Raw genomic sequence first — 71,884 nt, forward strand, 5'->3', positions numbered from 1 at the left:
CACATTAGTTCATTACACTCTAGCATTAAATTTTAATCCCGGTACTATAAAACAAAAGTTCACATACTCGACACTATTGTTTAGAAATAGGCAGCTTAAAACCTCACTCTGCAGGAAGCCTACCGATCGACAGCAGTTTCACTAGCCATCAAAGAAGACACTGGAAAGACAACACACCTGAGAAGATTAAGCACCAACGACAACATTATTTGAAGCACCTCCACTCTCTAAAAAAACACGAAAATTGATAGCAGCCATACCCAGAACTCGCTTAATAATGCCTTCCAACGAGCAACTACTCTGAGACGAGGCGACGCACATAAAAAGCGAAAAGAAGTAAACAGTGAGTGCCCTCCTGCACTTATAACAAAATATAGGGATACCATTCCCAACATAAGCTATATTCTGCGAGAATTCCACTCTATTTTAAGTAGCAACGATCGTGTGAAGAAACTATTTCCCCGTGCATCAAGGGTAACATACAGATGCAGCAGAAACCTGAGAAATGTTCTATTTTACATTAGGCTCTACAATACTCCCCCGACAGTAAGCTCATGCTCATGCATGTTGTAAGACATGCAAGCATTAACAAAGCGACACTACTGTTAGAAGCACGGCAAGCGACTTCAGCTTCGATATAAAGACTAGCTGTAAATACGCGCCGTCTAAATGCTACAATGCTCCTCTTGGCACAAACAATATATTAGAGGAACCGGGAAATCAGTGTGCGCCACACTAAATGGTCACAAAGCTGCCACAGCAAGGAATTTACAGAAGGCAGTGTCGGAACATTTTAATCAACGTGCTCACAACTTCAATCAACTTAAACTGTTCTTTCTTCGATTAGGCTTCTAATCTGCAAGCGGCAGAAAACACAAAGAGCCATTATTAATTAACAAATTTAAAACCCTACAACCAGTGGGGATCAGCCTCAGGTTCATTTAGGCACAAGCTTAATTCTTTAAAAAGGTCTTGCACATGTACCGACCACTTCTCAGCTCAGTAGTTCATAACGCCGCTTTATCGTATCTTTCACCCTATACCTCTGCCCCGACTCCTCCTTTCCCCCGTCAATCGCATTTTACCTTCCTTTCCCTCTTTGTTCAATTTATCATTCTACTTTTACCTAATGTCCTGCACCTCCTGCTAACATTTCTCAGAATGAAATAAAACAGCGCAAGGGACGAGACGAAACCCGAAGGAGCAAAACACAGACACGGGCGCTGACTAGCAACTGGAATTTTATTTCGATGCAGGACACATATATAAGGTACAAAAAGGGGGGTGTGTCCAAGGCGATCCTGCACAATCAACGTAACAGTGTAGTCACGTCCAAGGGTAAAAACAATAAAAAGGTGAAAGGCCGAAAAAAGACAAAAAGCGATAAAAACCACGGTGTAAGAGGCCGGGACGAAAAGTGAAACTGATGAAAACAGATATACATATAGCCAAAAGGCAAAAAAACGGCGTTAAACTAACGATGAAGAAATGGGACTAAAATCGCAGCACAAGGTGATTAACAAAAATGACAGAGCGGGGCATTTAAGGAAAGGATTAAACATTTACCCTGCCTCTAAGAAAATCCAATTCTTTTTGCGACAAGCACAGGGAGGGTGTACTCACACATTGTTCTTTTGCGTTGTGGATTTCGAACGCTTCTGCGATTTCCCTGTATATCCTATCCCGTCCTCTAGCAAGAATTGTGCAGCGATTGAAACAGGCGGGTGCCTCAACATTAGGCTTCAAGAGCACAGGAACAATGTAGACAGTACTGCAATTTCTGGGCACCTTGCCGAGCACTGCAAAAAATGCAAACGTAAGGGTGTTGATCCGGACGAAACCTGTTCCCCAGATTTCAAGAAAAGGCAAGTGCTCTTTTCAAACGTTCGAAAGCATTCTGAGGCTTTCCCCTCTTTTATTCACTTTCTGTGTGTTATGAAGCCATCTGTTTACTCTCGCTACCAAGGCTGCCAAATGAGTTTCACACGACCTTGATGCCGTGTCTTCTTGTTCATTATTTCACTTAGCTTTCTCGTCCATTACTTGTATGTAGTATGTTGCTTGTAACTTCTCTGATCCCTTCAGGAACAGACATGACAGCGAGTCCATAAGTGCACAGGGAGTGCAGACGCGTAGGCGGGGATGGAAGGTTGCTGGCACCCTGAATAATTCGGACAGGCAAGGCGTCGTCATCTCCTGGAATACAACGGCGAAGAGAAAAGCAGCGCTGGATGGGTGATACAATGCGCAATAGTCACGTGCTGGGGGCGGCTCTCCAGGAGGGTGAGATCTATGCAAAAGGGCGGGATCGGATCGGGGCAAAAAAGAGAGAAAATGAGGGAGACAGCAAAATCTGCTGATGATCAAAAGGCGCTATGTGTGCTATCGTAGCGCGAAAGTTTCCTGTTACACGACGATCCTGCTTGTCGCGACAGAAAAAAAGCCTTCCTCTTGGATCTTTTTTGTGCGTTTTGTTTCTTTGTTATACGCATATTCGCAACGAGGTAAAAAAGCTGGGCAAGCACGGACGTTAAATATTGCACAATATTAAGAAATAGCTGTCAGTGACGTTCCTAGTTCTAACCAAGGACACTGGAATAGAAAGCATGCGCATATATAAAGGGTGTCGGCCCGGGGTAATTCTACTAAGCTAAATCTTGCAGTTCTTGCCTTCGTCTCGTTGCCTTCTCCCTGAGTTTCTGCCCGTCCAGAATGAAGGTGCTCTTCGCCTGTGCACTCATCGTGGCTGGAGCCATCGTCGTCAAAGGTGGCCATGAACTGTGCGGTAAGAGAACTGAAGTGATTGTCCCGATTTTTAACATTTAGGCATGGCTCTTAGATTTTGGCTCAGGATCTTGTATTTGACAACGAAATTCTCAACCCATTTTGGGCCTTGTTTCATACAGCGCTAATGTATGAGCCATGTTTTTCGGGTAAGTTCAGGAAAAATGCTAGTGATATATCACGCTACCCGCCTGCTTCTCTTTCTTGGTGCCACTATATTTTAGTTTTCTAAGGCTCCCAAACTTCAATGCTGTTTTATTTGAAACGGTTGTACTCAAACATTTTTGGGAAAGTGCGTATAAAGTTAAGTATGTTCGGAGTAGATCTCTCAGACCAAAAGAGAGATATAGTATTCCCCGCTGCTCTACTCGCTATGGTAAAAGAACGCGTGCTTTCTATGTTCCTTCGTCACTAAACGTGTTGCCGTCAAGCGCATTTTCTGTGAGTACAATTTATAATACTAAAGAACTATTGCGTTGATCTGTTTTCATCTGACCTTTAACTTCGTTTTTTGTTGTACAATTTATCGCCTGTTTTGTCTCGTCGTTCCTTACATGGTCATTTTCCTGGACTTTCATCGCCTACATTTCCTGATATACATTTGTTGTTGATGTAGTTTAGTGGATTCAGCGTTTTTTCCAGTTAACTGTGAAGTGTGATGTGTTTGAACGTTTTTTTGCTGTTCCTATTTTTCTGTTTCTTTCTGCTAATCTTAGTTTGTAAAGCGCCGCACGCGACTTCCCGCTACCTGCCAGGCGCTGCCATTCAAGCCCAATGAGGCTTCGGGAGGCCTGAATCTGTAAAATGTCTTTGCAGTGCAGAATAAACTGATTTATTGATATATGTAGATTCCATTAAATTTCTTATTTCTTCATCTTCTAGAATCTGCTCTACCGAGCGTGCAATTCTGCCAAGTTCGGAATTATATTTGTTCTCTAAACCCACCCGCCTCGAGTAGTAATCTGTTTAGTTTGGTTTATTTTGGTTTAGTTTGGGTTTAACTTCCCAGAGCGACTCAGGCTATGAGAGACGCCGTAGTGAAGGACTCCGAAAATTTCGAACACCTGGGGTTCTTTAACGTGCACTGACATCGCACAGTACACGGGCCTCTAGAATTTTGCCTCCATAGAAATTCAACCGCCGCGGACGGGATCGAACCAGCGTCCTTCGGGTCAGTAGCCGAGCGCCAAACCACTGAGCCACCGCGGCAGCTAGTAGTATTCTGTGTGAAAAAGTGAATGCGAAGTGATGAACAGAATTGTCGTCAAGGGCTACACGGAGCGCATAACATTGCCACAAAAAGTAAATTCACATCATAACAATAAGCATTCAGAGACGGGCCCAGCGTAACCGACTTCCAAACAAGCAGTATACATCTGTGGAAACCATAAAGTGACAGTAGCTGAAGGTAACTTTTTCGGCACAAACATGTCGCTTGACATGTTCGCCAAGTGTTTCAATTGGCCAGAATTGGCCATGTTTCAAGCCAAATGTTTCAATTCGCCAGAAAATACCGAGCGTTTAACAGTCAAGATTCACACACAAGCTGCGCCAGGGCTTTTAATGCTCCTTGTGCTTCAGCTGGCAAGGCTTCTCGGTTGCTTGTTTATAAGAGGATCCATCAAACCGCATGCAAAAGCGGAAGAAAGCGTTTATGTGCATGTTTAAGAAGCAACTTGTAATTGGGTGCGCTTAGTGCACTTAGGGCACTTAGTGCAATTATGGCTAAAAGGTTATCAACATGCGACATCTCTTTAGCAGTCACTGTTTGTGCGATATTAGCGCAAGCGTGATCACTCCGATGAAAGTTTTTAGTAACTGCCGTTCGCCCAACATAGTCGCCGGTGTCTTGAGGCCCTTTCCAAGTGGAGGACGGCTATTGAAGCCCGGCCTCTAGAGCCTAAGAGTCGCTTAGGCTGCATGCACGACAATAATAATTTCCGCATGCCAAAAACCAAATTCTATATATTTTCCAGCTAATTTTCGACAAAAAATCTTTATCGAGGGCGAACCTGGCATTAACTGCTCTTATCATGAGTTTTCTTTCTCTGGAGAAGGTGCGCGGAGATTCACAGATCACTATACCATTAACGAAGGTGCAAGGTCTACCTTGCGCAAGGCTGCGAACGAGATATTTTCAAATGCCTCCATGTGCAGCAAATCCGTTCTGAAGAAGGTTCTTCTTTCTCACTGCGTCGTTAGGATAAAAATCAATAATGAAGGTGACCTGATAAGTGCTTCTCCAGTGAGCAACCCAAGGGTCCCGAAGCATTGGAAGCATCACAGATTTCAACGCTTTCCTACTATTCGAAATTACTGCATAGCGAAGGACGCTATTTTTTTAGCGTAACCTTCTGAGTTCATTGCAATGCCTGCCAAGCAATGTAACTGCTTGTTATATTAAGTAAATTAGGAGGTTTTAATTTACTCACATGTCATAGTGTAAGAGCGAGCCAAGACAGTGACGAACATACACGCTACGTTAGGCCTTTTTTGTAAAAGCGGTGAGAATACGACCGAACCTTAGGCACAGCACCTTACAAACTCTTAAATGCAACCTAAAACTTTTTTATGCTTTGCAGGGCTAGACAACGACCAGATCAAGGCAGTGCTGCAGTGCATGGGTGGACACGTAGACACAGAGGTATACTTGCCAATCCGTTAGTCTGCGTTTCATGCATTCAGACAAAAAGAAGCCTACCATGGATACAGAATGCGTCAGTTTTTTGTGTGTGCATTGTCGTCGGCTCTGACGTTTTGTAACGCGTTATTTTCTTCACAGCTCAAGGGAAAGGCAAGAGATATCATCCACAGCCAGGGCGATAACCTGGCCGAGGTTCTTAAGAAGCACTGCGATGCCGAAGCGGACTTTGTGAGTGCACTGTTTTGACACTCTCCTCAAATTATCGCTTTTTGAAATCCCTCAAGAGAATCGTGGTCAGAAAAACTACTTCTATCTGGTCAAGCGGGCTTATTCAGGCTTCAGTATTCAGTTTGATTTTCATGGCAGCAATCGCTAAGAGGTGCTTGGTGGGAGATGACGTTGGGTCATCAGTGTGCATTTCTTATAGTTTAAAAAATATGAAAGAACTTTCTAAAAGCCTTTCGCCCGTAGAGTTTCCAACATTACAGATTCTAAAGCTTGCAGTACGGAATACAGGTGCAGACCATGACAGCTGCATTCTACTTAATGGAAGAGCAGTGCAGTACTTTTAATGTGAACGCAGGTGTGTGTGAAACAAAACCAAAATTTAGAAAGCAATTTTGAAATGTGTATAATATTATGAGCTTAATACTGGCCTGTTCTACAAAGCAAACTATGCAAACCACCGTGCAACAAACAAATGCTAAATTGAATCAATTTTCATAACAAAGCGCGAGTCGTTTTCAGAGTAGTTTTTGAATTGCAAAGAAAGAAATCAGACCAATAATTCAACATTTTTTGCTATCATACTTCTTCAACATAAGCAGTGTCGGCGGAAGGGTGAGAAACTGCTGTTAACGGTCGAAGAGTAACACGTCCTCTCTCCATGATAGCTATAGAAATAGTGGCGATTCAGATCGAGTAAGTGGGATTGTACAAAGTTTTTTCTTTACTCAAAACTGTTGTGGCGGGAGCTACCGGATATCAGTTTCTTACCCTAGCTACCACATTTCCCTGCAGTATGTTATAAAATAAGCAGCAAATAATCAAAGTATAGCCATATGCTTCAATTGTTAGTGATAAGCTGGTCACAAATGCTCCTAATAAACATGGCTGCCTTCTTCGTGCAAGCAGAGATGTGGATGAAAAGGGGAACTGCAAGCAAGCTGAGCCTTGTTTATTTATGTTCCTTTCCCTGTGCCGTTCGAGGCGGTAGGAGCACCCACCAAACATTCATTGCCTAGATATTTCTGCGAAATAAATACTTTATGAGGTAAAACCGGCTCACCGAGTTCGTGCGAAGCTCGGCCGTGAGCGTGACATTGGTTTAACCATTAATAATTAAGCTCAATACTGCCACTACTAGGATCTGAACACCGGGGCGGCGCGAACAGATAAGTTTTGGTGGCGTCTGCATGAGAGCACTTGTTATCGCCGCATTTTTTTTCTAACATGGCATTTACTACACGAGCTTGTGTATGTAGAGTAAGGGCTATATACAAATCCTCTGCAAGGCACTCATCTATTAGCTGCACTGCGGTAGCCTGACAGAAGAAACACAACTAAACGGGCGGCAATGATAGGCACCGTATCAACAGCAGAAACCAGTTAAGTAGAAAGTCTCATCATCGATCATGCCTCGTGTTAAACTGCAACACACTCTCGGAGTGCAATGCACATCGTAGTCTTCACCAACTAATGCTGCCATAGAACTAATATACACACTCTGGCGATGTACATTGCACATCGTCGGCTTCACCAACTAATGCTACTGGAATGAACATGGTCATGAGCCGACGCAACGCAACGAAGCCCTTAATGCGGCCGGCTGACGCTCATGCTGGAGAACTGCTCGTTGAGACCCTGCCTTTCGCCCCGCTGCTTCATAGATTACTTGTTTTAGAGGCATCGTCGCCGGCATTCCGCGTCAAAATAAAACAACTTTACTACTAGCAAACTATAATCGTCGCCAGACGCGCCAACGACCCAGCACAGGAAAACCATGAGCCAACAAGTCTAAACACATGCTTTTGCACGTCTAGTCGGTTAAACTACGTTAAAACCCTACCACATTTTCTGTAGCTCTGATCGTACCGGAAGTCGCCAAATGCGGCTCCTCTTTCAGGGCACCACAGCGAACATCACTGCAAAGTTGTGGTCATAAATATCAGCCTATATTGTCGTTATTGCATTATGAAAATCTCGCTCTATGTGGGTGACTTCGAATACTTGTATTGTTTTAACACATTAACCAGTCAACTAGCCACACTCTTCCGCCTAAAGAACGATGTTTCAGCCAGAAAATTAACGTCTCAAGGTATGCATGGCTTTTGGCGCACACCGTGAAAGAGTGCTGTCCGGTATAACATTTCCTCATTAGCTGTTGTTTTACTTGACTGTATACTAGAGCGTGTTTACGAGCAGGTTTACAATTCGAAGTAAACCGACCGATCGTAAAATGCGGGCATAGATCTTGCTGAGGAATCGATGCAGAGCTAAACATGATATTTTAAAGAATAATAGACTAATTTTACTTGGTAGTGAGACCCTGAGCTAAACTATATACAAGAAAGTCACTTGACAAGTACACCGTGATTGAAATTTTCCTTTCCTTTTGTAGGGAGCGATGGTCAAGAAGCTTTTCTCCGTAAGTAGATTTTTATTTCTCTCTTGTATTGTTGAAGCGCACTTCTTACATTGTTTAGCAGAGCTTTGCGCGCACTTGTGTACATCCACCTCAGTGCATAAACAACTTAAGTGATTCATCTTAAAGCAGCGCTGAGTAATCCAACTTGCCCAGTTTTCTGTTCTCGTTAACTTAAGTGACATCTGGGGTGGTATTCTGCCGGTGTCGCCTTTTGCGACATGTCGCATATGGGCGGGGCCTAAAAAAGTGCTTACAGATGCTCGAAGAAACGGAAAAAGCCGCCGGCACTATCGTCTGCGGTGCATTCATTCACTCCGAAAAGCGACAATTTACCACTGCTGATTCACTAGCAGCAGTAGTTTCGTATCTTTTATAGCAAGAATATTTGCCATCACATGACGTCTAATGTTCAAAAAAAACATTTGCAAATTTAATATAAACTCACTTTACTTCATTTAAGTCTATAAAACACCGCGAAAAAGCTCCAAATGTATTTTTCTTTCGTTCCGGATGGTTGTGCTAGGTTTCGGCTGCGTTTCGGGCAGTTGCAGACGGTAGCAGTGTAGCTGGAGGTCCCGTTAGGCTTGCGCGCTCCAGAATCGAGAGCGTATCTAAAAAAACTAGGCTGAATTGCAGCTTAAACTTTATCGTCGAAGCAAGGTAAGTCATAGCGAAAAGTAACAACACCAGTAGTTGCCGGTAAACATGCCGACCGGAATCGCAAGGACTGTTGAATTGGCTGAAGCGGGCGGCTCTCGCTTGAAAGGACGTCGCCATGTTTTCACGCCAAGGGCGCAAAAGCCGCAACTGCCGATTGCGTTCGTACGCTAACGGTAGCCCGTTGCCCGCGCGAATCGCTTCAGCGCATTCCGTTGTTCGACTAAGCGTAGTAAATTGGGGCGACGTCACGATGACGTAGCAGGAAGGCGGGTCCGTGTCGTCACGCCGCCGTCACCGCGGCTCGAGCCAATAAGCGAAGAGCGAATGCGACATGTCGCAAAAGGCGACACCGGGAGAATGCCACCCCTGCGCCGTTAACGTTTGACCCAGGTACGTTTCCACAGAAAGAAACGAAAAAACGGTGCTGTTGCTCTGACAACACACCACAGTAATACATTGGTGAAAATGCCCAGAAAAGCTTTATCTAATGAAACATTGCAGGGCAAAACGGAAACGTACGATGCACTCATTGATTTCCCATCATAGAATATTCCTAAAAAAGCTATAATCCTGGTTTGCTCTATTCTTTTGCTTTCACAAAACGCATGATAAAATACACGAAGTATACCGCCCAATAACGACTCACAACTAGTATTAACTTTTCCGCCCACACAATTTTCACGCCTTTAAATTACATATGATTGTGCCCAGAGTCCCGTTCCATGTTACACTGCAGCGGCTTTGGCAAGAACCGGCAAAGTAATATCTTATTTATTTTCTTGTTAAGTAGAGCAATAACTTGAATAGCAATCGCAGAAGGAAGACACAGATGCCCCTGCTAATGACTTTGGCCCTCGAGAACTGTATGCTTTCCTGCAAAAGTAAAAAGAATGGTTTTATAGCGGGACGATTCGGGCGCATTTCCCCCATAGTAAAATTAGTTAGGCGTGTTGGACCAGAAAAAACATGGTACGAAAAATAATTCTGACGGTGCGGTCCGCTCCTTTATAGGGCGTAAACAACGACTTGAGCGACGTCTTCGCCATTCAGGTTTATGATAGGATCCATTTTCCCACAGATGACAGGCACAAAAAAAAAATGCCATAGGATTTACTCGTACATGAGCAAGATCCGCGTCAGTAAAAAAAAATGGAAATATAAATTTCAGTCAACCTGTCACTTTGCACTATTGCGTTGCCACTTCAGTCACTTTTGTCGGAATTTCGCTGAATGCTCCGTGACATAAAGGCACCGGTGTTCTGTTACAACGTGTTAAAAGCTTTCTTGGCGTTTATAAACACTGGTAATTAAGCGTGGCGACGACTAAGGAAATAAATCGCTGCTCATCGTAGTGATTTAAATAGAGTGCAGCAATTCTTAGCGACAGGACGCTGAGAGCTACGGGAGAACAGAAAAAGAGCTCCCTCACCCGAGAAGAGCACTTGGCGAGCTCGCCGAAGTAGTTGCGTTCATGCCTTACCACTCGGCTACCTTAGTAGAGCTCCTGAAGGCGTTGGAACAACAATAAAAAAACTAAAGGAGACGAGAACAAAAGACGAACATGTACAGCTGCTCAACGCGTTCGTGACAGCTGTCATTACAGTCGGTACTCCTGGGCGAAAGTATTCTTTCACTGCGCGCGCCAGGGATAGCAGGGATGAAAAAGAACCCGCAAAGACCTTTGCAGAGTCCACCGCACAAATCTGAAGGAAATCAATTGAGCCAATTGGGTGGCCAAGTATGGCTCAAGAAGAGGGCTTGTGATGAAGTGAGGCACAAAGCATTCAGCACGAAATGTTGCGCAGTGCGCGATTCGTAGTCCAAACGGATGTCCGTTTGTCGCACTGAATCGCCTAATCATGGAGAGTGAAAAAAAAATAAATGAATAATTTGACAGACGCGCCTAGTCGGGCTGCTCTGCACACGTACGGATAATGTAATTAAGTACTACTTTTACCTGCCATTCTTTCAGTTTTGGCAGCTATCTGAGGGCTCGAATCTTCAATATATTCTACTTTGCAAATTACATCATTGCGCATTATAAAAGAAACACCTGTACGATTTTAGGAACTGGCAGCTGTCTTAGTCTATTATGTTAAAAAGAGCTTCTCAGAAATTAAATCGTTCCTTCTACTTCTGTTACTCCCACTCTGCTCTTGGGATGCTCTAGTCGGTTGTTAAAGTAGCGCGAACAAGGAAGCGGCTTTATGAGATGATGATGACAGCTGTAATAAAAAAAGGAGGGTTTCACATTACTTGCACTCAATATTTAAAAAAAAACGCTGATAAGACACCAGAGTCTCTCTAATAACGCGAATGATTTTTGACGGTGTCGCTGCTTTTTTTTCGTTTCAGCCCGAGGAGGCGGAAGCTATCAGAAAGGCGTACATGGAGTGCAAGCCTGGCCAAAGTTGATGTGGTTCAACACGCGAAGCGACAAGTACAACGCTGAGTTCGGATAGCAGCAAGTTTGTTTGTAAAGAGCTCTATGAAATAAATGTGGTCGTTGAACAGATAGACCAGCCAGAAATAATATATGGGCCCTAGCATTGGCAACTGCCTCGCAGGGCTTGCCGCCGCGCACGCAGGCACGCGTTTTTCATCAAAAGGCTGAGGGTTGTTCCCTAGGGCGCCACTGTGTTCAAGTTCCACAGACAAAAGACATCGCGAGAGGTAAACTCTTAACCAGAGGAACTAGCATCTTGTCCACTTGAGAGTCTTTGAAATGGCAGGCTAAATCGGGAATTAGCGACTAAGCCGAGTGTTCCTCTGCCGCTCTTGCAAGTGCGAACTGTGCCCTCTTAATCGTTTGGCCACAGGTTCTGAAGGGAGAAGCGTGAATGGACAGTATTGAAGCACAGCCACAGCGTCTTACTTCTTCTCGCATCCAGAAACACGTTTCGGCAACTGTGTTCGATAGCATTCCCAGCCCTCCACAGTAACACAGCGCGTAAATGTAAACGTTGAGTTCAGGCGGCCTTTTTAATGTATGTATCCGAAGGCTCCGAAATTTCCGATTCACCATATGACAAGTGCTCGCAGCCAAACACCTGCTAACTCTTTTCGTCGCCTGACGAGCCGTTACCCTGTCGGTTGCCTCCTGGCATGCCTTAAAGTGAACTGAAGACAAAAATTTCTTCTTTTAACTCAGGCAGTCACAAAAAGATATCGCAGAAAACCTTTCATGCGCGCCCGTATTGCCGTGATATCGGGTGGCCAACACAAATACTATTGAAATACACACAATGCGCTCCCTGTAGACGCGGCACAGCTTTAAAAAAAATTAGAGCTCTACCACGATCAAGTCAATCCATTTATCAGTGGTGATATTTTTAAAATATTTTCCTTATTTCCATGCTGCCATGCAAAAGCTTAGGGAATGTACAGAGAAAAAAAAGGTCTGTGCGTCGCAATTTTTATTTATTTATTTATTGAAGAACACTAATGGCCTGGCTGGCATTACATGTACGGGGGGGGGGGGAGCAGACACTAAAATTTCACAAGGTTTCACCTCATACCTATTACAAATACAGCAAAAAAAGTTTGCTGAGTTACCTCTATTTACTAGAAACATTCCCGCGAAAATAATGAATGGTCAAGTACGATCGAATCATCTTTTTCTTTTAGCAATGCTCGCATAAAGCGTTAATTACGGATGGACAACTTTTAAAGTACCGCACTCACTTTATTCTTTGGAGCGAAAGGCAGCCGCGAGCTGCGCATTGCGGCCAGAAAATGAAAGAGAAAAATTATCGCTCTTTGGGCTATCAGAAGAGCCTGTCCGGGATATCTGCGTGGTTGACGGTTTCGCTCGCTCTGGTGCCTTGATGCTCTTTCCGAACGAACCCCCCCTCCCTATCAGGCGACCAGCATATGAAACATATATTCGCTGTAAACTAGAATACGCCTTAACAATATGGAACCCTAATCAGGCCTACTTGATTAACTCACTGGAAGCCATCTAGCACTAGGCAGCATGCTTAAATATATCAGTATAAATCTAGGCACAGTGGTACTATCATGAAATCATCTCTCGACCTCGAATCATTAGCGCTTCGTCGGAAAATTTCAATTCTTTCTCTCTTTCACAAACAGCACTTCCCAAAACTACGGGACTACATTTTACACACTCCGGTACGATCATCCCCACCGCTCAATTAATTCCTCCAGCATACAGCGATTGTACCGGTTCCGCTGTTGCACTCAACAAATCGTGTCTTCCAAATGCGATAGAACACTGGAATAATCTGCCCGGACAGAATGTCATTGAGACCAATACTTCGAGATTTAAACAGCTGTACTCATAAACTACTTCAACGCATAATTTTTTACTCCCTCTCCTGTATCAGCTATCATGTACTTCAATCAGGTCAACGTTTTTTACTGTACTCATCGTATTACTGTTTTTTTTCTTCTCACTATCACATTATGCCCTTGCATGAGTAGTTCTGTTTATTACACTTTCTTTTGTTTTCCTTAGTTCTATCATGGGTTGTTCGTCAATATCTATGAATGATCGCAGGACACTCTTGTTTCCTTGTCCCCCATCATGTAATGTCGTTACGGGACCATTAATGGTTAGTAAGTGATGATAAAGGATAATCTAAACTAATTAACCTACTATGCTATAGGGGCTCGCAGACTCTTATTTCTATGCGGGGCGCAATGAGAAAATTTCGTCTCCCGCGGGCCTATTAAATAGCTTCCCAAGAATGCCATAAAGGGTGAAAATAAATACAATGCTCAAAAAAGGGCGTGAAGTATGCAGTATGTAGAGCGACTGTCAAGGTAAGAGTTGTGCGTAGGTCAGCCATATTGATCTCCTCAGCATCCAGACTCTGAGGGAAAGCCGAAACCCTTGAACGAAGGATGCGCACTTGGTTAAGTATTTAGAGCGAGTGCCGGCTCAATCCGCTTGATTCTGGCTGCCGAGCTTGCTTTATTCTAGATAGATTACTGTTACACTGACTGACACAGTTCTCTGGTAACATGTCCGTTGCACTTAGGCCTATCGAAATTTATTAGGAACCAAATACCTGCCATGTGGATGGGTGGCGCCATCTCTTGTAAGCTCTACAAATCACAAACGTTTTCTTTTTACAGTCAGTGAACGCTTTCCCTACAATTCCGGGTTATTGATAAGAAAACATCATTGCAACGAAGCGATTGTAACGGAGAAGACGTACATTCATGACAAAGACAAAGATGGCCCTAAACTTCAGCCGCATTGCTGTCGCCACGTATGTCTGTGCTCGACCTGGGTGACATCAGGCTGTTTTCGCCGCTGCTTCCGTATCCCAGTTTCTCTCAATAAACAGATTCTACGCACAGATTCACATGTTTATACAATGAAAATGCATTAAAAACCGATATGATCACAACCTAAATTTATTCGGTATGGGCAGCTATAAGCATGACGGATTTATCTTTTTAAGAGGCACATTAAGTTCTACTATCGAGAAGAGACAGAAAATGTGCGTGTATATTCCAAAACTGCTTTTTCAAAACAACAACAGCACTCCCTCAAGACGTTCGTGAATGCGCACACGCCACTCATTTCCACGCTCGCGGAATAATTCTTATTCCTCTATAAAACACATTTATAACCTGTTTCAGTTACCTTCCTTTCGATACTAGAGAAATACTCTCGGAACTAATTTCCTAGATTAATGCTAGATTAGATGAACTGTACTATCATAAGCAATGCCGCAAATTTTGGCGAACGATTCTTGTATTGATAGTATAGTTCATTATCTACCTAGATTTCTTGCAATCACAAAAATGAACAAGGGAGGGGAAAACCTCAGGTTGCTTGAGCCAACGTTTCGACAAGGGGACTTGTCTTCGTCTGGGCAAAGCGTTCATCCTTGGCAGGGATTAAATAGGGCCTTCGCTCCGAGGAGGAAGGCCCCGGGGGTGGGGAAGGAAAGTGGTGTGAGAGGGGATGCGTGTCAGGAAGGGGAGGGAGGTGAACCTTGATTCGTTAAGCTGCAATAGTGGAAAAACTTATATCCGGGGGGGTGTGTAATGAACAAAGGCTTTGAAGGGGCTGCGACGGGGGGAGGCGCTGTAGGACCTGAAAAACTCAGATAAGAGGATTAGTCAGCGTGGTACAGGGAAATGAGAAGAAGGCAAACAACATAGGCTGGCACTGGAAGGCGGGGCATTTCCAAGGAAGGACAAGAGGGGGGGGGGTGAATGGCTCGAGTTCAGAGAAAGCCAAAAAGGTGGGGCGGAGGGGGTAACAGGAATGTCATGGTTTCCGAGAACTGATAGTAGGGGATTAGGAGAAAAAAAAAGGGGGGGGGGGTGAGTCACAGGGAGACGGTGAGAAGGTCGGAAATGTGGTGGAAGATATGACGTGGGAAGGGTGCAAAGAGCGATAGTATACTCGGAAGTACTTGTATTTGGCCGTGTTGGTTCATAACTTTTCAGGAGCACGCAGGGGCGCAACAAAAGACCCGGACATAGTAGCAGACAGGGCCAAAGCCCTTGTCCCTGTCTACCTCCACGCCCGTGCCCCCCATCCCGCCCCTGTGTCCTCCTGAAAAGATAATATACTTATGCGAGGTTCTAGGAAATGGTCTGAGCACGTGCAAGACATTTGTTAATTTAAAATTATGCTAACCCTGGAATGTACCTGAGAGATTCCAGGTTTCCTCTAGACATGTTAATCCCTGTTGGTTGCAGTGTTTTAAATTTGTGGATTAGGAATGCTTCTCTGTATTTTCTGTCCCTAGTCGATTTGAAGCCTGACTGAAGAATGAACAATTTGAGTTCGTCGAATTTGTGATGGCGTTGATTAAAATGGGTCGACACTGCCTTCTGTTCATTCCGTGTTGTGTCAGCCTGGTGCCCGTTTAATCTGGCACTCAATGTTTGCCCGGTTTCCCCGATATATTGTTTCTGGCAGAAGGAGCACTGGAGCATGTAGATAATATTGTACAATGTACAGTCAAAACTAGTCTTTATATCGAAACTGAAATCGTTTGCCGTACTTTTAACCGTAGTGTCCCTTTGTAAATGTTTGCATGTTTTGCATCTAGGTCGAGAGCATGAAGTTACTGTCGGTGGTGGTTTCTTAGCGAGCCTAGCATGCACCAGGATATCCTTCAGGTTTGTGTTGCGTCTGTATGTTACCCTTGGTGCGTCGGGAAATATTTTCTTGAGACGGTCGTTACCAGTTAAAATGGGGTGGTATTTCCGCAGGATATTGTTTATGTTTGGAAGAGCGTTTGAGTATTTCGTTATAAGTGCAGGAGGTCGTTGACTTAGCTTTTGTTAGTTTTTTAAGAACTACATCTCCTTTCAAAGTGGTTGCTCGTTGGAACGCATTATTGAGGGTTGTCTGTGGATGGTTTCTGGTGATCAGTGTGTTTTTTAGCGAGTGTAGGTGTTTCAGGTAGTCGTCGTCGTCGCTACATATTCTTCTTAGTCTCGTTGCCTGTCCTACGAATATACCTTGTTTGCAGTGTCTTAGATGATGGCTAGTGAAATCTAAGTATTGTTGTCGGTCAGTGGGCTTCCTGTAAAGTGTGGTTTTGAGCTTGCTATTTTCTAAACGGACAGTGGTGTCAAGGAAATTGACTTGCGTTTTCGAGGAGTTGAAGGTGAATTTAATGCTACAGTCGCATGAATTGAAATGTGTGACGAATGTCTTTAGGGTCTCAGCCCCATGCTCCCATATCATGAAAATGTCGTCTATGTAACGCAGGTATATAAGTCGTTTTTTTGCTTTGCCAAGAAGAATGTTATTGCAGAACGCAGCCTTTTTTAAGCGATGTTTATTGCCTCAAATCATAAAAGGGCATGAATCATGGATGACCAGGATACTCTGTCAACTCTAAAAAAGGTCAACTCTGTCCAGCTTTTTAATACTAGCTGGATTATATACGCTTCAGGCGTGGTCTTTTGCACTAAAGCGTGTGGTGTATAATTACAGAAGCTGGTTCAAAATTAATTCCAACCCAGAACAGTTGCTAGGGCTCGCCTCCTCCGCCACTCCTTCAGTGGCCGCCGCCAATGTTTATTTTTTTCATTCATGCGGGATAAAAATTTGGAAGGCGACACTCAAGCACACTTAACCGCCTGAGGGTCTGACGCGACAGCGTTAATGGATTAATATGCGGAATTTGCCGTTCTCGAATTCAAATTCATAAAAACTGGGCAGTGCTCATACCACTCCTTGTGCAGCGATTCAGCGATGCGCCGCTGCACTGCGATCTCAGCTGATGCCACTTGGGTTACTTAGGTTACAAGTGTTGGGACCCAGGTTGGGACACACACACACACGCACACGCACACACGCACGCACGCACGCACGCACGCACACACGCACACACACACACGCCCGCATGCACGAACACACGCACGCACACACGCACGCACGCACGCGCGCACGCACGCGCGTACGCGCACACGCACACGCACACACACACATGCTGTCTGTCCATAACCATGTAGAATAAATACCATGAAACAAAAAAAATGTCGTGGCAGAGTGGCAGCGTCCCTGTCTCACACGCCGGCGGCTCCGGCTCGAATCTGTCCTAGACCCCAGTTTTCTTTCCTTACTTTCTTCCAGTGTTGTCGGTAACGCGTTACAACTAACGGTGTCAGTTTGGTTTGGTTTATTGGGGTTTAACGTCCCAAAGCAACTGAGGCTATGAGAGACGCCGTAGTGAAGGCCTCCGGAAAATTCGACCACCTGGGGTTCTTTAACGTGCGCTGACATCGCACAGCACACGGGCCTCTAGAATTTCGCCTCCATCGAAATTCGGCCGCCGCGGCCGGGATCGAATCCGCGTCTTTCGGGTCAGCAGCAGAGCGCCGTAACCGCTGAGCCACCGCGGCGGGGTAATAACGGCGTTACCGGTAACGCGTTACTTTATTAGGTAACTTAGTAACGTACTCGTTACCATTTTGAAACTGTAACGGGTAACGTACTTACGTTAACATTTTTCGGTAACGTGAGGTGTCATGTTACTAGTTACTTTTTATTTCAATTGCCCCCTCCGCCTCTTTTTTCAGAAAAAAAAACGCCGAAAATTACGTTGCAAATAAACAGTCTCCAGGTGCTCTCGATGACCTTTGTTGCGGCTCGCATGCATGCCAGAAAACACCTGCCCTTGACGACGCAGTCAACTAAAAAAAAGCATGAACACGCATTCACACACTTGTTCACCCCTAAACCACTCACACACCCAACTCTCTAAAGAGTGGACGCATGCCGAGCCACCAATGGACCATTTGCAGAAATCTGTAAGTCAGTTTCTCCGTAAGGATGTTTTCCAACCAAAAGGTCTCTTTCCCAGGCGACACTCTCGCATTCTTTGTGGAACCAGTTTCCTCTTCTGAGTAAACTAAGAAATGTCGCCAGTTTACTTCAAGATGGCCCCAAGAGAGGCGTCGAAAGAGTGCAATGGAGCAGCACAGAAAAGGGGATTGCAGTCAACGGGCTGTAGCACCGAAGTAGAGGAAAAAGAAGAAAATGGGCCTTTCATCTTATGCCGGCCGTAGTGAGCCACCTCATACTAAACTTTCTAAAAATTTTCGGCTCAGCAACACTGTCGCTCCAACTTTCTCCCTTCATCAACATTGTTTTCACAATAAATTTTGCTTATTTATATCTGCAAATGCGGCTACGTTTCTGCTTATTGAGTTTCTAAACCGAGCGAAGGTGACCTTGAACACCTTGACATAAACATTCGCATTTTTGCGACAATTATGCAGGTTCAAGAGAAAAAAATATTGTTTATGTGCGCAAGTATATTTTTTTCCGTAACTATGCAATTTAAGCATTTCTTTATTGCTACGCAATTTCTGCGTTTTTCGTAACCAGAAGCACACCAGAATTACTGTAAATTTGTTTAGTTCAGCTATATTTTCTTTGTGGAGTTGAAATCATGTGAAATATGAGCTTTATAAAATTGTTTTCTTGAGTTCTTATAGCGATGACGCATCGATTAAAATTTATTTCCATGGAGTAACGGCAAAGTAACGTGCGATACTTTTTTCGGTAACGGTAGCGGTAACGCGTTACCTTTTTTTGTAGGTAACGTAGGGCGGTAACGCGTTCTTTTTTCTTTAGCGTAACGAGTAACGTATTTAGTTACTTTTTTTCGGTAACGCCTACAACACTGCTTTTTCTTATGATTGACAGCCGTGAATGCCATGGTATACTGGTTGCAGAACTGGATAAAAAAGCGCAACGGAAGACGAGAGAAGAGAAGCAGAAATCCAAGCGCTGCCTAACAACAAAAACGGTTTATTGCTACAGTGGAGGCAGCGTATAAATGAAATGGCACGAACAAAAACACAAGAAAAACATGAGAAAAAGATACCGCCCAACCACACAACCTGACTGCAAAAAGGCGCATCACTGATTAAGATATGCATATTCCTTAAACAGTACATCTATCGATGGGCTGCTGATACATGTGTTACCTAGCTTTTTGATATGGCAGGCCTCCGAAAGGAGCCTCGGGGTCTTATCTTTATATCGGGCGACGATACATGTCCGATTGAGATGCGCTTCGCAATTTTTGCACTCTGCGCAATGCAATGCAAGATTGTTTCTGCGTGACTTGTTCTCTGTATCTTCTACGTATTCACGTAGTTGATTGTTTATGCAGCGCCCCATCTCATCGATGTAGAAATTGCCACATGAGGTCGGGAAATTTAAAATGACACGAACACAATACTGCACAAACTAGCGCTTTTCGCGGTGCCTGCGAAAGGCAGTAGCGGCCTTTTGTAGCCACCGCGAAATACGTTTGTGCTAGCCCAGTACAGCTTCCGCTAAAAAAAAAAAAATACCACTCTACGTACATGCTTCAGCGCCGTGCCCGAAGTGCTCTCAAATGTTCCGCGTAGGCACGGACACATCATTTAGCACGGAGTGCTGCCGCTTAAAAGGCAACAGAGCAGAGCGGCAGCAGCTGGCTGCGCGATTTACACCAGCAGTATGCTTCCTTCGCAGCGGTTAATGATAACGATAAGCAGACGCAGTATATATCGCTTTGCTGGTTAAATCTCGCCGCCAGAGCCTTAGTCCCAGCCATCTTACTTTAAAGCTGCAGCACTGCCGACTAAGTGATCTGTTCGTTGGTAGGTAGAACGTTTGAGAGCTCTGGAATCGCCGCACGCAAACGGATATGTCACGTGGTATTTTTGTACATTTCGCGGGCATCTGCAGTGGGCGAAAAAAGCTGGTACGTAATAGATGACAAATTAGAAACTGTTTAGTAGGAAGTTTTACGGACCGTTTTGAACTTTTTATTTCGAATTTTTCACCTATCTTCCACCAGCGTTGCCCGCAAATCTGGTCAATTCGTCTCAACTACACTTGCAATTAAGCATAATATAAAAAATAGCGTAACTTTCTGCATACAATACCCAGCAATGTGTATTTGGTCACGTCATCTTAGAGTGCCACGGCGCATTTTTTTAAACCCTAGCTAAAGATAGCTGGAACATCCTGTATATGGGTTCCTGGGCATGTCAGCAGCTTGCCAGAAAAGAGGCTTCAGACTAACAGACAACCAAACAAATACACAAACGCACGAACTCACAGCGGCTCAATGCGGGGAACGGCCACTATAAGTGCTAGCTCCCAAAAAACGCTGACGTAGGTTCACGTGGCGGAAGCGATGGTCCGCCGAAACTGGTCTGCCTGTGTCCGACATCGCTTTCTATTGAAACACCGCGCAGCTCCGTCGCTGGTGCGTTTTTCGCCGCGGCTGCCGTCGCCGATGCCGCCGCGTTGGAGAAGAGACCGGCTATCAGAACGAGGCCTTACGCGCCGGAATGACGAGTGCGAAAGAGAGGGGACGGACGTTGCAGGAACCGAAAACCCAAAAGAAGCTTTCGCCATAAATTAGTCGCAGTCGTGGCATCGGCGTGGTCAGAATCTGTTCTCTTTGAACAAAATTAGGAGCCGATTTCGTGCATTAGCTGCCCCTCCGAAGCTTGTGTAGTCGGTTGGACGTGAACACATCGACGAGTACTTGAACAGCGAAATAGAGTAGGCAAACTTTTTCAACTGGCCTAAGGCTGTGTGGCTGCAGCATGCAGTCCGGTCTCGAAGAAGCGCATTCATTAATTTGTCGGCAAATCGTGGGCATGGCCACTCAGTGCGCTCCATCTACGAACTTCGATCGCTCGTGCCGTGGCGAAATAAATGCACTCTAAGAACGATACGCCAACTACTGCATAATTTTAGACGCGTTCAGGTGAGATTTTCTTGTGTTCAGTTACTTTAAAAAAGCTAGGATCAAGCTCCCTCGACCTTGAAGCTGCTCCAAAGCCCCATATGCGGTTTTCCTGTAATGTGCGATGCCATGCGCAGTAATGCATATTTGTGATGTAATACACACTACGTATTGAAACTGATGAAGGAATCCTTTATTTTTTCAAGCTTCCTGCTACCGATATCCGCGGCGACAAAAGTTCGTTGAAAAGTCGATGATGTAGCTATAGTACTTCGAAGGAAGAATTCATCCCTAAGAAAGTTAGTACCTGCGAGAATGTGCTAAAAACGCTTCAGGCCGTCCGAATTTATTATCGTTGTGGCAAGTTGCAACAGCTTGCTCCACGACAAAGCCATTCGGGACGCATTTCACACCTGCACACAAAGTTCGACCTGTTTAACGACTCTATGCATGAACCTACTGCTACAGGCTCTTTCTCTATTCAAGCGTGCTCTATTCAAGGATCCGCGCTACCGTCAATGCAGCGGTCTAAAAAGGATTTCGGGATATGTCAAACCGTTCACAAAGATTTTTCCCTGGCGTTCCTCGCAACCTGTCATTGAAATATAAAAATGGAGTTCAGTTTAAAGTCTCAGGCAGGCAATCAGTGAAATTTTGAATTATATATTCCTACTCTGCGCCCCCGCGGTAGCTCATTGGTTATATTCTTCGGCTGCTGACCCGAAAGCCGCGAGTTCTATGCCGGTCGCGGTGTGTGAATTTCATTGGAGGCGAATTTCTAGAGGCCCGCGTACTGTGCAATGCGATGTCAGTGCATGTTGAAGAACCCCAGATGGTCGAACTTTTCGGAGTCCTTCATTACGGCGTCTCTCATAGCTTAAGTCGCTTTAGGGCGCTAAACCCCATAAACCAAACCATATCATGTGTACCTACTCTCGTAATCTTAACATTGACGCCAAGCTTTAAAATTTGCTCATTTTCAAACCTGCCTTATCGCTTGGTTTGCGACGAAAAACTCGACCAGATTGATATTGATTGATCGCACCCATGTGGTGCCCCTTTTACATTTTCCCAGATTGTTGCAGCTACTTCGCTCGCAGTGCCTGGAAAGTTCGTTGACAGCTTTAAATTGAACGCGGCCAAAAGCAGCAAGCATCCAGTTCGGTGGCCGCCGAGCACGCTTGTTGTTTTCGTCGCCGCCGAGTCATTCAGTTGATAGTAGACGCACGTCAGCCCTGTTAGCAGTTTGCTCTGAAAGCCTTCTCGAAATGTCATCCTCACTGCCTTCATGCCGTCACTACTACGCGACAATATTGACTGCTAACAGCGCAATATTAAGTACAACTGCGTCTTATGTAACACAGCTTATGTAATACTGCATCCCAGTACATCGTTACAGGTAACCCCCACACGAGAAATAACAGTCGGTGTATACTTAAACGAGGTAAACATATGCCTGGGGAAGGAAGAAGATTACCAAGACACAAAAACCATACAAATAACACACAGGGTGCTTAGGGAATAGACTAGACATGAAGTGCTTGCGAATATCTCGAAAAGTGCAGTGTTGCAAGCGCATGGCCTACGGCATGCAGTGTTACGCATAAGATGAGAAGTGCAACCGAGGTTTCAGTTTAATTCACGCTAAAGATATTGTATTTTTGGCTGATAAGGAAACATATCTTTTGGGAGATTAGCTTAGGCGCTGCCGGTAGTACGGGGCAGCGCACTGCGCCGTGTGGTGCTCACCGTATCAAGGGCGTAGTGATGGAATTTTCGCGCCATTTACACCTAACTGTACCAAATGGCAAATTCCCCCGCATGTGGCCGCAAAGTCGAGTTTTAGTTATTTCTGCGCCACGGCTGCGCCAAAAGGTCGTTAAGAGTAAAATTTGAGCAGAGTTGTGCTCAGTCTCATATTTTACCACGACATTCCATTTTTCAAGGCACAGAAGCCAAAATCTCGAACAAACCTGTGCTTTTCTGCTACAGCATTCGAAGTGGCTGCAAAGAAACTCCCTTTTCTTTTGCAGAAAATCCTGCTGTCAGAGCCCTGGTGTTAATTCTCCTACTAAGTGCGGGAAGCATAGCGTGAACTCTAGAACGGGGAGAGGCTAAGAAACAATCAAGGAAATGGATGGGCAGCAAACACGTTTACGGATTTCCATGGAAAGAGTTATAGATAGCAGCGGCGAAAAAGAAATTTAACACTAACTAATACACATGTGGGACACCCGAACGGGTAATAAAAAGGGCTAAAAACAAAGTGGAGGAGGGAGGTGCTGTGATCAATTCAATAAAAAAGAATCTCTATGCCGTCTCGAATAAAAAGAGGAAATGAGAACTAAAGAAATTATTATTTAATGATAATTCAGCCGGTAGTACTGCTTTCTTTTATGCGAGAACACAACGCCTTATGAAAAGAAATATGCCAACATGGTGATTCATGTATAGTGCGCAGTAAATCTCAAGAAATAATTCAGAATTTTTCGTTACATTAGTGAACGAAGGCAACGTAAACGCATCAGCGTTAAACGTGCGTAATAACCAACAAGAGACTCGTGGCGTCAAAGCAGAGAACGTCAGTTTATTGATAGCTGTGTCATTTCATTGCAATAAGAATTGCAAAGACGTATCTGTCAGGGTTCAGAAAAAAGTTACGAATATATGCGAATATTTTTTACAGCCTTCTGGCTGTTGTTATCACCCCGTTTCAAAGTGCTCTAATCATCAACGTGTTTATCCACCACGGGGCGAATTTTCTGTGCCGAACTAAATTCCTATTTCATAGTTAAACCAATTATACTAGGCCTGGTTTTGTCCTTACTAGGTAATTAATGTGATTTATACCATTAACTGAAAATAGACTTCACTCAGTTTCCGGCTCATATACTGGACATGCGTGCGTGCCAGTCACTGTGACTTTGCATTCAACAGTAACGCTCTGGAATTTCCATAGGAATATGCAGATATGGCAAGAAGCTCCTGTGATAAAAATTTTGATATGGACAGCACTACTAATTGGTTTTTGAAACAATTAATATTCGCTCACCAATGCGCTAAAGTCCGTGTAAAGAGTAACGAGCACTATACTTCCAGTGAAAATGCTACCTAATCGTCATTTTAATTTTCAGACGCTTGCTTCACCATTTCTATGTGATTCTTGTAGAGCACGGTGAAAGATGCACATCGAAATGATTTGTTGATAGCAAGCTAGAGAGGCTACAAACGGTGTTCGATTATCGCCGTAACGATTATGTGAAGTAGAAAAATGTCCTCATATGCTGCTGCAGTTCGTTTGCAAGGCAACGCATGCGCCGAGCCGTGATATCTTGTACTGGTTGACAAGCTTGGCTTCACTCCAGTTCTGCCTAAGCGCGAGCTGAATAGGCGCTTCGCCTCCGAGTGCTCTGCATTCTCCGGGCCGGTAAGGAAGTTCGGCAGCAAGGGAAGTGAACTACGCGCAAACCACTGAAGCCCTGACGCTTGCCGGAATGGCACCTGCCAATGAGACCTTCAACCTTCTGCGGCTGCCGAGAGAGATAATTACCAACATCTTGACGTTCCTGGATCCCGAAGACCTCGTGGCCGTCGAAAGAACTTCGAGTGAGTTGGCAATACTTGCTCGAGTCCAGTCCGTGTTGCGAACGACGAGGTTCCTTAGGAGCAACTCGGCCCGTTCCCTTCGAGAATACCTCGACGAGAGTCGAGCAATGGCAATAAGAGAGCTCGACTTGAATGATTTCCTGGCAGCCAGTTCTGAAACAGTGGAGTGGTGCGCTTATACCTGCGTCAATCTCACTACACTGCGCTGTGTGAACACCTGCCTGCGGCCCACAGCGATGTTTCGCCTCCTTCGAGACAGGCTACGTTGTCTGCAGTACCTCGAATGGTCAATCCTGGGAAGTGTACTTCCGGACGAGGATATAGATAGCTTTCTACGCAGGCCGCCGGAATATGACACACCATCAATATTTCCGGAATCCCTGAGACGCATGTACGTGGAAGCGATACCGAGCGAGCGTTACGTCAGTTTTCTGTGCTTTTTTCTCAAGCATTGTTCAAGCCTTCGAAAACTGCATTTCCACGAGCGTAGGATTGATACGCGAATTAGGGCGCATGGCATAGCTGCATCTAGGTTGCTCGGGAGCTTCCACGACGGCACGGCCGGAAACTTCGAGACGTTCACCTTCACCGACGACTGCATCTCTGTGGCCCTCAGAGCGGGACTAATGGCGTTAGTAGCCGCAGGAACTCCACTGAGCGTCCCCGGAAGTCTTCTCGGCGTGTTCGAGGCAAGCCTGAAGATGTCTTGGAGCGTGATCGTTAGGCAGAACCCAAGACCGGCAACGAACTGCGTTGTCTTAGACAGGAGAACGGCACATCTTGTCCCAGAAAACTTTTCCAATCTCTTCATTGTCATCCAAGATGACGCGTTTGCAACACTCGAAGCAGCAGCTCGTTACGACTGGCATAGAAGCACACGAGCGTTGACGTTGGTGTCTTCGAGAGTGGCTAGTGCATCTTCTGGAACTGCCGTGGATGCCGCGTGTTTCCTAACCTTCCTCAGAGGATGCGTCAGCCTGAGTGAGCTTAATCTCACTTCGTTCCATTTCAAGCCCAACATCGATTGCTGCTCTGCTCTGGCTGAAGCCGGCCTCGTCGGTCTGCGCGCACTTGCCTTACCCTCGTGTGCCCTAAGCCGACAAGGGTGCCTCGAACAGCTTGCCAGGGCGCGCTTCAGGATGGAAGAGCTAGACGTGCGCGCCGATGTGAACGCACGGTCATCGACTTGCGCCTTCTGCAACGCTCCTTCCACATGCAACGAACAGGTGTTCGAGTCTCTGCACCTCCTAAGCTCTCTGAGGCGTCTCACCCTGTGCGATCTGCCGAACGTCCAGGATCTTCGTTTTCTCAGGGGCTGCGTTTTCCGTGAACTCAGGCTCCGGAACCTTGGCCTTGCGGGCTTTGCGGGTGAAGAAACCACAGCGGTCCTGACGGAGGTAAGCGCTGGTAGAAATTTGGCCAGACTAAACCTATAGAACTGTGCTGTAGCACTACGCTATAAAATTAAGCTAATAATATTTTCTTTCCACTTTCCATACGTTCGCGCACCTCTGTGCGCAAAGAGGCAGACTTTGCATAACTTTGTAGATAAAGAACGGCGTTTAGATCTGTTGCATACATTGACTCATGAAAGCGTCAATCTGGGCTTGGTTAATTTTTCAATGTTCTTATTGTGTCTTTCCCAATCTCTCTAGGTTTTGTCATGCTAACAGGTTACATAAGATGAATTCTGAAATCCCCGTTTATTCGGAGCGCAGCATGAAGAACTGGTGGTTATTTAATAGTGCTGTTGCTGAGAAATTCGCAACCATTTACTCCGCCGCAGTGGCTCAGTGATTACAGCGCTCGTCTGCTGACACTAAGTACGCGGGGTGGATCGCGGCCGCGGCGGCCGAATTTCGGTGAAGGCGAAATTCTATAGGCCAATGTGCTGCGCAATATCAGTCCACGTTAAAGAGCCGCAGGTGGTAGAAATTTCCGGAGCCCTTCACTACGGCGACCGTCATGGCCTGAGTTCCTTCGGGGCATTGAACCACAATATACCAATACGCAACCATTTGCAGGTACACCAATGTAGCACCAACTACCTCATGTATGGCAGGTTCGTAAAATCTATGCGATTCCAAAACAAGTTGCATGATTTGCACCGTCACTTTTTTTCTTAATTGCGAGCAATTTGATCGAGGTGACCAACATGATGCCATGCCTCAAAGGTTGAGGCATACCAAGTATTTCACCATGTTATGAAATTTTGCAAATCCAACATCCTCGGAAACAAATTTTAAGCATTGTAAAATTGTAGGAACTGCGGTGGCCATGTTGATTGTAATGGTCCATTTATCTTATCAGCAGGGATATATTTTTCTATCGCTCACACGGAGCAGTTAAGACTGCCACAAAAAAAACAGTGGGAAATGCTTTTGGCGATCGCGGAAAGGTTAATAGGAAAAAAAAATGCAAGCCTGATGACAGGAGATCTGCGCATATATTGATCTATATAATGGAATCTTACAATTTATGAAAAAAAAATTGTGCTCATAAACTGCGTTCAAAAATGCTTACACTCGATTTCCGCAATGCGCTTCACAGATGATGGAGCAAGTGCACAGCCTCAAGCTGGAGAGCTGCATCGTGCCCCTGGACCTGTCCTTCCTCGGGCGAGGGCTCAGGAGGGCATCGCGGCTGCGCCGGTTCTGCATTACATCGATCGGGATTTCGCGGAAGCAGCGGCAAGACCTGATGGATACTCTGAGTCGTCTCTTCCCAACCGCCGAGATCATTCACTTACACACATGGCTGTCCGGAAGGGCGTCAGCGCCCGTCACAGTTGTCGTGTCCCGCGCCATCGAGGCAGACAGCGGCAACCGGGTAGTGTATCCGGATCCCGCGCATTCCGCCGACCGAATTGTCCTCTGCGATACGCGCAACCTCGTTTCTGCTGAGAGGCCACACAACTGCGGACCATGTAGGTTTTAAGCCCGGAGCCACTAGCGTATGGCGGAAAACGCCGCCTTAAGTCCTGCCCTCATCCACGCCACCGTAAATTGTGACCGCCCAATGTTGAACGACGAGAGTACAGCCATGTTTTGTCATCCGATAGTAACCTGGAAGATACGTTCTTGATGACGCAATTTGGTGCTTCTGCTCAACGACCGCGGCATTCTATGCTCTTTTGAACGGCAATGCTCCGACCAGGCTTTATATGCGTCGTTTTTAGCTTCTCTTAAGTGTACGACAACGAACATTGATGGTCCGTTCTGCTCTTTCTCTACTTCTTATTGCTGCAGCTGTGATAATAAAATCATTTGCATCTTCAGGCGCTGTCACAGTCATCGTTTTAAAACCTTTATCTGACGACGATAAACATATATAGGCTGCTCAGGCGTCTAAATATCTGGTAGACCTACAACTGGATTTAACAGTTGAGGATTCGGAACCTCAGCTGCTTAATTTTAGTGCCGATATTGAAAGTGTCGCTGTACAAAAGATGTGCCTTTTGATGTTCAAACTCTGTTCCTGCTTAGCCTCAGCTGCACTTCGCGACCGTGAACAGATCGAAGGTTTCACTTTCGTGCGCCGTTACTGATTACGTCTTTGAAGCGAAAGATTGACCTCACTGAAGTGGTTTCAGAACATGTGCTTCCCCTAGCATGTGATTGCTTTCGGCTTTGTTCGGGGTTATAGCGCGAACTTAGGTTCCTGTTTGGCGGATCTAGTATTTTCGGTCATTGTAGCTTGTGTGTCTGCGAATACTGCCAGCTAGAACGGTCCCAAAAATGTATTTGTGGCTTGTTTTATGACACACATTTCCAGCAACACTGGTATAAACCTACTTTAAACCAGCACATGTGATTTAGTTTGAAGTGGCTATATGCTGAACACTTAACGCTCTATCAAGACAAAATTGCTAAGTTCGGTCAATAGTGCGCGATACGATGTTGTTAAACGCTGACTATGCCCAAAAATGCGTGGTCCGTAATGACGTTTTTACCGGTACGTACCGCTGTATTTTCAATAAAGCTGTTGTGAGAGCATTTTTAGGCTTCCAAAATGTTTCTTTTAGTATTCCCTTCTGTTTTCACGAAATTAAGGCTGGGATGACGTAATATAACGGAGAGTTGAGCTTGTTGGTACAATGCGTGACTAGAAACATGGCGCAGGGACATGGGACGAAAAAGAATGCAGAACTTCAGTTTTATTTAAAGGAAGAGTCCACCCATTTTAATTCAAGGAAGTAAAATTGTTAAGACAACAATCTTTCTAATGCAAAGCTAGGTTGGAAGAAAAAGCATCTGTTCATTCAATCAAAGCAACAAAAATGGTGGCCGAAGAAAAAGCTGCTACACTGCAGCTTGATTAGGCTCCAGCTACCCATCAGCAGTGGACGCAGCGAAAATACATTCGCCAGTAATAAAGCGCAATAATAAATAAATCAGAAATACATTACAAATCAAACGCGCAACGAAAAGGACATATCAATATAGACTAATGAAGAACCACTAAAGAGTATGTACGCTATAATAGAAGGAGACGCAGATATGATGCACAGTAATTCTGCATGAAAAGCAACTAAAGAAACAAAAAAAACTTGCAACAAATGGTGTGAAAGGCAACATTCAATCTCGTACACAGCGCTTTGCATATATTGAACCATACTGAAACAGTACTGAAGCATTCTGACACACATAAAAAAAGCATAAACGCATATCTTGGGAAATGGTGCTAGTATAACAGGAAATATCGCATACATAAACATAAATATGGAATCGTGACCACAGAACATAAATATGGAATTGTGACCTATAGACTTACACACGAACAAGTGCCAAATTTTTTAAATGTAAATAAACTAAGTATATGTTTTCGTGAACGTGATGATGTCGACATTATGTGTGTAATAGTGGTTTAACCTCGTAGGCAGTTTATGCTGAATTCTCTCTCGTCCGTAGTGCGTGCGAGAAAAACGAACAGGCCAAAGCGGTGGACAGTGAAAAGCATATGCTCTAGGAGTGTGCTCAGGATGTTCAATGTAAAAAAAAAACATGTAGTCAACCTTGAACCGCCTTCTTGTAAGAACATAGAAGTGTGTAAGTGTACAAGTCCTGAACTCTAATGATGTTATGTTTTCCGAAAACAGGCCCAGTGTGTTCTAAATAGGAAGCATTTGATACCCGGCGGACTGCGTTTTTTGCATTAGAGTGAGCTTGCGTAAGTTTTGAGCGGTAGTGCTTCCCCAAACCAGTAGACAATAACACAAATTAGAGCTGAACATGACATTATAAATTAATCGCCTAATCGTCACCGGGAGAATTGGTCTTTGCCTGTTCATTATGCCAACTGCTTCGCTTAATTTACCCAATAACGACTGAATTGGCTGGTTCCAGGACATATGTTCATTAAATACTACGCCAATTGTTTTCACACTTTTTTGAATGGAAACATTGTACGGACCAAGAACGGCCTTGTGCCGTTGCGCTGCTTCACTAGACAAGAATAATAGATTCAGGAAGTTTATCCGACGTTCCTGGCGCACGAAACAGAACACACTTTGTTTTGGTTTTGTTCAGCGTCAGGCAAATTGCCTTGCACCATTCGTTTAAACTGTAGCAAAATGCATTGTTCTCGACAGGAACGTGCGCTAGGTATTTTCCTCAAAGAACACTGAGCAATTATCTGCGTAGATAACAAATTTGGAAATTTTATTTATTTTTTACTATCTCGTTGATGTAGAAAAGTAACAGAATACGTCCCAAAATACTTCCCTGCGGCCCTTCTGATAACATCTCTCTCATGCGCGATTTGTGATTTTTTATCTGGGTAAATTGCGATCTACATGTGAGGTATAAACGAATGAGTTCAAGTGCTACTGCTCTGAACCCATCATGTTCTATTTTATTCAGTAAGATGGCGTGATTTACACGTTCGAAGGCTTTGCTAAAATCTAAGTACAACCGCAGTGTCATCAATTTATTTTTCATGTTTTCTAATATTATTTCTTTTGGACGAAAAGAGCCCTTTATGTGGAACGAAGTTTCCTAAACACAAACTGGTGACTGGATAGGAGGCTATGTTGGCCACAGAAACTGTCAATTCAATCATTAATTCCATTTTAAAAGCCTTTCTAACACAAACATAAAATTGAGACTGGACGATAGTTCGAAAAAGTGTTTTTATCCTCACGTTTGTGGATTAACTTCACCTTAGGTACGTACCTGCGTGATTTGGAAGAACGCCAGTAGAAATTGCTTTGTCACATACTTAATGGGCTTAGTTTTTAAGTCATCGGCATCCCGACTAAGGCTATTCTTAAGGCCTGCAGAAATTATTATCACTTCAGCAATAGAAGTAGCCTGAAGGAAGAGATGACGCGGACATCGCGGAATACACGTAGCGGTTACAAAAGTGTTGGGTGTATTAACAACACGAGCAAAAAAGGAATTAAAGTGGTTCACTGGTTCCTCCCCCTTAAATCATTATCAACGACAAGTTGGTCCACACAATGTGACATAGGATTTTTGTTCAAGATTGCATTCAATTTCTTCCAAACGGCATCACTGTTACGTAGTCACTCATGATAAAGATACGTTGGTGGTTCTCTTATTTACACTTCCTAATTTATTTGTTAAGCTTATTTCTAAATGACTTAAACTCTGTCAACTTACTGGCATCGCGAGAGGGGAGAGACAACTGAAACATCTTGTTTTTCAATTTGATCAACTTCTGCAAGTCTCACCTAACCCAGGGTTTTCTTGATTTTGCTATTCTTTCGAAGTGTTTTCATCAGAAAAAGACATAATAGCACCGTTTGAAAAGTTCCAATACCTTGTCATAGGACGCATTGGCGTCTGTAATCGTCAGTATTTCGCTCCAATCAACGTGTAATACGTTATTCCTAAAACTTTCCAACGAGAGTGTCACTATATCACCATAAGTTATTTCTGCTGCTTGCAGTTTCTGGATAGGTTGTAGTTTTTCCATCATTAATAAGTCAACCAGGGTTGCCGTTGGTGGCTACTTTGCGCCAAATTGGCTACTTTTCGACCCCGTCTGGCGGTGAAAATTTCACACTGGCTCCTTGGCTACTTTCTGGCTACTTTGAACTTCTATTTTGGCGCATTTACTAGCCATTTTTTTTGCAATTGCATATACAATAGCAAGCAAGAACAGAACAGAACAATTATTTCCAAGCTTTGCTGTCCTCATTGCTGTCCTGGTCGGCTTGATGCGCGCGCGTGTCCTCGACGCATATATTCCTCCAAAGAACTGGAGTCTGAAATACGCCAGCAGCAGAGAATTAGCGGTGCACTTGATCGCGCATCATGTTTGACTTTCTGGCACGCAGCGGCATCGTACAAGGACACTTGCGGCGAATGCCCTTTTCAACACCTGGCGCATGGAGCACTAAAAATTTTGACCCTTAAAATTTCTAATGCTGATGCAGAGCGCGTGTTCTCTTGCGTGAACTTGACGAAAACAGAGATCCGTAACAAAATGAAGCTGGACTTGCTTATGGCGATTCTGCGAATCAAATTTTGACTACGACTCCAAAAAAAACAGCATCATCGTTTAACGTTCCTGCTGACTTGTTGAATAGAATGTGCCAAATTTACTCCGACAAGAACACTATCTACTCTAGATAAACTACGCGGACTGAACTTTTATGTATTTGCAACGTACCTGATACTTGAAGGCCGAGCAAGAGGCCCGAAATTCCGTGCTCTTTATTTACTCTGTGTTTTTGTATTGATTCAAAATGATATTATTTATTGTTCATTAATAAAAGTTGCTTATAATAATGGTTCTTTTCTACTTGGCTACAAATTTGGCGCCAAGATCAGGCGGCGTGGCTACTTTTGGCTTTTTTTGAAAAATTCCCAACGGCAACCCTGAAGACAACGGCCATGTTGTCGCTCAAGTCAGAGTTTAAGACTTTGGATATAACTTCTTCGACACGAAAATTAGTAATAAATATGTCTAGTCAATATGCACAAGTCGGCGTAATTCGTGATGGGGATGTCATGTCATTCCGAAAACCGTTTCACTCTAGAACTAGTAGTAGATAAATAACGGGTCCTGAGTCCTTCAGGGCATCAATATTCGTATGCCACCTAACGTTAGTGTATACCCATTATCATTTGCATACGATTGCAAATTGCTCAGGAAATCAAGAAACAATGGAATATTACCATTTGAATGTCTATACACGTATACAAGTATATTTTTGCCGTATCGAATGCACAAAATTTCGTAGCCAAAAGTAGACGTAGTAAATTCATTAAATAGCTGGAACCCTGAAAGAGGTATCTGCAATGAAGCACCCCCACCTCGGCTGTCCCGCCGATTCAAATAGAAATGTCCATGTCCAGGGAGCACCAAATGCTCAGAATCTTTATTGTACCAAGTTTCGGTAAACATCAGCACATCAAAATTCTTACCGCAGGAATGCAAAAGCCTCAGCAAGTTCGCTCTTTTGGTCGGGACTGAGCTTGCGTTCAAGTGGAAAAGTTTAAGGCACTCGGTTGCCTTCTTGCTTCTTGCGATATGCGCAAGTTTTTGTGGGGGAATGCTTTCATTGGCCATGGTACACTAGAGAGCACACGTTTTCATGGCCAGGCTAAAATCTTCAAGCTTGGTGGTGTGTTTTAAGCATTTCCCGGGTGGTCCTGTATGGTTCTTGCCGGAAATAAAAGATGCGACATAAACCACATGGTCCGCACATTGTGTAAACTGCTACTCATGTTTTACTTTACACATTTTTTTACTGTTTGTTTTTGATCTTGGCTTCTATACCCAAAGAGAGCGGAATATTTTTCTTAGTTTATTAAGAGCCAAATGCAAGACTTCTACCCTATATCTGGAGCCTACATCCTCTAGGCGGTATGAAGGCTTAGGTCTTTTGGTAAGTTTGAAAAACCAGTTCCTTCCATTAGAGAGGAAAAGAAGTGTGCGGCAGTTCCGTACATTCATCAGTTGTTCACCGGATAGAGCAAGTAAGCAGTAGATATGGGGTAGAAGTCTTGTTTTCGGCTCCTAGTAAACTAGGGAAAATTCGCGCTATCATTGACAGACCACCCACATAACAAAAAAAAACAAGTAAAGGACGTGCCAAGCAAAACATGAGTCGCAGTTTGCACCATGGCCTGAGGGTCTGGTTGATCTCGTCCCTTTTACTGGATGCAAAAACACTATCGGGCATACCGAGGAATGTGAAAACACGCGACTACGCCAGCACAATACATATTTAAAAGGTTCTCGTTCTTCCAACCTAGCTTCGCATTACATAGATTGTTGTCTTAACTGTTCCAAATAAAAATGGAGTCAACAAGAGAATTACGTGAGGCATATCATTATCACAAGAACAGCGACATGTGTGCGCACACTTGTTCTTATCCATGACGACGAAATATTGTACCCGGTTCCTCTCAGTAACGCATTCTGTATTTTGTTCGGGAAGCACATGCGCTTTTGTTTGTAGACTGAGTGTGTATTAGGCCCTCTATGACCCCAAAGTGAGGCCATGAGCGTGTATTAAATAAACAAAAGTAAATTATCGAAGTCTTTTCCAATAAACATAAAGGTGTTTATAACGCCTGTCCTACCTTCTTCGTGCTTTGTCGGGGTGATGTATTTGAGTCTAAAAATATAACGTCCTGTGTGAGAACTGCAGCTGACAATTATTCACTCATTTATTCCCCGCTGCGGTGGCTCAGTGCTTACGGCACTCGGCCACTGGCCCGAAAGACTCGGGTTCGATCCCGGCCACGATGGCCGAATTTGGAATTTCGATGGAGGCGAAATTCTTGAGGGCCGTGTACTGTGCGATGTCAGCGCACGTTAAAGAACCCCAGGTGATCGATATTTCCGGAGCCCTTCACTGTGCTGTGCCAGATAGCCTGAGTTACTTCAGGACGTTAAGCGACAATAAACCACAACAAGTGAAACTTTTTTAAGGCGAAGGTTTTACTTGCCCAGTTGACAGAAAACCCGTCTACCTTTGTGTTTGTGTGTGTGGTAACATTAGGTGGTACCCTTAAAACATGGCGTCCTCCATACACGATGCACCAGCTGGTGGAGGAGGGAGGAGCGGGCTCTAGTAGTATGGTGGCGACTGCGTTCACGAAGTTGCCGCGGCGTCACAGCTAAGGCGTGAATATAGTGCGACGTAATACGCGCGCGCGCTCGCACTGTTGTGAATGTCATGTTTTGTAGAACGACAGTTTTCCGTGCGTCGACCTCGAAGACCAATTCTCCGCTTTTGCAGAAACGTTCGCAGTTATTTAGAACCGTCTGTGCCCTTCGAGGAGGGCGCCCCCATCCCCCTGCGCTACGCTGCGCTACGCCAGCCGCCTCTCCCTGGAGAGCGTCGCTCAACACCGGAGCCCTCGAGTGGCGAGAGGGGAGGTATCTGGAGGCTGAGACCGGGGGAGCGACGAGACAACCACGAAAGCGTCAGCCGCAGAACGAACCTTTTGAAGCGAGAAGCTTCACTAGGCTCGTCAACGCCGGGTCTGGAGTGTGCCGTGATCACGGCGTACCGCAGCTGCTGATGCGCGAAACTGAGCGACGTCACGCGGAGCGCAGGTGGCAGCTGCTGCCGCAGCCGTCGCGCCGCCGCGCCAAGAGTAGAAGGTTCTTTCGCAAGGCGTTGCGAGAACGCGTGAGCGGCGGCGGCGGCCATAGAAGAGGCGGCCATCCTCGCAGCCGTTTGACCTTTCGCCGTAGCCGCGCGCAGTGCACATTTTAAAGGAGGAGTATATAAGGTGCGCTTGCCCATAGAACAGGCGCAGACACTCGCCATGGAAGGAGAAGAAGCAACAGTCGGACGACGCAGAAACACCGATTCAGAAGTGGTAGCTTCGGAGTTGGCTGAAAAGCAGCGAGAGCTTTTCGCTTATCCAGGCTTAACCTTAGTTAAGCCACAGCCAATTTTTTGTAAGCTCTCTTTTAGGCAGTATTAATTTCCGCTATTCTGTGTTCAGCGGTTGCTTATTCTTCGCCGAACGTCAGCGTATTCATGACGCGCACAAGCTGCGTTACGTTGGCGAAAACACTTCTCTAGTCCGACGCTCTGCAGCGCCGACGTAACTGGCGGCTGCCAGCGCGCCCCGACCAGCCCGGCGCAGATTTGGCTCCTGCTCCTTTCGCGGGCCGGCACCGGCGACTGCTTCGACCCAGAATGCATAGCGCAGAGAAAAATGGCTTATGCCTGCGCGAACAACATGAGTGGCGCCGGCGGCCCAAACATTGCATTGCGTCGGATAGCGTGGCGGAGAGGGTTATCGAAGTCAAAAGCCAGCACCCCTGTGTGTGCGATACCAAGCCACTCGATTCCAGGGACCAACAGCGCGAATAGAACGCGTGGAAATAGATACGGCAGAGCAGTAGTATCAACACAGGTGAGCTGTTTACGACTGCTGTTTTCGGATTCAGGTGTACTTGCTGCATGCACCGTAATGTTTGATCGAAATTTTTCCCTAGTTTCCTTTTGTAGTTGGAAAATGCCATATGCTGTTGAAGAGACAAAAATGTTACAAGAACCATTGGAACACACGCGTGACATGTCACTAGTGCAATCCATGTATAACTCCTGAACTGAGTGACCACGAGATTGGTAAATAAAGAGACATTTTGAGTTGACGTGTAATTTTTGCTTGCTTTGCGTGGAAATGAACGCAGTTTACAGACGGAGAGTCAAAAATTTCATGTTGTGCCTTAGCATCGGATGACTACCCTCAGTTGCCATGACAAGAAACTATTTCGGGTAATGATGTGCTCTGCAATGGCGTCTCGAATTCGTACGGCATCTTAAGCTGAGCGGCTGCAATGGTAGTTCTCGGATGTTTTATGTGATCTATAGTCTGCCTCTAGCCTCCTTTTCGATTCTGACACCACTGGCACGGCCAGCATAAGCATTAGGACAATAGGCAATGTCAGAGAGCAGAGAATTATGCAGGCACACCGCCGCACTAACCATTTCCGTCAGAAACTCCAGATCGGCTCCTAGGAAGCAGCGCCAACCGGAAACCAACATTCCAATCGTGTTCTGAACGCAACGGCGTGCCCTTGACAGCCTATAGCTCAACATCTTTTTTGTGTCGTTATTCTGTATGCCTTGGTAAGGGCGCATTAAGTAGCGCTGCAGGGGAAATGCTGCATCTTCCACGATGCCGTGGATACAGCCAAGCGGATCAGGCTGCGAAGAAAAATTTGCGAATGGAATGCAGACGGCCCGCTGGTCGGCGATTAGTGGTCGTCTGCGGTCGTTTGCGCATGCTCCGAAGAGAGACGCCGACAGCGTAAAGCTCCTCAATTAATTGAGGGGCTTTACGACAGCGCGCAGAGCATCGCCGTAGTATAGAATCGTATGAAGAGGTTCTCATTTCGTCTGGCGTAGCGAAACCGGGCTAGCCTGACGCACCGCGAGCGACGCTTGCCAGTGCGCCGAGCACGTCAGGCTCTGATCTCGCTTTTAGCAGCAGCGCGCTGCGTAGGAACTTTCGTCGCGAGAATTTCGCACTCAAACTTTTCCCCTAAGAGGTCGGCCTGTAGGGTTGTAGATGGGTGAAAGGGGTGCGGTCTTGAGTGCAGACGACGTCCTTCTTAGTGTAGTGCAAATGAAGGAGGCTCTGCCTCTTTTCGTTCCTGTAAAGAATGAGTGTAGTCTGCGGCCGTAACTTTTTGACTGGATGGATGGAAACAACTTTATTACACAAAAAAAAAATCTTCCAGGGTGGTCCCCTACTGGTCCAGGAGTCCACGGGCTTGCGCTTCACGTAAAGCCCGATCCACTAGCCATTTCTGGCCGGCGGGCTGAGCGGTCCGTAAAGCAGCCTCCCAGGAAGAATGAGTGGGATTGGGGATGGGGGATACTGCCTTTGGGGAAGGACATTCCCAAAGGTAATGGAAAAGTGTGGATTTGGGCACGCCACAGGTGTTACAATCAGGAGGAAAGGTGGGATGAAAGCATGAGAGGCGGTGGGGTGAAATAAAGCAGCCTGTCTGTAATTGCCGCCATGTGGCGCTGGATAAGGGCGACAAGGAGTTGATGGAGAATCTTAATGAGAATTGCCAACACAGTAAACAAAAAAAATAATAAATAAAGAAAAGCTGAGCATGGTGGCAATTGCCACCACCCCGTTTCAAAGGGGGCGCTCCTATCCATCCATCCATCCATCCATCCAGGTACTGTGGGGTGGTGGCAGTGTCATGCGGCTGAATTTGTAAAATGTGGTAATTTGGTGATATGTAGAGAGGACCGAAGGGGCTTCTTGCGCAGGGTTGGGTGCCTGATCCTCCGGGGTCCGGGAGGAGAGTTCTCGGGCCAGCGCATGAACGCGCTCATTACCGGGGATCGAGGCATGCCCAGGGACCCACGACAGAGTAACCGTTCGGTCGAGAGAGGTGGCCGTGGTAAGAATACGGTGTGTTGCCGGAGTCGCCACGCCCTGTAGGTAGTGGCGGTACGCGGCCTGTGAATCTGTGCAAATTTCTGTTATGTTTTTGTCAATGATGGAGTGGGCCAGAGCAAGTGCGATGGCGGCTCCTTCCGCCTCTGCAGGCGAATTAGTTCGAATAGTGGCAGCGGCCCCCACTGTGCCGTCTTCATAGGCTGCGACTGCCGTGAAATATCCTGGTTTAGAATTTTGTGCCGCGTCGACATAAAGGATATCGGAGCGGTTGCTGTATGTTTTCGTGTAATAGCTCGCTCGTGCCTGCCGACTGATTTCAGGTTCGAAAAAGACTCCTGATTAAGTTGACTCGTGAAACTGGCGCGAGCTTTCTGCAGAAAAGTTAGAACTGGGACGGCTGACACGCCGCACACAGTCCGCGAGCCGGTTGTTTGAGATCCGTGGATTGTGCAATAAGAAAACAAAATACTGGAGAGGCTACGCGACCCTCACCAGCACTGAGTTTATTTTATGCGTCTAAGACTCGCATAAGACTAGGTCTTTTTAAAAAAAGTGGTTAGATTTAGCTGGGCACCTGATCTATATATACCAAGAGAGACAGAAAAAAGGAGGGAAAAAGTTAATCTGATTCCTCAGCGAAAGCTTTCCTATTTTCGCTATAAGCAGTAAGTACACAGGTGTGAATAACAAGCAGTTGTGACATGCATGATCGTACACGCAGATTCATAAGACTATGCAAATAAAATGCCTTAAGAAAGCAACCACCGAAAACTATAATTATTCTGTACAGACAGCTAACAGTATGGCGAAATTATCCCTTTCAGGCGCATATTGTTCGACTATTAAGAAAAGCCTGAAAATTTTTCAGTCAATACTCCAAAACTCCTTGTTTACAACAACAACATGACTGGCTCAAGACCTTCGGGAATGCACACATGCCGCTCATTTAAAACACATTTATAACCTATCTAATTTAGCTTCCTTTCGATGCTAGATAAATACTCTGTTACGAGTCGTGGTAGCAGCACCCCACCGGTGCCAGCAGTTGTTACGGCTCGGATAGCATGGCCATTTGTTGCATCATCAAGGGGCTCGTCCGGGATGAGGGAATGGTCTGAACTTCTATGGTTGGAGATATCAAAAACAAGCAGGTTTAATGGCAAGAAACTGAGACACTTATTTACATAAATTTAGAAAATAAGAGCAAGGAATCAAAAGTTAAGAGTTCATGACGTCGAGCGACTGGATTAGCCTTTTACCCAGGGCCCAGAGCCACTGAATGAGCCTATTACCCAAGGTTCAGAGCCTCTGGATGAACCTATTACCCAATGTTCAGAGCGTTCTTGCTCACTTTGGTCGCAGGTTAAATAGCCCAAGGCTCCGCCGTTTCACCAGGCGGCAATTCATCGCGACACAAAAGATCGGCACTACACAGCACAGCCAACGAAGACACCTGTTGTAGAGTCCACCCGTGGGAACTGGCGAGGAGGAAGCGTAAGTCCACATCCCTGTCGCACTGTGTTGGCAGCTCGCGTCCATCGAACACAGGTGTGGCATGATGACATCGCAGCCGCAGCTGCGCTGGCTTCCTCTGATTTGTTCCGGTTTTTTTCTTCAGACGAGGGGCACCCTTTCTTCCCCGGTCGTCGGTTGCTTCTCGAAGGTCGTTGGCACCGAGCCGAGCGTGGGAAGAGCTTCCACCGACCATTTCCCAGCTGGTCATTCTTTTTGGTGAGGTCATCTTGGGGGTCAAACGACCTTTCGAAATTGCCGCTGTTGAATGCACCACCATTTTCATCGCGGGTCTCAAGATGGGTCGTAACATACTCTCTGAACTAATTTGATAGATTAATGGTAGTGTAGATGAATGGCACTATCGCAGCCAATGTCACAAATTTTGGCGAATCATTCCTGTATTGATAGTAGTGTTCATTATCTGCCTAGATTTCTTGCAGATTGCTCTTTGTCAAGAGTAATGTTAGTGCAGTGCACATCTTTTTTTTTTAAGCGATGTTTGCTTCCTCAGAGCATAAAAGGGTATTTAACGATGGATGAGGAAGATGCTTAAAGAAGTGAAATGGGTTAACTCTGTTGAGCATTTCAATACTAGCTGGCTGATATTTGGAACCATTTCTTCTGGCGCTGTAGGCGTGGTGTCTCGCAGTAAAGTGTGTAGATTTGTATAGTTACTGAAGCTTTATGAACATGTGTTCCAACTCTAAACAGTTGCTAGAGCTCGCCAGGCAGCGTCGCCTCTTTCCGGAATATGAGGCAAGCAACCCAACGCACCAAGGAAACGACTTCCACTACTCCTTCACCGCACGCCACTGCCGCGAATGTTTATTATTATTTTTCACATACGCCTATTCCAATCTCATCGCAATGGCAGACTCTCCAGTGTGTGAGCAGTGCGGTTGTGATGAAACGATCGGACACCTCCTGTGACTGCCCTCGTTTTGAGCTAGAGCGCGGTTTCCTGATTGCTACTCTGTACCGCTTGGACTCGCGTCCTCTAACAAAGTCTAACGTTCTGGGGCCTTGGACGCAACCTTCCTCACAAAGGAAAGCGGTGAAAGTGCTCCTGAGACTCTTAAGGGACTCGGGGTTGTATTCCCGTCTATAATCTTTAAGTTTTCAGTGCGCGCCCTCTGTCCCCGTGACAGTCGCTGGACACTTGGAAAACTCATTTCATTGCCGCTCTTTTTCCTTTGTTCCCCTCCCCATGTGTAGGGTAGCCTACTGGGCATCGCCTGATTAACCTCCCTGCCTTTCCGTCCTTTTTCTCTTCCTCTCTCCTCCTTCATGCGGGAGAAAAAATTTGGAAGGGAAACTTAAGTTCCGCCTAAGGGTGTAACGCGACAGCGTTAATGGGTTCATATGCGGAATCTTCCTTTCTGGACTTCAATTTCAAAGTACCCTGGGAGTCCTCATACCACTCCTTGTGCAGAGGTTCAGCGAAGCGCCGCTGTACTGCGATCTCAGCTGATGCTACTTCGGTTGCTTAGGTTGTGTTGGGACGCAGGTTGCACACATATACAGTGCTTCTTAGCTAACTTTTGACAGTTTCAAAAATATGCCGCATTACTCTAAGACGGTGCGACCAAATGCATATTGCTGGCTATTGTATGGACCAAGTAACACTATGTTTTTGTATTGTTCCTAATTCTATATGTAGTCGAAATTAATTTACCAACTTCGCAAGCAACAAAGATACCCCAAAAGTCCGAAGAGAAAGGCGTAGCGCGGTCCACAAACGTCTCATTAAAGAGACTCTAGCTTTCCATCTGTTATGTATTTGTTTTTTTTTTTCGTTCGCTGCAGATGCGTGCACAATACAAAAAATTGGTGGTGGCTTAGCTTGGATAAGCCTGTTAATTGTGAAGCAATACGTGGGTTCTGCTATTGTACCGCTTGAGCACGTCGCCCGGAAAGCCGTTCTCGTTCTTCTGTCTCTGCGGCTCGCTGTTGCTTCCTCTTTGCATTCTGCCGAAGTGTCTTGCTTGCTTGAGGCGGCATCTCTCAAGCCTCACGAGAGGCCGACCCAGAGTCGGTGCCTACCGCCTCGCATTGCGACGGCTCGGTTCGTTGGGTGGTTGCGACTGAGAGAAGAACGAAAAGGAAAGTGCACGGGCCTGCCAACTGGCTCAAGCCGAGCCACCACCGCTGCCACGTGCAGATAGAAGAGAGTTGAAAGATAAGAGGACAGAGTAAAAGACAGAGTAAAGACGCGCGTCGCAACAACCGCGTCTGCCGGAATGGACGCTGGATGAAAAATACAGATACACGGCCGCAGCCCGAAGGCTGCAAACCGAATGCCACAGATAATGCCACAGAGCCGGGCCCCCGTTTTTACACAGATGGTGGGACGTCACTCCTAGTGCGGCGCCCCTGGTGAGAGGAGCGGGAGTAAGGCCGCCGCTCCGTGCCTACCGCCTCGCACTGCGACGGCTCGAGCGGGCCCCCGTTTTTACACAGATGGTGTGACGTCACTCCGAATGCGGCGCCCCTGGTGAGATGAGCGGGAGATAGGCCGCCGCTCCGTGCCTACCGCCTCGCACCGCGACGGCGTGAGATGGGGCCCCGTTTTTGCACAGATGGTGTGACGTCACTCCGAACGCGGCGCCCCTGGTGAGAGGAGCGGGAGTTAGGCCACCGCTCCGTGCCTACCGCCTCGCACCGCGACGGCGAGATGGGGCCCCGTTTTTACACGGATGGTGTGACGTCACTCCGAACGCGGCGCCCCTGGTGAGAGGAGCGGGAGATAGGCCGCCGCTCCGTGCCTACCGCCTCGCACCGCGACGGCGAGATGGGGCCCCGTTTTTGCACAGATGGTGTGACGTCACTCCGAACGCGGCGCCCCTGGTGAGAGGAGCGGGAGATAGGCCGCCGCTCCGTGCCTACCGCCTCGCACCGCGACGGCGAGATGGGGCCCCGTTTTTGCACAGATGGTGTGACGTCACTCCGAACGCGGCGCCCCTGGTGAGAGGAGCGGGAGTAAGGCCGCCGCTCCGTGCCTACCGCCTCGCACCGCGACGGCGAGATGGGGCCCCGTTTTTGCACAGATGGTGTGACGTCACTCCGAACGCGGCGCCCCTGGTGAGAGGAGCGGGAGTAAGGCCGCCGCTCCGTGCCTACCGCCTCGCACCGCGACGGCGAGATGGGGCCCCGTTTTTACACGGATGGTGTGACGTCACTCCGAACGCGGCGCCCCTGGTGAGAGGAGCGGGAGATAGGCCGCCGCTCCGTGCCTACCGCCTCGCACCGCGACGGCGAGATGGGGCCCCGTTTTTGCACAGATGGTGTGACGTCACTCCGAACGCGGCGCCCCTGGTGAGAGGAGCGGGAGTAAGGCCGCCGCTCCGTGCCTACCGCCTCGCACCGCGACGGCGAGATGGGGCCCCGTTTTTACACAGATGGTGTGACGTCACTCCGAATGCGGCGCCCCTGGTGAGAGGAGCGGGAGTTAGGCCACCGCTCCGTGCCTACCGCCTCGCACCGCGACGGCGAGATGGGGCCCCGTTTTTACACGGATGGTGTGACGTCACTCCGAACGCGGCGCCCCTGGTGAGAGGAGCGGGAGATAGGCCGCCGCTCCGTGCCTACCGCCTCGCACTGCGACGGCTCGAGCGGGCCCCCGTTTTTACACAGATGGTGTGACGTCACTCCGAATGCGGCGCCCCTGGTGAGAGGAGCGGGAGATAGGCCGCCGCTCCGTGCCTACCGCCTCGCACCGCGACGGCGTGAGATGGGGCCCCGTTTTTGCACAGATGGTGTGACGTCACTCCGAACGCGGCGCCCCTGGTGAGAGGAGCGGGAGTTAGGCCACCGCTCCGTGCCTACCGCCTCGCACCGCGACGGCGAGATGGGGCCCCGTTTTTACACGGATGGTGTGACGTCACACCAGACGTCATGCTAAAGGTCAACCGTGCCTACCACCGCCTCGCGTTTTGACGGGCTGAGGTGGTAGCTAAAGTATTATTGCTTCGCAATAAAATGGCAGTGGCTTAGTCCGGCTAGGCCAGGATATATACGTACCGAAAACAGTTTCGTCTACCGACATTTCGGTAGCGACACGCCGTCGTCGTTCAGCAGCTTGGCGGCGTCTCATCGTGAGACGTTCATCGCGTTGTTCGGGCCTCCTCTTTAGCCTGTCTCGCCTCATTTTCAAGCAGTGCGGAAGCTCTGCGCGGTCCGCCACCTGCGCCATCTGCTGGGCCAGCGCCGTACATTGCGGGAGGAGTTTTCAGTTGGTACCGCATGATGGCGCTTCTACTACAAGCTAGCCACGGATGAAATTTATGTTGAATTCCAATGGCAGATCGGGATCAAGTTTTTCTGCTCGGTTTGGATCAATCGTATTCCAATGGTAAAATGGGAGCGCGAGTTATATGTTCCAATGGCAGATCGGGATCAGGCGTAAATCCCGGATCGCTCCATGGAGCAGCGATACTTCCTCCGCCGAAATCGGCGGATTTGACCGGAACCTCGCGTGACGTTTTCTTTCCCGCCGCGTCTGCTTCGTGTCGCGACCGGCAGCGGCTGCTTCGTTCCTGTCGTCGCTACGTGGTGAGCCGGGCGAGCCGGGACAGCCGGGCACTTTCCTGTCAACAATGGACGGCAATGATCATGCTTCGCGCCATGCGGCGCTAATTTTGCTTCATGGCAGTGACAGTTCCGACTGTGTCACTGAAAGCTCAGTCCAGCAGTGAAAAATCGTCTGCAACGGACAGCGAGTGTAAAGCGGCCGGCCTGTATGGCTGCCGCCGGCGTCAGAAAAATGCGCTAATATTCTTTGTTCGTGTTCATATCAAGCCCTGGAGTACAGGAATGTAAAAAAAATGAATCATTTTTTACATTTGCCAATACCGAGTTGTTGGTATAAGTGATAACTGCGATACAAGCAAATTTCTTCCTGATGCCCAGTGCGGCTGGCCTGTTGTCTGCTAGCTCCGCTGTTGAAGGCGTCGCAGAAATCGATCATGTCTTTATTTTTTTATGAGACGAGGAACACAGTAAAACGGTGATGCGAGTAGAACCTTTACTACAGCGCTGGCCAGTTCCGAAGAGCCCTCAGCTGTGGCATCGATGTGAAACAGTTAGGCTTAGCGACGACTACGGCAGCCAGGGAGCAGCGCAGTTCGTCGCTCGGCGTGTCCGCGGACGGCGTCGTTGCCGAAAGCTCGACTGTCTTGCTGATTGGTTCAGCGACTTCCGTCTCGCAATCGCAAGGCTGGAAAATCGAGCAGCGAGCGACTTGCCTGCGCGTCGTTTGCCACTTCTTTCGTGAACGGTAGGGACAGGATCACTGGCGGTCCGAAGGCCGCGGCCGCAGACTCGCATGTTCACGGTAAGAGTGGGTCATCCTGTACATACGCTTTGGTTTTGTTTTTACATTACGGTTTTCGTACTACCTCCTTTTTGCTTCGCCGAGACGACGTCTGTCAACGCAAAGATTGCACCTCGCGCAACTCCTGTCGCACTTTCACACAAAGCTAGCAGGGCGTCCGCTCCGGCGGCGCCCCTACTTTCCGCGGCTCGCCGCTGCGGGGCTGGCGTCGCGCTCCCGATGCTGGAAAAGGCAGATCAGGAAAGAATTTTTCTATGATAACTCAAGAGGCAGTGCCCTACTTTTTGAAGCTAGGTCAGGGTGTCTTAGAACGCGCAGCTACAAAAAGAAATTTAACGAAGAAGATGACACATGTGCAGTGTGTGGTAGATCTGTTGAAACAATTCAATACCTCATAATCAAATGGGACGGTATCCATCCGGATGTCGATGCAGGCGCAGTCACTATTCCTGAGGCCCTAGGGTTTAAAGATAACAATGGTCATGTAAATAAATCTGCAGTGGAAGTCAGCAAAAAGCGATTGGAGGATTGGTGGCTGAAAAGCAGAGATGTGGCATAAGGTTAAAATTGTAGGAAACCGTAGGTAAAGATGGTGGCATTCTTAATGAGAATTGCCAACACAGTAAACAAAAAAAATAAAGAAGAAAAGCTGAGCATGGTGGCAATTGCCACCACCCCGTTTCAAAGGGGGCGCTCCTATGCATCCATCCATCCATCCATCCATCGAGGGAGCACTCGAGTTCCAATCGCAAAATGGGAGGTGGCGAAGGTACGCGCTCCGACGCGCTCCGTACGCAATCCGACGGAGCGGTCCCGATCTGCCATTGGAATTCAGATTATTGGAAACGGAGGAGATTTGGTACTTGCTTGATTGTGGCATCTGTAATTAACATGCTTATAATTACTCATGTAGGCCTTAATACATACATCTTGAAGATGTGTTTTTGACATTGCATTCACTAGATGGCCATTTATATCGCTTCAAATGTCGACGTGTCTTAAAATGCGCAAGACGAGTGCGTAAAATGCCAATATCTCCTTGCACCAAAACATTTTTCTATAAATTACACGCCGAAATTCTACCTGTCAACACGGGGCTCGATAGGAAAAACACGTTTGCGTCTTCTGTAAACTGCCACTTGTGCAATGTGCCTGAAACAATTGAACATTGCTTTATAGACGGCAAAGACGCATTTTGCTTTGGGATGTGTTGCAGAGGACGCTGCAGAAAGATTTTCTCCAAAATTCCCACAGTGTGCGCTACCTTGTCGTTTCCCAACCTGACTTCAAACCCTATTATATGATTCTTCTGATTGGACTTCATAGCCTTTGGAAAACGCGCATGCAAGACCGCAACATTGAACCTGTTGTTTCGCCCAGAATTCATTTTAGCCCCATGTTGCTGCATATAACGAACATTTACAAAGAATTTGAATTTTTACCGCATTGGTTTCCTCTGATACGCTGTATATCCTTGCCGGCCTTTTAGTTTTTATATGTTTTCTATCATATTTTTGCCACGTCAGCGCCTGCCTAGCCGCTCTGTAAATATTTTTTTTGGGCTCACACACACACCAATATATACACACACATATATATAGGTTAGCTTGAAAGAGCATGAAATGCTTGACTGCTTCCAGGAGTATATAGCGAAGTATACGCTTCGTTAAAGGAAAGATATTTATTCGACTCGACGTTTCGATCGGAAGATCGGTCTTTCGATCGAAACGTCGAGTCGAATAAATATCTTTCCTTTAACGAAGCGTATACTTCGCTATATATATATATATATATATATATATATATATATATATATATCAGAGAAGCCAACAGCCACAGAAACCAAGGGGCACAGGGGATCTTTTTTAATTAATATATTTATTTTGTGGTGTTGATTAATTTAGAATATTACTGAATATGTTATCGCTTAAAGCTAATTGATAGAAAAGCAGAAGAAAAAACAACCACATGCCGCCGGTGGGATCCGAGCCCACGACCTCCGAATTACGCGTCCGGTGCTCTACCTCTGAGCTACGGCGACGGCTGTCAAACCTTCTGCTTTCGTGGGTATTTATGTTTACAAGTAACCTAATCTTGAGAGTGTTCATCAGCGCCACCCACGTTCATATGCGGCGGACGTAGAACGTCCTGAGTTACCGCAGGTGTGACGTACAACGTGATCGAACTGAGGGGGTGGAAGCTGCGTGAGAACCCTCTTTTTGCTTCCTATGGCGTCAAGGCTGCCAGAACCGAGGCCCTCGCTAAGCAATTAAGCAAACAAGGGAAGGGGAATGAGGGGCTCGTTATAAATATGAGAGAAGCCAACCGCCACAGAAACCAAGGGGCACAGGGGATTTTTTTTAATTAATATATTTACTTTGGGGTGTTGATCAATTTAGAATATTACAGAATATGTTATCGCTTAAAGCTTATTGATAGAAAAGCAGAAGAAAAAACAACCACATGCCACCGGTGTGATCCGAACCCACGACCACCGAAGAAGTGGGCCGCGGCGGCCCATTGGTTGCAGCGCTCGGCTGCGCGGGTTCGATCCCGGCCGCGGTGGCTGAATTTCGGGGGAGGCGCTATTCCAGACGCCGTGTGCTGTGCGATGTTAGTGCACGTTAAAGAACCCCAGGTGGCCGAAATTTCCGGAGCCCTTCGCTACGGCGTGCCTCATAGCCTGAGTCGCTTTGGGCCGCTAAATCCCATAAACCAAGCCATACCGTGTGTACCTACTCTCGTAATATTAACATTGACGCAAAGCGTTTAAAATTTGCTCATTTTCAATGCTGCCTTAGCGCTTGGTTTGCGAAGCAAAACGCGACCAAATTTATATTGATTCATCGCACCCATGTGGCGCCCCTTTTACACTGTTCCGGGTTTTTGCTGCTACATCCCTCGCCGTGCCTCGAAATTTCGTTGACAACTATAAATTGACCGCGGCCAAGAGCAGCAAGCATCCAGTTGGGTGGCCGCCGATCACGCTTGTTGTTTTCGTCGCCGCCGAGTCATTCAGTTGATTGTGGACACACGTCAGCCCTGTTAGCAGTTTCCTCTGAAAGCCTTCTTCCGCTGTCATCCTCACTGCCTTCATGCCGTCACCACTACGCGACAATACTTAATACTGACCGCTAACAGCGCAATATTAAGTCCAACTTCGTCTTATGTAACACGGTTTATGTAATCCTGCATCCAGGTACATCGTTTCAAGTAACAGTCGGTGTATAATTCAATGAGGTACCATATGCCTTGGGAGGGAGGAAAGACTAGGAAGGCAAAAAATCCATAAAAGTAACACACAGGGTGCTTTCGGAACAAACTAGACATGAGGTGCTTGCGATTGTCTCGAAAAGTGCAGTGTTGCAAGCGCGTGGCCTACGGCATGCAGTGTTACGCATAAGATGAGAAAAGCAACCGAGGTTGCAGTTTAATTCATGCTGCCGAAATTGTATTCTTGGCTAATAAGGAAAGATATCTTCCGGGAGATTAGCTTAGGCGCTGCCGCTAATACGGGGCAGCGCGCTCCGCCGTATGGTGCACACCGTACCAAGGACGTAGTGATATAATTCTTGCGCCATTTACACCTAACTGCACCAAATGGTGAATTCCCACACATGTTGTCACAAAGTCGTGTTTTAATTATTAGTTATTTCTGCGCCATGCCTGCGCCAAAGGGTCGCTAAGAGTAAAATGTAAACAGTTTTGTGCTCAGTCTCATATTTCGCCACGAGACCCCATTTTTCAAGCTACAGGAGCCAAAACATCTAGAACAAACCTCTGTTTTCCTGCTACAGCATTCGAAGTGGCTGCACAAAAACTCCATTTTCTCCTGCTGAAAAATTCAGGGGGCACTTTGAATGTCTAAAGTGCGTAGAGGCGAAAGCGTTTTCCGCATCAATCTGACTGCTTCAGTGGAACTGGTGGCGTCACATATAATTGAGGCTCGCCTTCTTCGGCACGTTCAAATGAATGCAATCATCACCCCGTCTCGCCTCTTTCTCTATCGCTATCGATCGGACCCTTCCTGTCCCAACTGCCCCTGTATCTATGCGGACCTTGCCCATTGCCTCTTCTATTGCCCGGCTGCTCAGCAGTCGGGTTCCTACCCCCCACCTTCTTTATCCATCACCACCTGGCTCGACTGGCTTGGCGCTGAAGGGGAGGAAGAACAGCGACTTCTGGTCGCCCAGGCGGTCGACATGCTCGGCCTGTAAATTTTGGCCGAATAAACGTCTTCTACTACTGAGTGCTAATTACTGTGATTACAAATCACTAATTAATAGTTAATTACTGATTAATGCCTGAATACTAATTAAGTGCTAATTAATGACGCTTAAGCTTTGCCTTTAGGTGTGGAACGCGACAGCGTGTTGTAGCGCTGGCAGGGAGTCCACGGAACGCCACCCCCTGTTCGGCGCGTTGCCTTGCCCTTTGAACGCAACGCTTTTTGAGGAAAGGAAATGGCGCAGAAATTGTGTCATATCGGTGGACACCTCAACAGCACCGTAGAGGAAGGGAGGAAGTGGGAGTAAAAGAAGACAAAGAGGGCCCGTAATGAAGGAAAGGAAAATTGTATTTAGGAAAGAACTGTCTCACATCTCTCGGTGGACACCCGTCAAAATTCAAGGTTGTACTTTTTTTACCTTAAGTGTGGTCACTGATGTGTGGTTAAGATGTTAAGCTTCGCCTCTAAGAGTGGAACGCGACAGCGTCTTGCAACGCTGCCAGGAAGTCCATATAACGCCATCGCGCACTCGGTTCTACGCCTCGCTCGTCGGTAAATTGGTTTTTGAGGAAAGGAAATGTATCTGTCTCTCATATCTCGGTGGACACCTAAACCTCGCCGGAAGGGAAGGGAGGAGGATGAGAGTGAGCGAAAAGACCGTATTCACTAGACGCGCCTTAGTTCATTCCAAACCATCGGGCTGGCATGGCGGAGTGGATAGCATGCTCGTCTCGCACGCCGAAGACCGGGGTTCGATTCCCGAGCTCGACCAATTTCCTACTCGTTTTTATTTGTTTGTCTGGTCTGACTAGAAAGGTTAATTAGGCTAATTGGTTAAGTAAGCAATTAACTAAGCTCAGTCCCACTCACTTGGAGCATCACTATACGATCTCTTCAATCGGTTGCATGGTTACTAGGCAAAGTAGAATTGGCCCCGTTTGAAATTCGCGCACTGTGACGTCACGGCCATTTCGACCAATTGAAAAGCGTGACATTTTCTGTCGACAACTGCTGCTTACAACGATGAGGCATTAAAGGCTTTCGCCTTAAAATGCTGCTATCAGACCCTTGGTGTCAATTGTCCTACTAAGAGTGTGAAGCACAGCGTGAACTCTTGCATGGGGAGAGGCTAAGAAACACTGAAGGAAATTGGCGGGCAGCAAGCACATTGAAGGATTTCCGCGGAAAGAGTAATGGATAGCAGCGGCGAAAAAGGAAGTTAACACTAATACTCACGTGGGAAACCCGGACGGGTTATAGAAAGCGCTAAAAACAGAGTCGAGGGGTGAGACGATTTGATCAGTTCAATAAAAAAGTATCTGCATGCGGGCTCGAATGAAAAGAAGAAATAAAAATTAAAGAAATTATTATTGGAAGATACTTCAGCCGGCAGTACCGTTTTCTTTTGTGCGAGGACACAACACCTCATGAAAAGAAATATGCGAGTATGGTCATTCATTTATAGTGTGGAGTAAATCTCAAGAAATAATTCAATATTTTTCGCTACCTTAGTGAACGAAGGCAACGTAAACGCATCAGCGTTAAAGGTGCGTAAAAACCAAAATAGACTCGTGGCTTCAAAGCAGAGTACTTATCTGAGGGGAGGACTTTAGCGGTGAAATTCTCTGCAGCCACTACGTTAGTTTATTGGTACTTGTGTCATTTAATTGCAAGAACATTTGCAAAGACGTATCTGTCAGGGTTAAGAAAAGAAGCTACGAATATATGCGAATATTTTTTCAGCCTTCGGGATGTTCCTATCACCCTGTTTTAAAGTGATTTAACCATCAACGTGTTTATCCACCACGGTGCGAATTTTCTGTGCCGAACTAAAGTCATATTTCATAGTTAAACCAATTATACTAGGCATGGTTTTGTCCTTACGAGGTAATTAATGTGATTTATACCATTAACTAAATATATACTTCGCTCAGTTTCCAGCTCATATACTGGACATGCGTGTGTGCCAGTCACGATGACCATGGCGCTGTCACTGTCTGACGACGATATCTGACGACGATAACCACTGTGCTTATCTGACGACGATAAGCACAGGCTACTCAGGCGTCTAAATATCTGGTAGACATGAACTAGAATTAATAGTTGAGGATTCGGAACCTCAGCTGCTTAATTTTAGTGCCGATTTTGGAACTGTCGCTTTACAAAAGTTGTGCGCTTTGATGTTCGAACCCTGTTCCTGCTTAGCCTCAGCTGCTTCGCGACCGTGAACACATCGAAGGTTTCACTTTCGTGCGCCGGCACTAATTACATCTTTGAAACGAAAGATTGCCCTCACTTAAGTGGTTTCAGCACACTTGCTTCCCCCATCATAAGATATCTTTCGGCTTTGTTCCGGGTTATTGGTCGAACTTAGGTTCCTGTCTGGTGGATCTAGTATTTTCGATGAGAGTAGCTTGTGTGTCTGCAAATACTTCCAGCTAGAACGGTCGATAAAATGCATTTGTGGCTTGTTTTATGACACACATTTCCTGCAACACTCGTATAAACATATTTCAAACCAATACCTTTCATCAAGTTTCAAGTGCGTACATACTGCACACTTAGCGCTCTATCATGACAAAATTGCAAAGTTCGGACAATTATGCGAGAAACGGTGTTGTTAAACGCTGACTATGCCAATAAATGCGTGGCCTGTAATGATTAACTGCTTTTACCGCCCCGTACCGCTTTTTTTTCCAATAAAACGGTTGTGAGAGCATTTTTAGAGTTCCGGAATGTTTCTTTTAGTACTCCCTTCTGTTGGCACGCATATTAAGGCTGCGGTAATGTAGTATAACGGAGAGTTTAGCCAGTTGTTACAATGCGTGTCTAAAAACATGGCGCAGCGACATGGGACGAAAAAGAAGGCAGAACTTCAGTTTTATTTAAAGGATGAGTCCACGCATTTTAATTCGAGGAACTTAAATTCTTCAGACAGCAATATTTGTAATGCAAAGCTACGTTGGAAAAAAAGCGTCTGTTCAATTAATCAAAGCAACTTTATATAGCAACTTTACAACGCGTAAAAGGTGGCCGGATAAATAGCTGCTACACTGCAGCTCAACTAGTCTCCAGACACCCATCAGCAGTGGACGTAGCGAAAATGTATTCACCAGTAATGAAGCGCCATAATAAATAAATCAGAAATACATTACAAATCAAACGCGCAGAGAAAAGGACATATCAGTATGCACGAAGGAAGAATCAGTAAAGAGGATGTATGTGATAATAGAAGGAGACGCAGCTATGATGTACACCAGTTCTACATGAACAGCAACTAATAAAAAGACAAAAAATATGCAACAAATGTTGTGAATGGCAACAGTCAATCTCGTACATAGCATGTAGCATGTATTGAACCATACCGAAGCAGAGTACCGAAGCGTGCTGAAACACATATAATGGAAGCATAAACGCATATCTTAGGGAAAAGGTGCTAGTCTGACAGGAAATACCACATACAACACAAATATGGAATCGTGACCTATAGACTTACATACGAACAAGTGTCAAGTTTTTCAAGTGTAAATAAACTTAGTATATCTTTTTTCGTCAATGTTATGATGTCAATAATCAGTGTGTAATAGTGGTTTAACGTCGTAGGCAGTGTGTGCTCAATTCTCTGTCGTCCGTAGTGCGGGCGAGAAAAATTCGCTGTGGCTTAGCTTGGTTAAGCCCGGTAATTGCGAAAGCAATATCCGTACCTACGCCATGGTTCAGCTGGTATTGTAGCTGTTGGTGGTGCTTGTGATTAGACTTGTGGTGATGCATCGGTTATACAGTCCAACCCAATCCACTCCAATGTAATGTAATATAATCTAATCTAATGTAATCTGATCTAATCTAGTCTAATGTAATCTAATGTAATCAAATTAAATCAAATCAAATCAAATCAAATCTAATCTAATCTAATCCAATCCAATCCAATCTTATGTAATGTAATGTAGTGTAGTGTAATGTAATGTAATGTATTCTAATCTAATCCAAGCAAATCCAATCTAATCTAAGGCCGCCGGTGATGGTACCGCCACTACTCGCAGACGGCGCGAGATGGTCGCCCAGCTCTTCGGCGTGACGTCACACAGGGGTCATGCGAAATGTCATTTCATGTGCACCGCAAAGGCTTGAAAGTGCAAGTAGTAAAGCTTGCGCTTTAAAAACGAGCATTCCAGTGTGGTGGACAGCGAAAAGCACAAGTTCTAGGAGTGTGCTCAAGATGTGCAATGTCAAGAAAAACATTTTGTCTGCCTTGAAACAGCTTCTTGCAAGAACATAGTAGTGTTTAAGGGTACAAAGTCCTGAACTCTATTGGTTTTATGCTTTTCGAAAAGAGGGCGAGTGTGTTCTAAATGGGGAGCCTGCGCTGCCCAGGTGGCACTGCAGTTATTCCATTATTCGACTAATAACTGCTGCCGTCAGTAGCTTGGGCCGCTAAAAACGCGAGGGCACATTCTGAATGATTAGAAGCCCGCGTTTGGTTGATAGCACTATCTGCCTCGCTTCTGTAGACATAACCCAGATAACTGACATGCACCACGTGTGGCTTCGACAGAGCGCAGAAACTCACGCCAGTAAGCTCAGGAAGGTGGCGTGGAATAGCACTACGAGGGCACCAAAAACTGCTTGCTCCTATCGCTATGCTGTGTGTTACGGCGCTGCAATCGGCACGGCAAACTTCAACGCAGGTTTGATAGCGCGTGGACTGCATTTTTTTGCATTACAGTGAGCTTGCTTAAGTTTTCAGTGGCGATGTTGCCCCACACCAGTAAACAATAACACAAATTAGAGCTGAACATGGCATCATAAAGTAATCGCCTAATCGTCACCGGCAGAATTTGTCTTTGCCTGTTCATTATGCCAACTGTCTTGCTTAGTTTAACCAAAAACAACTGAATTTTCTGGTTCCAGGACAAATTTTTGATTAAATATTACACCAAGTGTTTTGACACTTTTTTGAATGGAAACATTGTACGGACCAAGAATAATGGATTCAGGCAGTTTAATCGACGTTCCTGGCACACGAAACAAAACACACTTTGTTTTGGAATCGTTCAGCGTCAGGCAATTTGCCTTGCACCATTAGATCAAACTATAGCAAAATGCACTTCTCTCGACAGTGAGGTGGGCTAGATCTTTTCCTACAAAGAACACGGAGCAATCATCTGCGTAGATAACAAATTTGCAAATTTTATCGATTTGTATCATGTCCTTGATGTAGGAAACAAATAGAATATATCCCAAAATACTTCCCTGCCACATCGCTGTTACCATCTCTCAAGCGCGATTTGTGTTTTTCTATCTCGGTGTATTGCGATCGACTTGTGGGGTATGAACAAATTAGTTCCAGTGCTACTCCTCTAAACCCATAATGTTCTATTTTATCCATTAAGATGGCGTGATTTACACGGTCGAAGGCTTTGCTAAAATCTAAGTACAACCCCAGTGTCATCAATTTATTTTCCATGTTTTGTAATATTATTTCTTTCTAGACCAAAACAGCACTTTATGTGGAACGACATTTCCTAAACACAAACTGATGACTGGTTCAGAGGGTATGTTGGCCATAAAAACTGTCAATTCGAGCATTAATTACCTTTTGAAAGCCTCTTGAAAACACAGGTAAAATTGAGACCGGACGATAGCTCAAAAAAGTGCTTTTTATTCCCACCGTTATAGATTACCTTCACCTTAGGTACCTGCATGTTATTTGGAAGACCGCCAGTAGAAATTGCTATGTTGAAGCTGTGCTAAACGACAGGCGGGATAACATACCACATACTTAATGGGCTCAATTGGTAAGTCAATGGCATCGCGACTAAGGCTATTCTTAAGAAAACTTCGTGCTGGGCTAGTTGGTAGGACATAGTTGGAACTTGGTTCAGCGCAAAAGACGAACACAGAGAAAGGAAGCGACACACACAGAGCTCCGTGCGTGTCATTTCCTTTCTCTGTGTTCGCCGTTTGCGTTGAACCAAGTTTACACTATTCTTAAGGCCTTCAGAAGTCGTTATCACTTCTGCAATAGAAGGAGGCTGAAGGAAGAGATAATACGGACATCATGGAATACACGTAGCAGATACAGAATTGTTCGGTGCATTACCTACACGAACAAAAAGTCAATAAAGTGGTTCACTAGTTCTTCTCCTTTCAATAAAGCGTCATCACTGACAAGGTGGTCAATACAATGTGACATAGGCTTTCGGTTCAAGATTGCGTTTAATTTTTTCCAAGTGACATCAGTGTTACGTAGGCACTCATGATGAAAAATATGTGTGTAGTACTCTTATTTTGAGTTCCTAATTTCTTTCTTTAGATATTTCTAAATGACTTAAATTCTGTGAACATACTAGGGTCGCGAGACTGAAGAAACGTCTGAAACATCTTGCCTTTCAATTTGACAGCTTTAGAAAGTGTCAGAAACCCACGGTTTCTTTTGTATCTTTTTCTCTTCCGACGAGTTTTTATCGGAAAAGAGGCACAATAGCACCTTTCAAAAGTTCCAAAAACTTGTCATAGGACGCATTGGCGTCTGTAATCGTCAGTACTTCGCTGCAATAAACGTGCAATACGTTCTTTCTAAAAATTTCCAACGTGAGTGTTAATATATCGCGATAAGTTATTTCTGCAGCTTCAAGTTTCTGGACAGGTTACAGTTTTCCCATCATTAAGACAATGGGCGTATTATCGCCAAAGTCAGAGCTTAAGACTGGAAATAGCTTCTTCGACACGAGAATTAGTAATCAATATGTTTAGTAAAGATGCACATGACGGCGTAATTGGTGTTGGGGATGTCATCTCATTCCAAAAACCGTTGCACTTTAGAACTAGTAGTAGATCAATACAGGGTCCTGAGTCCTTTAGGACATCAATATTCAAATCGCCACCTAACGTTAGTGTATACCAATTATCATTTTCCTACGAGAGCATATTGCAAAGAAAATTAAGCAGCACTCGAATATTATCATTTGAATATTTATATACGACTACAAGCATATTTTTGCCGTTTCGAATGCACAAAATGTCGTAGTTAAAGTAGTCCTCGTAAATTTATAAATAGCTACAACCCTGAAAGATGTATCTGCAATGACGCACCCCCACCTCGGCTGTCCCGCAGGTTCAAATAGAAATGTCTGTATCCAGGGAGCACCAAGTGCTCAGAATCTTTATTGCACTAAGTTTCGGTCAGCATCAGCACATCAAAATTAATACCACAGTAATCCAAAAGCCTCAGCATGTTGTCTCGTTTAGTCCGGACAAAGCTTGCGTTCCAGTGGAAACGTTTATGGCACTCTGTGTTGCCTACTTCCTTCGCACGATATGCGCAAGTTTTTCTTGGGGAATGCTTTCATTAGCCATGGTTCATTAGAGAGCACACGTTTTCATGGCCAGGCTAAAATCTTCAAACTTGGTGGCGTGTTTAAGCATTTCCCGGGTTATCCTGTGTGGTTCTCGCAGGAAATAAAAGATGCAACCTAGAGCAGGGGGTCCGCACATTGTGCAAACTACAACTCATGTTTTACTTTACACATTTTTTTTACTGTTTCTTGTTTTGATCTTGGCTTGTACTGCCAATGATAGCGAAAAAATTGTTTAGTTTATTACGGGCAAAAAGCAAGACTTCTACCCTATATCTGGAGCCTACATCATCTAGGCGGTGTGAATGCTTAAGTTTTTGGTAAGATTGAACCACCAGTTCCTTCCAATAGAGAGGAAAAGAAGTGTGCGACAGTACCGTACATTCATCAGTTGTCCCATCGGATAAAGAAAGTAAGGAGTAGATATAGGGTAGAAGTCTTGCTTTAGGCTCCTAGTAAACTAGGAAAAATTCCCGCTATCATTGACAGAACACCCACAGAGAAAAAAAAACAATTAAAAGAACGCACTAAATAAAAGGGAGTAGCAGTTTGCACCACGGCCTGAGGGTGTGGTCTATCTCGTCCCTTTTACTGGAGGCAAGACCATTATAGGGCAAACCCAAAAATGCGAAAACACGCGACTACGCCAGCACAACACGTATTTAAAAGGTTCTCGTCCTTCCAATTTAGCTTAGCATTACATAGATTGTTGTCTTAACAGTTCCAGCTCCACAAATAAAAATACAGTCACTCTTCTGTGCAGGCATACAATTTAGTTAACAAGAAAATCATGTGAGGCATATCATATTCACAAGAACAGCGACATTTGCGTGCGCACTCTTGTTCTTATCCATGACGACGAAATAATGTACCCGGATTCCGTTCAGTCACGCATTCGGTATGTTGTTGAGGAAGGACATGCGCTCCAGTTTGTAGACTGAATGGGTATTAGGCCATCTATGACCTCAAAGTAAGGCCAAGAGTATTTATTAAAGAAACAAAAATAAATTATCGATGTCTTTTCCAATAAACTTTCATGTGTTATTAGCGCCTGTCCTATCTTCTTCGTCCATTATCGTGGCGATGTATTTGTAGCGTAAAAAGATAACGTCCTATGTGAACTCTGTAGCTGACAGTTATTCCCTCAAATTTTAAGGCGAAGCCCCGCTGCAGTGGCTCAGTGCTTCTGGCACTCGGCTGCTGGCCCGAAACACGCGCGTTCGATCCCGGCCACGGCAGCCGAAATTCAAATTTCGATAGAGGCGAAATCTTTGGTGGTGGTGGTGAAAACTTTTAATTGCTGAAATATAGTTTGGAACCCACAGAGTGGCCTCGCTACATGGTCGCCGTCCCTAGTCCGGGACACCGGACTCAAGCGGGGAGCAGTTGAGGGGGGCAGTCTCCCATGCCTCTATGGAAGGGGCAGGGGAAGGGGGGAGGTGGGGAATTTGAGTACATGCCCACACCATGTGGAAGATATCACAGGTCTCCCCACAGTGCGGGCATCGCCCATCCGTGTTAGGATCGTAATATTTTATGATTGCAGGACAGAGTAGAGTACCTTTCTGCAGCGCCTTAGAGTTCGCTCCTCTTCCTTACTCAGCCCCATTGCAGGGGCCGGGAAAAGGCGGTGGTTGTCGCTATAATGCCTTATTATTTCCCTGAATCGCAGCAGCGGCTGGTTAGTCTCCGAGCCAGAATAGCTGGGATGAGGAGCCCAGTGAATAAGCGCTCGGGCAGCCGCGTCAGCGGCCTCATTACCTCGTAAGCCCTGGTGGCCAGGAGCCCAAATGATTCTTTTGGGTGTTTAATCAGTGGCAGTCCGTCTTAGAATGCAAGCAGCTAAGGGGAAGATCTCCCCTGCCAAGTAATGATCAAATGCTTTTCGGGAGTCCGTGATGATGATTCTCGAATTGTTGTGGGCGGCAGCAAGCGCTATCGCTACTTCCTCGGCTCCCATTGAATTCGGGGCTCGAGAGGAGAGTCCATCAGCGTGCATTTCCTGGTGAATGACAGCGGCCGTGTAAAATCCCGTGGGCGATGGCCCTGCCACGTCTACATAATATACACCGGGCCGGGAGCCGTGTTGTCTCTCAAGAGCTCGAGCCCGCGCTTGTCATCTATTTTCGTACATGTCGGTGTCCATGTTACGGGGGAGCGGGGCGACCCAGAGCATATGGAGCCACAGTACTGGGATACGGTCCGCCTCCTCTAGAGTGCAGTAGTGTTGGATGTGTAAGCTGTTTAGCAGGCGGCGCCCAGGGGCCGTCTGCATGAGCCGCGTGTATTGGTTCACGAGGTGGGCCTCCCGCAGCTCCTGGTAGGAGTTTAGCACCCCCAATTCCTTGAGTTTGGCATTAGAGGGAGCCACCGGGAGATCCACGGCTCGCTTAGTTGCCATGCAGATGATGGCGTCTATTCGCGAAATCCTTGACGGCTTTGTAGTGTGCGATGTCTGTGCCCGTTAAAGAACCCCAGGTGATCGAAATTTCCGTTGCCCTTAACTACGCCGTCTCTGATAGCCTGGGTCGCTTTGGGACGTTAGGCCCCAATAAACAAAAACAAACAAAACTCTTTTAGGCGAAGGCTTTACTTGCCCAATTGACTGAAAAGCCGTCTATGTGTGTATGTGTGTGTGTGCGATAACATTCGGTGGTAGCCTTAAAAGATGGCGTCCTCAAGCACACGGTCGGCGCATCCGAATGCAACCCATTGCGGGAGACGGTGGAGCAGGGAGGAGCGGGCTGTGGTAGGGCGGCGGCTGCATTCACGAAGTTGCCGCGGCGTCGCAGCGAACACTTAAGGCGTGAATATAGTGCGACGTAACGCGTGCGCACGCTCGCACACGCTGCGTGACGTTCACGAAAAGAACTTCTCTACTCCGAAGGACTGCTGCGCCGACGTAACTGGGGGCTGGCAGCGCGCCCCGACTAGCCCGGCGCAGCTTCGGCTCCTGCTCCATTCACGCGCCTACGCCGCCGACTCCCTCGACCCAGAATGCATCGCGCGGAGAAAAATGGCTGTTGCCTGCGCGAACAACATGAGTAGCGCCGGCGGCTCAAACGTTGCATTCGCATCTGATAGCCTGGCGGAGAGGGTTTTGAAGTCAGAAACCGACACGCCTGTGCGTATGCCACCAAGCGACTCGATTTCAGGGACTAACAGCTCAAATATAACGCTTGGGAACAGATACGGCAGAGCAGCAGTCTCTACACAGGCGAGCTGTTTACGGCTGTTGTTTTCGGCTTCTCGGCCGATGCATACTACTTGCTGCATGCACCGTATTGTTTGATCGATTGTTTTTTCCTTCGTTTCTGTATGTATTTGGAGAATGCCACTAGTTGTGTAAGAACACAAATGCTGCAGGAACCGTTACAACACGCGTATAATATGTCACTAGTGCAATCCATGTATAATTCCAGAACTGAGGGATCGCGAGATTGCTAAATGAAGTCACATTTTTAGCTTACATGTGAGTTTTGCTTGCTTTGCAGTTTACAGCTTACAGTTTACAGTTTACGCAGTTTACAAACGCCGATGACACAACTTCATGTTGTGCATTAGCACCACCTGACTAACCTCAGTTGCCATGATAAGGAACCCTTTGATGACATGGAGTACTGTGCAATGGGGTCTCGAATTCTCACGGAGTCTGAAGCTGAGCGGCTGCCATTGCCAGCACTCTCCGCATCGGTACCCAGGAAGCAGCGCCACCGGGAAACCAAAATTCCACACGCGTTCTCAGCGTACCGGTGTGCCCTTGACAACCTATAGTTAAACACTCTTTTGTGTCATGCAGTTGTATGCCGTCGTAAGGGCGCATTACTTTGGGCTTCCAAGATGCATGATGCCGTGGATACAGGGAAACGGGTGAAGCTGCGAAGAAAAATTTAGGCAGTGGCTTAGCTCTGGTTAATCCTGGATATATAAAAGTGAAAAGCTGCAGTTGTGCTTGGTTTCACGTCATGGCTGTCGCAGTGTGCGCACAATGCCCTGGGAGCACCACGATAACGGTGGAGGCGTCCGACCATCCACACACTGCCTGTACGGAGGCGGAGGAGGAGACACGCGTGTAGTGAATACGGTGCTCTCTTAGAAGGTTGCTTTAGAGACATGTACTGCGGTGTCCATTCCTTTCGGGTGTACACCAAGATATGAGAGATAATTTCCTTTCTTTAAAACCAATTTTCATTTCATTTCATTTTCCTTAAGGCCCTTACGGCGCGGTTCGGGTACCCACCGAGATATGAGAGAAACAGGCGTCGTTTACTTTCCTTAAAAACAATTTTTTTACATTTTCCTTCTCTTGCGGTGCGGTTCAGTTGTCCATCGAAATATGAGGGTTTCCTGGCGCACTGTTTGTCTTTTGTTTATTTTTATTTTTTGCCGCGTGTAACGTCACTCGGTTTCGCGCATGCGCAGCTGTGGCAAATCTTGGCTCCGACGGCTCACGCGAAGCGCAACTGTGGTGCGGGTAGTGAAGCTCATCTCTTTAAAAGAAAGGCGCGAACGGAATGCAGACGGCCCGCGGGTCGGCAATCGTTCTGGGTATGCTCTGAAGATTGTCGCCGACGGCGCGCAGCGCCGTAGTATAGACGGCTTCGCATTTCCTCTGGTGCAGCGAAGCCGGCGTAGCGTGACGAACCGCAACCGACGATTGCCAGCGCGCCGAGCACGTCAGACTATCAATGCGCCTTTAGAATTAGAATTGCCAGCTGCGCAGCATCGGGTTACATCGCACCGCAGAGCAGGGAGCAGAAAGGGTAGAGCGGTGCCGCGGCGGCGGCTTCGAACAGCCATGTAGAGGTAGGATTAGCTAGCTAGCATAATAATAAGAGCTTGATTCACCATATAATCAACCGGTGTTCACTCGAACTACGAGGAGGAGGATGAGGAACAGGAAAAGCAGGTATGTTACGATCTTTCAGTGTATTACGATCACCGCTAGTGTTGTCAGCGCTTGTGAACCATTTACACTGCAATTGTACTCTTCAGATGGGTTTTAGTACAGTGCAACCAATTTTTGTCAGCCTTCTTAAGCAGGACTACGGGAAGCACTGATTCGCTTCTGCTTTAACGAGCACCATTCCAAAGCTAGCACGCCTCTATACGCCCAAAAACTATTTCGCCGTTGTTGCTCCATCGAGAAAGTAGGCGTATTCCCCGTGACACAGTGCAAGTAAAATTATCTGCAATGCTACCGTCACAGGGTTTCGGTCAGTATTCACTGAGGCCTTGATAAGTTGGAGCGATGCGTGGCAGAGTGATTTTCCATTCAGGCCGAACTACTTCCACAGCTTCCAAATCGTTGCACGCAGAGTCCAACACAGTTTATTTTCTTACTTGTTGATATCATGCAAAGCCTGCAGTGGATTGCATTGGCAATGTACCTGCAAACTTTTTTCACCCCCGTGAACCGCGGGTTCACACGGAAGTAGCCTGATCAACAAAACTCACAAGCCATGAAGAGACACTTTTTCTCCAGTCCTTTAAGAACCGGAATTTAGGCTCCGGAAGCATCTTGGTTTGACAGCAGCGCAAATCTGCGCCGAACTCTGCAGCGACTGAAGCAAGTCAAGGCTAATGCAGCAAGAAAAGACACAGAAGAAAGAAGGAATCAACGGATGGAACAGGGCGCCGGATGCCAACTGATTTATTTCAGCAACGCAGCGTCCTTTATGCGTACACCATAGCCTTCTCAGGCGAGGCATGGAAACACAAAATAACGATCTGTACAAGGTAAAACACGCGAAAAAGAAGTAATACGAAGGTACAGAAAATTCAATCCAAAAGTTAAGGGAGCGCATTCGTTGTATGCTAGACTACATGTGTCCTTTTTAAAAACCCAGTTATGTGTCCCTGTGCCACGCGGACGGTGCACTGATATCGGAACTACTACATTTCTTTCTGTACCAAGCCTTAACAATTTATGGTTGTTATTGTTGTCAGAGCATCTCTCATATTACTTGGTTCATTGAGCGCAAACACCCCCGTCATGTGAAACTCGTGGCAGGCACGAGTGACAGAAATGCGACGCGCGAATGACGTAATCAGCTCTGCTGGAGTAATTAAACGTCGGAGTTCAACCCATAGCGTTTTTGTAGAAAATGTTGCCGCCTGTGTCGCCATATACGCCCAGGCAGGACTTGAAGCACGACCCGTTGAGCTCAGAGACTGCTTGGGGAGCAGAGAGAGAGAGAGAGAGAGAGAATCTATTTTACGAAAAACAAAGGGAATCTAATCGGCGTTTAAAAATCGCTTTCATGCTACTCTGCGTGGGGAAGAGAATTTCGGAGTACATATGAAATGACGAACTGCATAATCCGACAAATGAGCTAGCAAAGTTTACTGCGTGAAGAATGCATGAGGATAGCATGCAAGTTGAAATTAGAGCTTGCAAACATGTCCAATGTCCTTTAAAAAACGGAAACAAAAAGCTCACTCCAGATCTATTTTGCATAGGGCAGGCTAAGGGACCTAAAACACTGTCCATTGTTTTTGCGCCGGGGGGAGCTTCTCATAGTGTACACGCTCGTCAGCTTTTTGCAGGGCACTCTAGCAGGATATGTTCCACGGTTTCGATCGAGCTGCAGTTGTCCCAAAGCGGACTGTAAATTTTACCGAAACGGTATAGCAAGCCGGTTGTAAATGCAGAGTTCAGGCGAATTCGGTGATTTAAGTGCTTCCAGATGGCGAGGAATTTTGAATGGGAGTCTTAGTCTGGGACGTTGTTTGACTGAGTGCAGAATCTAGTAGTGATCTGTCGGCAAGCTCCAGAGACAATACTTTTGTTCGGAAGCAAATTTTTTGGCCATTTGGGATGCATAAAGTTTCATGAACAGAGTGCGAATGTATCTTTGATGTTGGTGCCCTTTACGGGCCGCTTCATCTGATTTTTCTTTGGACAGAATGCCACAGTGTGCTGGTATCCGCTGATATGTTCTGCAGTGGCTTGCGAAAATACCCAAATGATATGGATACCCGATGTAAAGGAAAATGGACTGATGATTGGTGTTCTTCAGCAGGATTGACAGGATGTGCAGAGATGCTTTGGAGTCCGTAACGATGACCCATCGGTTGGGGGTTCGGCGCAGAATAGAGGAAACAGCTTCCTTAATACCGCGAACCTCATCTCTAGTAGAGGATGTCTTCCTCTGCAGCCGGTAAGAAAATACATCGCTTGTTGAGGCCATGTATAAAGGTCACAGGAAGACGTTTTTTGAGTGGTTTAACAGTCGGAAAGATGTGGGTATGCTGCGTATATTCCTCGTTTAAGTAGGCTTGAGTAGCCTGCCGAAGTGCTGCTAGTGGCATGTGCATTTTTGCATTCACACCTGGAATAAACCGCTTCACATTTAGAGGCAAGAGTGTCCAGTAGGGAAATGGCAACGGCAGCAGTTTTTCTGACTGATTAATAGTGTAGAGTGGTAAGATCTGCCCCGCTTGGCCATAGACAGCGATGCAGTGACTTAGGTGGATACGGTGTAGGAAGTGCTTCTTCCCTTGGTTGTCCCGGTGGAGGTGGGTACGCGTAGTTTCCTGGGCGGCAAGCACATTCCACACGTAGGCAGCCTACTTCCGTTACTGTTCGGGATTCAGAGGAACCCTCTGGGAAGCCAAGGCATAACCACAGGGAGTTGTTCCGTGGGGCCTTGAGAATCTTCTCGCTTGTTGGAGATAATCTTTGAAGTACCGGTAGACCGTAGCGCAAGGCTCTTCAACATAGGTTTTTTTATGCAGACCAACTGAGGCAGTTGTGCCCCACCGTGTTACTTCCTGAACCTCAAAACTTGTGATGCTCACTAATCCTGTAGCGAAGTTTTTTAATCTTAAGTGACCACGAATAATTACTGTCTACCAAAACATCTAGTAATCGCTGTGATCGTAGTGACCGTCCACCCAAGAGCCGCAGATACCGAGTCCTCACTTTTCTTGTAAAAACCATGGAAGCACTCTTCTCTGACAAGAGACGAAGACCTCGATGGGGTGGGGTGGGGGGGGGGGGGGGCAAGTAGATCGAAATGTGCAGTGGTGTTCTTTGTAGACGTTGCTGGGTAACTCAGCGCGCACTTGACGCGTTGCTGATGCAGATGTCATCCGCATAAATCGTTATGCGTACTCTTCGCGGAAGGATTCTTATGTGTATAAGGGTGACATTCAACAGGAGAGTTCTGAGCACCGCTCCGTGAGGTACGCCCTGTCCATTGCGTAAAAGAGTGTTGTTCCATTTGGAGTGCTCGTAAAAATTGGTCGTTCTTGTAAATAGTGCCCTACCTAATGGCAGAGCCTTCCTCCGAGCGGCGTTGATATCCAGGAAAACGGCTATCGAGATGCACCCAGCATGAAGTTACTCTTGAATTGATCAGACGAGGGCGATGACATTGTCAGTCGCAGACCTGTTTTGACGGAACATCTTCATTTCTTGAGGATACCAATTTCGGCTTTCGAGGTACCAAGTGATGTATTTGCAGATCATCCGCTCCATAAGCTCACCTATGAAGCTCAATGGGGCGATGGGCCGAAAGGATGCGTACCTTGTTGGCTGCTAACAAGATTTCAAAACAGGCACAATTTTTGCCAGCTTCCTTTATGTAAGGACTCACCGGTCATCTAGCAAGAAATGTAATATTCCAAGAGTCGAAGACGGAAGTCGGGGGTAGCTTTACGATGGCGTCATAGGTCACTTCATCGTGACCGGGAAACGTGCGTCTGGTTGATTCGCAGTAGCTATGGATAACACATGCAGCGATGGCGTAGAGGTAGTGCATCCGCCTCGCGTGCAAGAGGACCGGGGTTCGAATCTCGGTGCCACGCAATTCTCGACCAGATTAAAAAAAAACAAAAAAAGAACCGCGTGTCGATGGAATTGCATAACCAGGCTTGGAGTGCGGCCTGATTTCAGTGACCGGAACCGACAACGCACTTCCTCACCAGAACAGGATTTGGCCACCCTGGTGTAGTACTTGGCCACAACCTTCTATGAACAAACCAATTAACCCTCGGCCCTCAGTCCCCAGCGGCTGCGGAGCAACTGACCAAGGCGGCGGTCAGATCTGTGACGCAGTGGAGGGTGCTAGGAATCTCTGGCTCCGGACAGGCCGCCATTGGAAACTGAACCTGGCAACGTGTAACGCAAGAACCTTATCAAGTGAGGCTAGCTTAGCAGTGCTGTTGGAGGAATTAGCCGGTATTAAATGGGATGTCATAGGGCTTAGTGAGGTTAGGAGGACAGATGAGGCGTATACAGTACTAAAGGGCGGGCATGTACTGTGCTATCGTGGATTAGCACATAGACGAGAACTAGGTGTGGGATTCCTCATAAATCAGGATATAGCTGGCAACATCGAGGAGCTTTACAGTATTAACGAGAGAGTGGCAGCTATCGTAATTAGTCTTAAATAGGTAAAGCTGAAGGCGGTGCAGGCCTACGCGCCTACATCAATTCATGATGACCGAATAGTTGAAAGCTTCTATGAGGATGTGGAATCGGCAAAGACCACAGTAAAATCACAATACACTGTACTGATGGGTGACTTTAATGCAAAGGTAGGTAAAAAGCAGGCTGGAGACAAGGCGGTAGGTGACTATGGCATAGGTTCTAGGAACAGTAGGCTAGAGCTATTAGTAGAGTTCGCAGATAGAAATAATTTACGGATTATGAATACCTTCTTCCGCAAACGAGCAAACAGGAAGTGGACGTGGAAGAGCCCCAATGGTGAGACTAAAAATGAAATAGACTTCATACTGTGTGCACACCCTGGCATCGTAGAGGATGTGGAGGTCCTCGGTAAGATCCGTTGTAGCGACCACAGAATGGTAAGGTCTCGTATTAGCTTAGATTTCAAGAGGGAACGGAGTAAACTGGTGAATCGAAAGGCTATTAACGAGTCAGCATTACAAGGGAAGGTAGAGGAATTCAGAATGGCGCTGCAAAACAGATTTTCCGCTTTAACTGAAGAATACGGCCGTAGTGTTGAAAGAATGAATGGTAATCTCACAGCTATCGTTACAGAGTGCGCCGCAGAAGTAGGCGGTAGGATGGTTCAACAGGATACCAGCAAGCTATCTCAGGAGACTACAGGTCTGATTAAGAAACGCCAAAGCATGAGGACGTCTAACTCCACAGACAGGATAGAACTAGCAGAGCTATCGAAGTTAATAAATAAGCGTAAGGTAGCCGACATAAAAAAGTTTAACATGGAGAAAATCGAGCATGCTCTAAGGAACGGAGGTAGCCTAAAATCAGTGAGGAGAAAACTGGGCTTTGGTAAAAACCAGATGTATGTGCTAAAAGACAAACAGGGCAATGTCATCAGCAATATGGATAAGATAGTTGAATCAGCCAAATCTATACAGTAGGGAATGTAATCATCAAGTTACTAAGGGAGGCAGGTGAGCACAGCAATCGGACATCCCGCCAGTAACGAAGGAGGTAGTAAAGAAAGCCTTAGGAGCAATGCAAAAAGGGAAAGCAGCTGGTGAGGATAAGGTAACAGCAGATTTGTTGAAAGACGGAGGAGAGATTGTGCTACAAAAACTAGCCACCCTGTATATGAAATGTCTTGTGACTTCGAGAGTACCAGAAGCTAGGAAGAACGCTAACATTATGTTAATTCATAAGAAAGGAGACGTCAAGGACTTGAAGAATTACAGACCAATCAGCTTATTGTCCGTTGCCTACAAGGTATTTACTAAGGTAATCGCTAATAGAGTCAGGACAACCTTGGACTTTAGTGAACCAAATGATCAGGCAGGCTTTCGTAAAAGATACTCGACAATAGACCACATTCACACTATCAATCAGGTGATAGAAAAATGCGCAGAATATAACCAACCCCTATATGTAGCCTTCATTGATTACTAGAAAGCATTTGACTCAGCGGAAACCTCAGCTGTCATGCAGGAATTGCGGAATCAGGGTGTAGAAGAGTGTTATGTGAAAATATTGGAAGATATTTATAACGATTGCACAGCTACGGTAGTTCTCCATAAAGTAAGCAATAAAATTCCAATACGGAAAGGTGTCAGGTAGGGAGACACGATCTCGCCAATGCTCTTCACTGCCTGCTTACATGAGGTATTCCGGGGACTGGAATGGGAACAGTTGGGGATAAGAGTTAATGGAGACAACCTGAATAATTTCCGATTCGCAAGTGTTGCCTTGGTAAGCCACTCAGGACAATAACTGCAAAGCATGATCAATCAGTTAGACAGGCAGAGCAGAACGGTGGGGCTATGCAGAAAACCAAAGTAATGTTCAATAGCTTAGCAAGGGAACAGCAATTGGCAATTGGTAGCGAGGTGCTGGAAGTAGTAAGAGAATATGTCTACTTAGGGCAGGTAGTGACCGCAGATCCGGATCATGAGAGGGAAATAACTAGAAGAATAAGAATGGGGTGGAGCGCGTATGGCAGGTTCTCTCAGATCATGAATGGCAGCTTACCAATATCCCTGAAGAGAAAAGTATATAACAGCTGTATCCTACCGGTACTAACCTATGGGGCAGAAACGTGGAGGCTAACAAAGAGGGTTCAGCTTAAGTTACGAACAACGCAGCGAGCTATGGAAAGGAAAATGATAGGTGTAACGTTAAGAGATCGGAAGAGGGCGGAGTGGGTGAGGGAACAAACGCTGGTTAATGACATCTTAGCTGAAATCAAGAGGAAGAAATGGGCTTGGGCAGGGCATGTAATGCGAAGGCAGGACAACCGCTGGTCCTTAAGGGTAACGGAGTGGATTCCAAGAAAAGCAAACGTAGCAGGGGACGGCAGAAAGTTAGGTGGGCGGATGAGATTAAGAAGTTTGCGGGGATACAGTGGCGGCAACTGACAAACGACAGGGTTAATTGGAGAGGCATGGGAGAGGCGTTTGCGCTGCAGTGGGTGTAGTCAGGCTAATGATGATGATAATGATGAATGGATACTTCTTCAACTGTGAAGGGCAGGTCCAACGCAGGTAATGCTGCCTATGGGATGCCTGATTGACTATCTGCGGAGAGTGTCGAAGGCCCTGACCGCGCTGAAAATAGTCTGCAATATTCTTGTGACTTCTTTTAGGAATTTTCCTTCATGCAGAGAGAGTGCAGCGAATTGGGTGAAGCTGTTGGAGGGGCGTACGCATACCTCTAACGATCCACCAAATTTTTGTTACCGGTTGGTGTACATCCAGCGCAGAACAAAAGCGACGCTATCTTTGCCGACTGAGCTTTCTCAGACAGTGCCGACTGTGTGGTTGTGCCCGTCGGTAGCCACGGAGGTCTTCAATGTTTTTTTTGCGCATAGCTTTCTTTCAGCTAAACTGCGAATAGCGCGCAGCCTTTGAAATGCCTCATCATTTGAAGGTTGCCTATCATTTTTAGCTGTAATTCGTGCTCTCTGTCTCAGGCAATGAGCCATTGTAGATCCTAATTCCTCAATCAGGATGGCGGCAGTAATTCCTCAGCTTGCAGCCTCATTGTATGCATCCATGTGTGTCGATTTTTTAAGGAATTTTCTTGGCGCCGTCTGCGCGCGGGCATCTGATGTGAAGACTGGTTAAAGGCCACTGCGCGTTTTTCCAAATCGCTGTACTAGCCAATTTTCCGGGCAAGTGAACTTGTAACAAAAGTCACGTAGATGCTCCTGGTAGTTGTCAGGCCTCGTATGTATATTATGCTGCCATCTTTTAGCGGCTCAGTTGAATATGTTGAGCGTAGTTCTGCAAGGTTGGCACCCCCGGTACATGTATGTGAGCTGCCCTAAAATTCTTTGTGAGCATTCAAGTCTCCATGAATAATATGCGGAGAGGGTGTCGTTGCTATAAGGTTTTCAAGCTGGGGAGCGTCGAATGGTTTGCCTCACTCAAGATGTACTAAAATGAGAGTGTACACTTGTCTGCCAATTAGCGTTACGGCACACACATATTCGTTGCCACTGTGAGGCGTAACATCAACCAAGGAGGCCGGGATGTCCTCGCGAAAACCTATTAGCCATCTGCCAATCTGCTGCGTCATCTGGGTGTTGTGAATGTTGAAAGTGGTACCCGTGCAGAGAAAAATTTTCTTTGACGTGCGATTCGGAGATTATTATAAAAGGGAAGTGGTACGCTCGCCCGAGCTGCCAACAATCGGAGAGTTTTGAGCATCAACTGCGAGCGTTCCCCTGGAAAATTGTGTATGCTCGAAATATGTTGTGGATATTCAGCTGTGATGAAGCTGTCGCTATTTCAGCTATGATTGCTGATGTCTGACATTACGCCCCTGCGAAGCGTAGGAGATGACATCAACGTGTATCTTGCATGGGCAGTTTCTACTTGTGGGAGAGCTTGGGCCAAAGGGTTAGCGCGGACAAGAGGCTTGATGGCTGCAAACAGCATGGAGATCAGTAGGCATGCGATATCTTCTGCAGTGCTTCCGTTTTGCGGTCTTTCTCTGATCGTCCTGTCGGGTTTCGGCGCTTAGGCTGAGAGCGAGAGTGACCGTTTGTCGGGGATTGTTTCGAACGCTACGACAGAGTTGAAGTAGGCGGTGTATCGGTATACTTTCCACGTTTCTTTCTAGGAACTGCCGCCTCTGCAAATGTATTTCTAGCTCTCTTGTCTTGTTGAGTTGATGCAATTTGGCTAAATATTGGCGTATTCGTGAAAATCCCTAAGGGTTAGGCGATGACTTATATCGGTTGGGCGGTTTCCCTTGAAGTAGCTCCATAGAGCATGTACGCGCAGCAGCTTTCTTTTTAATGCACCCAGCGTATTAAGCTGGGTGCGGGCCATTGCAGTTCGCGCACTTAGGTTGCCATCTCAATGTGCATTCCTTGTGTGAATTGGCGCCAGCGCAGTCTTTGCGGCGAACAGGGCCAGTGCAATGTCTTGAGATATGGCCATGCCTCTGAGGTTTGTAGCATTGTGTTGCTGCCCCAACATATTCAGGTTCAGGGTAACTGCAGAATCCAAGTGTTGCCTTTTTAGGTAGCGGTAGATCCTTGGCGAATCCTAAGATAACAGATCTACGACGTAACTCTCTGACCTTGCCACTGTCTTCGCGAACGTAAGCGGTGAGCCTCCTTGCTGAGACGACGCATTGGTCGTGAAGGTGCCCGGTAAGTCTTCGTTTAAGTGTGTGTGTGGGACATCTTGAATTTTTCGATAATTAGCCATGTACAGTAAGGCATGTTGACGGGCTAGTTGGTTATTCATCTTGAAACTTCGGAAAAAACCCACCTAGGAAAAAACCCACCGTTCCTTACTCAATGTAGGAGTAAGGAACGGGGCATCCACTGCTAATCCAACCAGTTTAGTGACTGCGCGCAGGCGGTTCGCAGAGTGTAGCGTTGAAACTGTTACCATGAGGCTCCCATCCTTGTTAATATGATGGCCGGTAATATTTCTCTTTGCCGACGTTACAACTGCCGATGTTACGACGCTGTGGTTCACTTTCCAAAAGCTTCCTATTTTCATGGGAGGCCTGAAGACTAAAGGGTTACCGGCAGCTTTTTTTGTCTTGCAAGATACAACCGTGAAGGATGCCTGGTGTATCTAATTTGTATTAGCTCTCAATGACTCGCAGGGGGGCTTGTTCTTCGCTCAGACTCTTATTTTCTGAGCCCTGCTCTGTGGCCGGAGCTACATTGACCACCGCAGCAGTGATTGCCACTGCTTCCACGAGTGCAGCATGAAGCGCAGCCGGCGTCGATGTTGCGCATCGGCGCGGGTGCGACGCCGAGCGCCGACGTGCTTCTCCCGGTGTGCGGGGAGCCCCAGGTCGTCACACGAGGAACATACAATCCAGAACAGATCTAAAAGTACTTAGAATGAGCACACACGCTCAAAACTGGGCACTGAGTCCTAAAAGCTTGTGCGCCAATGGTCCTCTTCCTCTGCAGATGGAGAGGCGTGCGCTGTGAACGGAGTGACATAATTCAGCGATACGCCCAGCGCCAAGAATTACTCTTGCATTTTCACATCATAAGAATTGCTTGGGTGGCCCCGTATGGAGAGTCGTGCGCTGTGAACAGAGCGACATGATTTAGCAACACGCTCTGGGCCAAGAATTACTCTTGCATTTTCACATCATAAGAATTGCTTGGGTGGCCCCGTAATTTTCTCGCTCTGTCTCTTTGCCGATAAACTTCGCTTTGGAAAAGGTATGTTTATGCTTCTGGCAAGCCCTCCAATGTTCCGGCAGGCGCCCTCGTGGATTATTCTCCAACAAAGACTTGTGCTCACGCGATTTCTTGTTACACCATCCACTTTTCTGGTTAATGTGGACAAAATCATGTGAGGGGCACTTCGTATATAGTTTCTCAGAGGTGCTGAGTGAATTGCATCTCATGCCTGGTAGCGCATTTTTGGGGTTCTGCTCATCATGTTTGCATGCTTAAAAAGAACACGTTCACAACTTAACAACCACTGCCTTTCTTGATATTACGCACCAGCTTGTGCACGGACGGAATATACCAATTTTAAAACCCGCCTGCGTATGCTCGCGGAAATCCGTAGCAGCCAAGTCGCCATCTCAGCTGTGGTCCTTCCTTGCGCTGGCTACATTCGCTATCA

The 71,884-nt window shown here is 46.4% G+C and overlaps 2 protein-coding genes across 2 annotated transcripts; both read left to right on the plus strand.

Annotated features, from left to right (window-relative positions):
- Window positions 1-2,629: 2,629 nt before the first annotated feature.
- Window positions 2,630-11,252, plus strand: LOC149344224 (uncharacterized). Its single transcript, XM_089546225.1, has 5 exons — window positions 2,630-2,785; window positions 5,367-5,428; window positions 5,567-5,656; window positions 8,049-8,075; window positions 11,091-11,252. Exons 1-5 carry the CDS (start codon window positions 2,713-2,715, stop codon window positions 11,148-11,150), a joined length of 312 nt encoding a protein of 103 aa, XP_089402351.1. The 5' UTR covers window positions 2,630-2,712; the 3' UTR covers window positions 11,151-11,252.
- Window positions 11,253-24,441: 13,189 nt separating this feature from the next.
- LOC149344225 (uncharacterized) lies at window positions 24,442-27,490 on the plus strand. Its single transcript, XM_089547180.1, has 3 exons — window positions 24,442-24,553; window positions 25,076-25,950; window positions 27,104-27,490. Exons 1-3 carry the CDS (start codon window positions 24,442-24,444, stop codon window positions 27,488-27,490), a joined length of 1,374 nt encoding a protein of 457 aa, XP_089403306.1.
- Window positions 27,491-71,884: the final 44,394 nt, after the last annotated feature.

This window comes from Amblyomma mixtum, chromosome 5 (assembly GCF_055824585.1).
Source record: "Amblyomma mixtum isolate Tamu chromosome 5, ASM5582458v1, whole genome shotgun sequence".
NCBI classification, from domain to species: domain Eukaryota; kingdom Metazoa; phylum Arthropoda; class Arachnida; order Ixodida; family Ixodidae; genus Amblyomma; species Amblyomma mixtum.

Excerpts from the sequence above, each read along its gene's own strand:
- LOC149344225 (XM_089547180.1), top strand. The coding sequence starts at position 24,442 with ATGGCACCTGCCAATGAGACCTTCAACCTTCTGCGGCTGCCGAGAGAG. Across the intron at positions 24,554-25,075 it reads GGCCGTCGAAAGAACTTCGA|CTGCATCTAGGTTGCTCGGG; the intron begins GTGAGTTGGCAA and ends CGCATGGCATAG. Across the intron at positions 25,951-27,103 it reads CCACAGCGGTCCTGACGGAG|ATGATGGAGCAAGTGCACAG; the intron begins GTAAGCGCTGGT and ends TGCGCTTCACAG.
- LOC149344224 (XM_089546225.1), top strand. The coding sequence starts at position 2,713 with ATGAAGGTGCTCTTCGCCTGTGCACTCATCGTGGCTGGAGCCATCGTC. Across the intron at positions 2,786-5,366 it reads AGGTGGCCATGAACTGTGCG|GGCTAGACAACGACCAGATC; the intron begins GTAAGAGAACTG and ends TATGCTTTGCAG. Across the intron at positions 5,429-5,566 it reads GTGGACACGTAGACACAGAG|CTCAAGGGAAAGGCAAGAGA; the intron begins GTATACTTGCCA and ends TTTTCTTCACAG.